Consider the following 61,932-nt stretch of genomic DNA (forward strand, 5'->3'; position numbering starts at 1 on the left):
TCCATTGCACCAACTAACTATGTGATACTGGATATTTTGCTTCACCTCTCAGCCTTTCATGCAATAATCTTAAGCTATATTAAATATGGGTCACAGATTTGCTTAGGGAGAAAATGTTTCCATAGAGGCAGCACTCCTCCATAAGAGAAATCATTGATGTTAATTTAAAAAAAAATGTTTCCTACAAAATTAAAATTTTTAAATTTTTATTCAAATGTTTAACAGTTGAAAATAGTTATATGTTAGTTTTATATATAATTTAACATAATAATGACACTAATAATATATCATAATATATAATATTATATTAAAATATGTAATACATGTGAAAATTGTCATTTGTATTATATTCCTACGTTCTTGTTTTGGACCTGGACTCAGGAGACACATAATCTTTTGCCTCTAACACTGGCTGATTGTAGGACCTTGGACAAAACATATAATCTCTGAACCTCAGATTCTTCACCTTCAAAATGGGGATAAAAATTCCTCTAGGACTTATTTTGTAGGGTTGTCATGAGGCTTAAAAGAATTGTTACATTTTCATGATTTCGCATTTTTTGAAGTACTATAGAAATTTCAGTTCCATTATCTAAAATATCAGAAATACTGGTATTGATTCAGAAAAGTTATTTACATTTCAGAAAAATATTTCTTAACTAAGTTTATCTTAATAAATTCACACAAAAAAGCTATGTGGTAACCAAAAATATGAACTTTTATTTTTTCCAACATTTTTGAAATTTTTCTAAAGCATTGCAGTCACCATTGACAACATCAAGATCATTGCATCAATTGATAAATGCTAGGTTGGCTGCTGAAGACTTTAGAATGAATTGAGTTAATTTGAAAATTTATTTCTAATGGCAGCTTAAAAATTAATAAAATCTTCATTATTTTTCCTATACTAAGAAATAGAGAATTCTAGTGAAAAATCAGAGAGTAATATAGCAAAAGGAATATAGACTTGGTATCAGTTTCCCAACTTCTAATTTCTTTTCTGATTCTAAAATCAATAATATCTAATTCACTGGTTACATAAATATAGACAATCTTATATCTGAAGAAATTTCTAAAGAATTAAAATGAATATTCTATTAAAGAAATTCTAAATTTATACAATCTTTTCAAACTTTATTAAATATAATTGTGTGACAATCACCGCATCTAATGATGATTATATATCAGTGCATAAAATGGGAAATAAAAACGTAATGAGTTTGATATTCACTTGGAATAGCTGAATTATCTATGAGGTTGATAAGGTAACATGGGAAGAGTCAGAAGACCTGTTCTCAAATCCCCCTTCTGAAGATGTTAGCTACCTCTGTGACCCTGGACAAATCATAGCTTCCCTTGGTCTCAATTTACTCATCTGAAAAAATGAGATGTACTAGATTTTTTTAAGGTTCCTTCCAGTTCTAGTGCTATAATCCTATGAATACTTTGAGATGAAGTTGAAAGCTTTCAAAACAATTCAACTAACTGAAAAATCACACTCTGTACATTTGTTTTAACGTATGAGAATGAGCTTTATGTATGGCAGTCTGTGGAAGCAGATATTAATGGCCTTCACAAAGTGTTTGATGAGTTGAATTTGGCCACATCAGACCTGAAAATGCGGCATGAAAACTTAAGTGAGGACCTGGTTTATCTCAAGAAGAATCATAAAGAGGTAGGAACAGAGTTGGAAATAACATAGAACTATCACTGGAACCCCAGGAGTCTTGGTCCCTCTCCCAGCCCCTTCAGTTGCTCCCTTCCTCAGTCATCAGGTTGCTGCAAACAAAAATCTCATTCTGCCAAGGGTACCTTTCCACTGATCTAAACAGACTGCCTGGCCTAAAGAGTCAAACCACATGAGACCCCTTAGATCATCTGGTGACATCAGTGATGAAGGTAGCTTGCTGCTGGGAGCACTAGATACTGTTGTCGCCACACTTCTGCTCATCTATACCAGAGTAAATTTTGACTATAACCTTCCCTTGGTCACCATGCTGCTTTGACCTCCTTCAGTGTTCATGCCAGTCTATCCAGATCCTTCTTGCTGGCATCTATGAGGCTCCAAATCATTCTCTCTCCTCCTTAATGGCTGACACACAGACTTCTTCTCTATCCCACATTTCTATTACAGTGACCTTTACTTTTTCCCTTGCTAGGAAATGAGAATGCAGGGAAAGAATCATGGAGATGTGAATGTGGAGATGAATGCTGCTCCAGGGATAGAGCTGTCAAAACTGCTGAACAATATGAGGGCCCGATATTAGGAATTGGCTGAGCAAAACCGTAGGGAGGCGGAAGAGCAGTTCCACAAGCAGGTAAGCCAACAGAGACTGAGCAATCAAAAAGCAATGACTGAAGAGGAACAATTCCCATATCTTTTATTCCATTCTCTCTTGCCTCGCATATGTCTACAGAGTGCAACCTTGCAAGCACAGATCTCCAGCAATTCAGGAGCAGTTGACTCAGCCAAGAGTGAAATGTTGGAGTTGAAGTGAACTCTCCAGGGTCTGGAGATAGAGTTTCAGTCCCTAATAACAATGGTAGGTGAATACCAGCTCTGATTTTAAATTTTTTGCATATATTTCTACTAGTCTGCAGTAAAGAGACAAAAGACAAGGGTAATCTTTAGCTAGAAAGCTAATGCCACAGGTAAATCTTGTGTACAAGAGACAAAGACCAAGAAACAGAAAGGCAGAAATAAGCAGAAAGACAGAGACAGAGAGAGAGGGAGGGAGACAAAGCAGGAAAAACAAAAAGGAAGAAAGACAGAGAAGGAGGAGGTGGGAGACAGAGAAAAAGACAAATAGAAAGAGAGATACAGAGAGGAAGGAGGGAGAAGTGGCACATAAGCAGAAAGAGAAACAGAGACAGATTCAGGAGGAGGAGGAGGAAGAGAAGGAGGAGGGGAGAGAGAGAGAGAGAGAGACAGAGAGACAGAGAGACAGAGAGACAGAGAGACAGAGAGACAGAGAGACAGAGAGAGGCATAGACAACCAGGCTCATCCTCCAAATACTGATCATCTTCTCTTCGAAAGGTATGGTTGCAGAAAACATCTATTTCTAGGTACCCAGTACCCAAACTTCTCAACGACTGTGGACCTCTCAAGATCATAGTCACCCAGGCTAGAAATATCCATCCCAGGATTATTGTTCAATCATCTAAACTCAGGAAGCAGAAGATAGAGGCAGGAAATTGTAATCCAATCTTAGGCTCTTCAAGGCTACCCATATACCAAAATATGCTCTTGTTAACCATGTGTACATAGATACTACAAATGATTCTGGGAATCACACACATACACACACACACACACACACACACACACACACACACACACAAACTAGAATGCCAAAGTAGAGTTATTAGTCTCCAGACACACGTTTGAAAGAAAGTTACAATGAGTGGAAAATTCTCTTCTTTTAATTCTACTGCTAAGTTGTTCATCAACTCTGACATAGACCCTAATGAAAAAGACCATGAGGACGAGCAAGCAGTCTAAGCAAACTCTGGCTGTACAAAAATTTATGAAGGATTCTGGAAAAAAGTTCATTCTCAGACATGCTCTACGAAGTAGCTACCACAGTCCCCAATCCAACAAATAAAGTGGCTTCTTTTATTAATCCCATTGTATGAGCAGGTATTGATTAGCATTACCTGAAGGAGTTTCTTTATTAGCAGTCTCCTTTGGTAATAAAATCGCAGGTCTAGTTGAATATATATATATATATATATATATATATATATATGTATGTATGTATGTATGTAGTTTTAAGTATGTGTGTGTGTGTGTGTGTGTGTGTGTGTGGTTTGAGCTAGTTTACATAATGATTTCCATACAAGAACCCTATGAGGAATGCCTTAAATGTGAGCAAAATTCAAACCAATGCTAGGAGATAGAGAGGAGGGCACTTCAGGGCCAAAGCTTATCCCAAGGCAATAAGGACTAGTAGTCATAATTCTAGACTTGAAGTCTAGAAGATTTGGGTTTAAGTCCTGCCTCAAAGAACACCAGTTGTGGAATCAGCAGACCTGTGTTGGAAACCTAGAGTTTTCACTTATTAATACCTATCTGACATTGGTCAGATCATTTGATCTCTTTGGGCCTCAGTTTCTCCAAATTAAGAACTGGACTAAAAGTCTCTAAGGCTCTTTTTCAGTTCTAAACCATCAATGAAATCACAGGTCCTTATGGATAACTTGCCTTATGTTGAATACCTTACCCTCAGTGTATTGAGGTATTGAGGAGACACTTTTTAACCACTGAGACATATGTGTTCAATGTGTTTTAGTATTTTGCCTACATTTTCAACGATTTTGTTTTGATACTTTGTGTGTGTATTTGCAGCAAGACTCCCTGGAAGACACCCTTGCAGACTCTGAAGCAAGTTATGTGGATCGACTCTCCCAAATGCAACTTCAGATCAGCAGCCTGGAGGAACAAATTTGCCAAATCAGAGGAGAGGTGGACTGTCAGAATGCAGAATATGAACAGCTGTTGAACATCAAGACCCATCTGGAGATGGAGATTGAGACTTGCTGCAGCCTACTTGATGGAGAGGGGAGGTGAATTAAGAGTGAAATTCAACACTATCAATCACTCAGTTTCACAATTTTTCTGGCTCCTGAAACTAAATATTTAGCAGGTTGAAATAAGGAATTCCCTGGAAGGAGTTCACTCAGCCTAATTAAATAATCAATCAACAAGCATTTTTAAGCATCTACTATGCATTAGACACTGTGTTTGGAAAGAAATTATATCAGCTTCCTCCCATTTCTTTGACAAGAGAAAATCAAGCTACACCATATGCCTAGCATGCTATTCCTTCTCAGTTCTACCTCTTACAATTCTCCTCTTCAAGGTTCAGTGTGAGTGCCACTCCCAGATTACCATTAATTTTTCAGTATTTTCTCTCAATTCAAATTATTCTGCCCATACTTGTCAGTGGAAATAAGAGCTTTCCTCAATAAGTTATTCAAGGACAAGCATTCCTGAGATTGCCCTCATAAAAATCTAGCACAGTGCTAGGTTCTGAATTCTTACTGTTGGTGATAATACTTTCTGGTAATAATACCTTTTCTAATTGTGTGTGTGTGTGTGTGTGTGTGTGTGTGTGTGTGTGTGTTTCCAGTAACTCTAGAGGGAAGGGGAAAGTATCAAGACAGCTACCATCTGTTGACACAGGCACAGACCAGTGGAAGAAAGGTAAAATGTCTTTTTTTTTCTCAGTTTCCTTTCTGTGCATCAATCATGAGTAAAACACTGATTTACTCTAACTAGAACTTAAATGTTTATTTAAAACATAATTAGGAAACATATGTCTTTTAACCTTCATCTTTTCCAATTCATGGGTTTTTTAAGATTCAAACCAAATCAAAGTGAGCAAGATGAAGGAGGACTACACTAGTAGTCATGGGGTATCAGCTCAAGATACTTATATTTCTGGAAGGAAAATTAAATAAGTAGATGCTCAGATGACCTTTGTCACAGAGAATGAAATGATGAGTCCTCTTGGAGAAAGAAGCTGTCTGAGCAGCCTAAAAGAAATCAGATTTTTTAGGCCTTTTCTACTTTCCTTTTGGCTTTCTCTTGCTAAATGCAAACTTGCAAAATGTGTTTCACTTCTTAGCCATGCTGTCAGTCAATAAACTTTCCTCCAATTGCAAATCAAACAGATTGGGTTTTATATTTTTGTGGTATTTCAAACATTCAAACTTACTGTTGCATATGAATATGTCCCCAAAAAGTGCTCCCAAAAAACTTTTTTGATTATGAAAAATCTGGAGGTAGCCGCCTCTTCTGTGTTGGTTGGGCTTTTTTTCCCTACATAAATTAAAGACTTAAAAGGAAGTTTTAATTGACAAATGCTAAAAACCCATTCCAAAAGGTCTATCAAAGAGAGACAGAAATTTTGATTACTCGCTTTCAACTCAATTCAATTTAGGCATGTTTTTGTCTTTCTTATTAATTTTTTTTCAATAAACAAACATTTATTCCCTCTCAATCAGAGAAGAGGAAAAAACTCTTCTAAAAATATGCATAGTCAAGCAAAACAAATTCCTTCATTGGCCACATAAAAAAATGTGTATCATTCTACATATTTAATCCCTCTATTAGGATCATTTTAAGTGTGAGGCACTATCCCCAATACTGAAGATACAAAGACATTTTTAAAGGATTTCTGTTCTCAAAGGATTTATATTTTACTGTTGGTTCAATGCTTTATCCTCATAAGTTCTCAAAGTATAGTACATGGAACTCTGAGGTTTCAAAGACCCAGGGGTTCCACAAAGTGAAAACTATTTTTACAATAACACTAAAATGCTTACTAATTATTAATTATCAATTGGTATATATTACTATATTTTATTACTAGTAAAAATTAGAAAATATTAATTATTAATATTCAATTATTTGTCTTTCTTACACTCATTCATTCATTGATAATGTTTCAGATTCCATATTGCATCTATCCTTTAAAATCTACCATTTGGGGATGGCTATGTGGCACAGTGATAAAACACCAGCCCTGGAGTCAGGAGTACCTGAGTTCAAATCTGGCCTCAGACACTTAATAATTACCTAGCTGTGTGGCCTTGGGCAAGCCACTACCCCCATTGCCTTGCAAAAAAAAATCTACCATTTGTCAAATTTTTGCATTATCACCAAAGAAGATTATTTCCAATTATCCAAGAAAGGTTTAAAATATACATATTTCTTTCAGTGACAATTCTGTGTATATCTGGATTTCTTTCATATACTTCAATCAATAAAGCATCACAGAAGATTGAGGGCAGAAGCAGACAGGGGAACCCAGTTATCTTTTATTAAATTATATATTTAAGAGATTTTTCAAAAAATATGCAAAATAATCCACTCTTCTCACTAATTTTCTCATTTGGGAAAATTTAATTAATTTTCTTAAGGCAGCTAGGTAGTACACTGAAGTATCAGACCCAGAGTCAGGAAGACATGAGTTCAAGTGTGGCCTCAAACACTTACTAGCTGTAGGACCCTGGGCAAGTCATTTAACTCTGCCTCAGTTTCTCATTTAGAAAACAAGCTGAAGAAAGAAATGGTAAACTATTCTAGTATCTTTGCCAAGACCTAGTGACTATAGGCATAATAATTGTGCAGAGAAGAGAGAAATCCATAAAGGATGAAGGAGTCAAAAAAACCTTCAGCAAGAAAACAATTTGCCAACTGTGTGATCTTGGGCAAGTCATCTTCATCTTCCTCAGTTCTACATCTCTAAAATAAGGAGGTTAAGGTAAACCAAATGATCCCATACATTATGCCTTAAAAGATTATCCTGGTGCAGCTAGGTGGTGCAGTGGATAGAAAGAACCAGCCCTGGAGTTCAAAGTCACACAGTGTGTAGGTAATGAGCCACAATTTGAATATATGTCTTCTAGATACCAAAGCCAGTCACTTCCATTATAACCACACTATGTCTAAAATTTCTAAATTTACCAATACTGTGGCAAGATGATACTGAATTACCACCAAAGGAAGCTGGAAAAATATGTATTTGCATTAATATTTTCAAATTTTCATTTCCTAGACTATATTTAAAACTGTGGACAAATGGAAAATGGTCACAATAAGAACATATCTTGGGCAGAAGTACCCAAGCTTATTTAGGCTGCAAGGCTCTCAGGATCAGTGTTCTGTGACTGTACGAATAGCCCGCCACCTTGTGGCTGCGTTAAATATTGCACTTGGAGTCCATTCAAGTCCCAAGCCTGGATTTTTTTTGTTTATTCTATATGATAGTCCATAATGTGTCATGTGTCATTGTTCGGTTGTTTTTCAGCCATATCCAATTCCTTGTGATCTTATTTGAGTTTATCTTGGCAAAGATACTGGGGTGATTTACCATTTCCTTTTCCAGTTCATTTTACAGTTGAGGAAACTGAGGCAAATAAGATTAAGTGACCTGTCCAGGGTCACATGGCTAGTAAATGTCTGAGGCCAGATCTGAACATAAAAAAGATATCTTCCTGATTTCAGTTTCAGTGCTCCTTATTGAGTAATTATCTCAAGCAAATATCATGCAGTTATTTAATGTTACATATGAATCTTTACTCCCACAGATATTTTGCCTTGTTTTCTCCAATGCACCATTGCTAAGAAATACCTACTTCCAGCTCTTCTGATCCTCATCATTCAAAATTATCTTGGCCCTAGAAAAAAATCCTTTTCCTCTGCTTCACTGCTACCCAATTCATCCACAGCTCTTCCCATACCTTTTCTACTCTTTTCTTCCCTTTCCATTGTGCCCTCTGGAAATTTCTTCAATTGTTAACAAACTCCCTTTCACTCTGGATTGCTTACCCCTCTATCTTCTTGGCTGCTTGTACTTTCTCTCATATTCCTAATATAGGAGACTAAGAGGAAGAATTGGTATACCCCTTTCTCCCTACTACTATTTTCAAACTCACTACCACCACTACTCAGCAACCCTTCTTCTTTAAAGTTCTCTTCAGCATATATATATATATAATCTTGTTGTTATAACCCGTGATCCTCTATATTCCTCTCTTTTCTCCTAGCAAATTCAAAAGTTGATTCAAAGTCTTCTATATAGAAAGAAAGGCTCTCCTCAGTTCCTATGAATTCTATCTCCAGTTTACCTCATCAATGCACAGGAGTGGTCATGCTTCAAACAAATACTACCCATTTAACTGAATTTGCCTCAGGTGAAACATTTCTAAACCTGGATCTAGTCTCATTTGATCTTCAAAAGAACCCTTTAAGATTAATACTATTATATTTCTTTTAAAGATGAGAAGGTTAGACATGATAGTACATGCCTATAGTCCCTGGGACTGGAAAGGCTGGAGCTGACTGATCACTTGACTTTAAAAGTTATAAACTTCAGTAGGGTTAAAATTTATTGAATGGTCACACAAGTGTGGCAGCAATAAGATGAGTCCCTGAGAATAGGGAAGATACTAGGTTGTCTAAATGGTCCAGGATGAAAACAATGCATACCAATTATCAATGGCATTGAGCCTGTAAGTGATAGAGCTATCTGGTATTGAAGATACATTTGGATAGAGAAAAATAAGTATATACATTCAGTCATTTTCACTCGTGCCCACTTTGTGACCCCATTTGAAGCTTCAAAATTTTTTGGTAATTTCTTGGCAAAAGATACGAGAGTAGTTTTCCATTTCTTTCTCCAGTTCATTTTACAGATGAGGAAACTGAAGCAAAATAGGTTTGAGTGACTTACTCAGGGTCACATGACTAGTGAGTATCTGAGACCAGATCTGAGCTCAACTTTTGCTGATTCCAGGGCAGATGCTCCAGTCACTACACCATTTAGCTTCCATAAGTAGAAATATTAATAAAAACAATAGATAATAAGAGACAGACAGATGGCATGGAGTCAAGAAGATCTGAGTTTAAATATAGCCTCAGACACTTACTAGCTCTGCAACCCTGGATAAAACAATTAATCATCACCTGCCATGGATTCCTTAATTATAAAATGGAGAATCACTATAGTATCCAATCCCCAGGGTGCTAGTCCTTAGCAATGATTGACAGATAGTAGGTATTTAATAAATTCTTATTTCCTTTTCTTTCCTTCTTAAAAAACACAGGATGTAGAGATCAAAGACTTAGGTTCAAATTTTTATTCTGCTACTTATTCTTGAGCATCACTTAACCTTTTCAGGTCTTGATAATTTTACTTCTAAAAATAAATAAAATGAAGGTGTGGCTAAATGATCTCTAAAGCCCTTTCTAATCAAAAACCTGTGGTCTTGGGGCAGCTAGGTGGTGCAGTGGATAAAGAACTGGTCCTGGAGTCTGAAGGACCTGAGTTCAAATCCAGCCTCAGATACTTAATAATTGCCTAGCTGTGTGATTTTGGGCAAGTCACCTAACCCCATTGCCTTAAATAAATATTTTAAAAATCTATAGTCTTCAAAGTTATATAGTGAGATAGAGATTGAATATAAAAAACTTCAAAGTCAGAAAGAATAATTTAAACTGACCCTAATCAGGAAAAATGGGAAATCATACAAGGTTCTTGAGTAAGGAGTAATGTTTTGAGAAAGTGTATATTAGAAAAATGGTATAAAATGTCAGGGACAGTCATCAAGTCATTTTAGTGATGTAGTGTGAAGCAATGAGGGCCTTGAAAAGAATAGTAGAAAGAGGAATAGAAAGAAAGAGACAGAAATGTGAAGAAGGAATTGCTGGCAATATCAACCTCAAAGGTGAGGAAGAAGAGCCCAAAAGAATTTTAAGATCTTGGGTTTTCAATAAGGGTTGTTGTCCTTCATTCTTGAAGAGGACCAAAATGACATAATGATATTGGAATCAAAGTATAGTGTCTGACTATGGCTGACCAAATAGTCACATGAACATTTGGAGTGAAGATGATCTTGCCAAGTTGCATTTTTCTTTAGGATTATTCTTCTCTTCTCTGTATGTGTTTCTAAAATGATTATTATGATAATAGTTCTTCATATTTTTGTCTCCTTATTCTTCTAGTTTTACTTCCCAAATTGGATTGTGTAATTTGTATTAAGTCTAATTTCTTTGCATTTCTGGTGGCACCATCATAACTCTGATTGATCCTTGCATGTTGGAGCTGCTGTACTCCTGCTGAGACCTTGGGTTTTTTTACCCTAGAACTGACTCCTTGATATACTTTCCCAATTAAGATGACAGAGTTATGGCCTCCACACTTGAATTCTAAGTCGCAAATACCCCTTTCTCTTCCAGAGATCAGTCACACCACTAAGGTCCTGTTCTTCTCCAGTGACCAAGTTTGAGGTCTGAACTCCTGATGAGAGTGATAGAGCTGTAGCACATGAGACTGAGTCCTGTTTCTCAGATTTCCCCTCCTTGGATCAGAGTAATAGTATTGAGACCCCGTTCTTCCCTAGAGTCCAATGTTCCTCCTTTCAGGAGAGGAGAAAGACAAAACTTCAATTCTTAGCCCTTAAGGGCCAAGTTTGAGAACCCATTCTCATTCTTCTGGTCCTAGGGTCAGTTTCTGAGATCACAATCCAATCTTGTTACACAAGTCCTGCCATAGTTTTTTGGCTACGGGTCAAATCTCTGATCTTAAACTGAAGGGATGAACCCACTGTGATTTCTCCTTAGATTCCTTATCACTACTCCATCTGGATATCATCTGAGATTATCGTTCATGTAGTTATTGGGTATCTAGGTTGGACTGCTTACTAATACTCTCTTATTCTAAAGCTGGAACCTATAATATAAAACTTTTCCTATGTAGGTTACTGTAACTTAAAAATTCAAATGAAATGTTGTAAAAATGATAGTACTGTCACTTTGATGAGATTAAGAATGATAACTTAAGCTGAAAAGATTGTTTTCCTAATATGTATTAAGAAATGCTGAAAGAGACAGAGAATAGAGAAGTCTTCTTTTTTTATTTTAACTTTTATATTATGAAAAGAATAAAGAAAATTCTTGAGAAGAGACTTTCTTTGTATCTTGAGTGAACTAACTGCATGGTGAAACTATATTTCTAAAAATAAGAAGTAATGGAACAATGGAAAGAATGTCAGACCAGAAAGCAGGTTCAAATTTGTCCTCAGACACAATAGCTGTGTGTCCCTGGGCAAGTAACTTAACCCTGTTTGCTGCAGTCCCTCATTTGTAAAATGAGCTGAAAAAGAAAATAGCAAACTACTTCAATATCTTTGCCAAGAAAACCCAAATGAGGTCACAAAAAGTTGGACACACTGAAAACAATTAAATAACAACATCTGTTGAATTATAGTGAAGGTTTGAGATGATCCTGAATGTGATTGTCCACACAACTATAGTAAATAATTACTTATGTATTTATTATTGATTACAATGTTAATAAATTGGATATTTGGTAGGAGATTAAAGGGTTTATTATAGAGAGAGTTATAAGTACTATAAAGGAGATTTCTCTAATTAATTAAATAAATAATATTTCATGAACTAGGAGCCTGGAGTTTAGTTGGTTAATTGAGAAGTTATTAAAATTGCAATAATTAATAGGTGTTTACTAATGACAATGTATTTTTATCATCTTTGTTATCATTGTAGTATGGTGCAATGAGAATGAGCACTGGTTTTGGAGTCAAAGAACCTGAGTTCAAAGCCTACCTATGTCATTACTTATAGGCAAGTTATTTACCAATCTGGGCTCAGCTTACTCATTTGTAAAATGTCTTCCAAGATCCTTCTAGATTTAAATATATGATGCTATGATCCAGCCTACTCGACATATTTGTGCATCCAGGCTCTCTTCTTTTACCCCTAAGGATAAAGATGACTTTATCTATTTTTGTAGTCATAGTTATTAATTCATAAACTGACACATATACTGTATTGGGATATTCATGGTACTATCTTAGGTTTTAGTCTACTAAATATTGGATGCTAAGGAAACATATATTTTAAAAGATTAACTATCATTCTCCAAGTACTCAGTAAGAAATAAAAACAAAATTCCCACTTCTTAAAGTTGAAGTGCATTTTCCTCTATGTGTCTTCAATAACTCATAATTTTGCTAGTTCTGAAGGGATAACCCTGATAACAAGTCACATAATATTTGATTGTTGAACAGACAGATGAAGGGCCTCAATTGCAACTTGTTGGAAATAACAAACAAATTTCCTCTTCATCAATGGAGAAGAATGAAAAAAATATGCAAAATTTTCTTCTTTACCTTTATTCACATCTATTTAGCCATTATTTGTAAATCACAAACCTCCTAGATATAGCATCCAGTTTACAGAAATTTATATCTATGTCTATTTTGTAAAACAGTTGCTCTATTTTGCAGGCAAGATCCTAGGGTAATGTAAAAGATCAAATATTTAGAGCTGATAGGGACCTGGGAGGTCATCTAATCCAACTCCCTCATTTACCAGATGAGAAAACTGAGGTATAGTAGAGTGAATTGATTGACCTAAGGTCATGCAAATAGTAAGCTGAAGAACTCAACAATCCAATCCCTCAAATACTTGTGAATCATATTGCAATAATACTGGCTTATATTTTGTCATATTTTGCCACATTTTACATTATCATATTTTATTATATGTAATAATTTACTTGGAGTGCTAGGTCTCCCTTAGGCTTACTACCAAGCATAATAGGTCATTATTTATTGAGTTACTTTTTTCTATTTACTGTATTTACCCATGTATAATATGCACCTGAATTTTGGAGCCTGAAATTTGAAAAAAATGTATTACATAAAGTTGTTGAACTCAAGTTTTATTCATCATGAGCTTTCAGGAATCTTTTCGGCAAGTCTGGTATGTGGACGCATGCTTAGTCCATTCCATTTCATGAACCTGAAGCACCAACTGTATTCTCCTTTGAAATCAGTCACTTCTTTTCATCAGCAATTCTTCTTGCCTCCTGCTGAACCATCTTTGCGGACACAGGAATTCCAACTGCTCTTTGCTCTTCGATCCATCTCTTCAATAACTTCTCTAAAGCAGACCATTTGGCTGACTTGCCTCTCATGGCCTTCTTCTGTCAGGGTCTTTTCAAGAGGGTTTTTCTTCCCGTAGCCAGTCTCAAATTGTTTTCTCAATTGGAGGAGGACCTAACTGACATTCAGCAACACGATTCCCATTCACTTTTGCAAATTGGGTCACTTTGAAATTGAATTAAAAACCGCATGGGGGCGGCTAGGTGGTACAGTGGATAGAGCACCAGCCCTGGAGTCAGGACGACCTGAGTTCAAATCCGACCTCAGACACTTAATAATTACCTAGCTGTGTGGCCTTGGGCCAGCCACTTAACCCCATTTGCCTTGCAAAAACAAAAATATGAAAATCTTTTCTGAGCCATTTCTGGGCAGAACATGGCAAAATGTAACCAAATATACTGGTAACAAATGTGAAACAATGAACACAAAGACAACAAGCATGAAAAAGCAGGACATGCAAGTAAAAAAATCTACAACCACTGTATAAGATGCTCCCAGTTTTCAGACCCCAAATTTTTTTGGAAAAGGATGTGTCTTATAGATGGGGAATATTTCAAATTTCAGCCCCAAAAATAAGGTGTGTCTTATACATGGGGAAAATATAGGGTGTGCCTGTGTGTGTGTGTGTGTGTGTGTGTGTGTGTGTGTGTGTGTGTTTTAATTAGCAAACATCTGTCTTCTCTTCCTCCTACATTTAAGGCATGTAGGACATTCTAACAAAGAGCTTTACATACATTATCATATTTGATTATAAGCAAAGTTACATTAGAAGATTCAAACTCTTTTAAGATGCCTACTACAAAAGCAAGGAGGTAGGAAATTAAATATCAAGTCCAACCAACAGAAAGGCCAGTTTGATTGGAATAGCAAGCATATAAAAAGAAGTAATACAAAATAAGCCTAGAAAATCAGACTAGAAAATGCGGGTTGGAACAATTCTGAGATACTACCTTATACCTATTAGACCGGCTAATAGGAAAGAAGGAGGAAATGACAAATGTTGGGAGGGATTTAAGGAAATTGAGACATTGATGCATTGTTGAAGTTGTGAAATGACACAAAAATTCTGTAGAGGGGCAGCTAGGTGGCGCAGTGGACAGAGCACTGGCCCTGGAGTCAGGAGAACTTGAGTTCAAATTCGAACTCAGACATTTAATAATTACCTAGCTGTGCGACCTTGCGCAAGTCACTTAACCCCATTGCCTTGCCAAAAAAAAAACTAAAAAAAAAATTCTGTAGAGCAATTTGGAACTATGCCCAAAAAACTATAAAACCATGCCTATCCATTGATCTAGCAGTACCACTGCTAGGTCTATATTCCAAAAGAGATGAAATATGGGAAGAAAAGAATCTATATGTATAGGGATACTTATAGCAATTCTCTTCTGGTGGTGAGGAGCTGGAGAATGAGGGGATGCCCAGTGACTGGGGAATGACTAAACAATTTGTAGTATGCGATTGAGATGAAACACTATTCTGTTATGGGAAATTATGAATGGGATATTCTCAGTCAAAAAAATCTTACATGAGCAGATGCAATGAGAAACATACCTTATACAAAGTAACAGCCATGTTGTAGGGTGATCATCCGTGAATGACCTGCTCAGCAATGTTATGAACCAAGAGAACTCTGATGGCCCTATGATAAAAAATGTTATCCATCCCAAAAACAGAGCTAATAGTGTCTGAATCCCTACTCTGAAACATACTCTTTTTTTTTTTTAGGTTATTTTTCTTGAGGTTTCTCTTTGTCTGGTGGGGAGAGATGTTATGTTTACTTTTACAAAAGACTATTGTAGTAATGTTTTTCATGACTACACATTTTTAAACTATACCAAGTGACTTGCTTACTCAATGAGGGGTTGAATTTGAAACTCAAGGTTTTGGAAATAAATATTGAAAATTATTTTTGCATGTATCTGGGGGGAAAATTTAAAAAAGAAAAGAAAGTCAGACTAGAATTAGACTAACCAAGGCTTTAAATGCCGAGTTGAAAAGTTTATACTTATCCAAGCCAGGGATCTGGAGTCCAAAAATTTGAGCTTTTAAAAATATTTTGATAACTATATAATTGGTTCCTTTTGTAATGGTGCATTGATGAATTTAATTGTATTATTCTGAGAAGGGATTCATAAGCTTCAGAAACGAAAGACAAAGTTGTTGAATTTTTAAAGTTGTGTCCATCTCTTTGTGAGCCCTTTTGAGGTTTTCTTGGCAAAGATTCTGGAGTGATTTGTCTTTTCGTTCTCTAGATTGAGTGCTGGATGAGAAAACTGAAGCAAAAAAGGGATTAAATGATTTTACCAGAGTCACACAGCTAGCGAGTGAGACCAGATTTGAACTCACAAAGCTGAGTCTTTCTGACTCTAAGACTGGCATTCTATTACACTACCAAATACAAAAGGGTCCATAGAAACACAAAAAAGGTTAAGAACCCCTGTCCTATAGGAAACAAGTGGATCTTTTTTAAGCAGTAGAGTGACATGGTCTGATTTATATGCTGCAGAGATTATCTGGGAGAGGAAGGGCGAAGTGAAGTATGAATTTGAGGGGGAAAAGAATGGAAATAGGGATATATTAGCATGTTATTGTAAAATTCAGGAGAGAGCGATGAGGGCCTGGATTAGGTTGATGGCCACAAGAAGAGAGATAAAAGAACAGATCAATCACCAAGCATTTATTAAATAGGTCATGCATTGTGCTAGGTGCTAGGTGCTGGGGGGAAAAATTAAACAAGCAGATATGGAAGATACTTTAGATGTAAGCCTTAGCAATCAGTTGCCTGGTTTAGGGGACCAAAAGAAGGAAGAGCAAAAAGTTGAGGAAGACTCCAAAGATACAAACCTAGGGGACTAGAAAAATGATATAGGGAAGATGAAGGAGAAATAAGGAAGCTTGAAGGAGGGTCAGGTTTGGAGTTTGGAGGAAGGGGGGGATAATGAGTTCCATTCTGAACATTTTTAACCTGATATCCATGAGTATGCTCGCTCTCTCCACCAAAAATAAAATAATTCCTATCAAGCATGCCCAGCAGGCATGGAGGATTTGGGACACAAATGCTCAAATCTTGGCAGCAAAACTAGAAATAAATGCACTTTCTTACCATAATATGGAGAATTCTTCTGTCTTTGAAATCATTTCATCTCCTGAAGGATAATAAAAATATATCCTAGAATGGAAAAGAAAAGAAAAATAAGGCTAAACAATCTCTTTGAAGAAAAGGATACCTGAGTTGGGCATAATACCTCAAACAGTATTTCCCAATCACTTTGCCAGGGTGCTGGGTTGATATAAGACTTGTTTGATTGTCTTCAAAAAAATAAATGTTTTAAAAGAATTCTTTTTTTAAATATTTCCAAATAAGTTCTAGCCAATAAGCTTCAACAACTCCATCAAACATTTTAGAAAGGGTATCCTTATATGTCAATTAAAGAAGAATGAGATACATAACCCTCCTGAAATAAGAGAACTACTTTTGTTGTTGCTGCTTAGTCAATTTAATTATGTCCAGTCAAGTTTCCTATTCCTAATTTCAACCAGGTGAATTAAACCCTTTATATCTCTCTCTAAAAAAAATTATATTTTCCTGAAAGAGATCTCAAAATGAAAACTCACAGGATTATTATAGTCAAATTCTAAGAATTTCCAAGTCAAGAAGAAAATGTAAGAAACCAAAAAGAAATAGGTCAAATATCAGGGAGCCACAGTCAGGATTACAGAGAATTTACAGTCTTTCGGATCTCATTTGGGGTTTTCTTGGCAAAGGTACTGAAGTGATTTGCTATTTCCTTCTGCAGCTCATTTTACTGATGAAGAAACTTAAAGCAAACAGGGTTAAGTGACTTGTCAGGGTCCCAGAGTTAGGAAGAAGTATCTGAGGGCAAATTTGAACTCAGATCTTCCTGACTCAAGGGTCAGCACTCTATCCAATTAAATCTAAAAAAAAATCAAGACATTTAACTGGAATTGTAAATCTTTTTCTCATAAAGATGGGGAACTTTTTTTTCCTATAGGAGGAAATAGAGGGAAAAAATTAATAAAATATTTTTCCTCCTCAGATTACTTTTTACTTTGGTTCTTTCATGGCACATTCTTCTAAGTTTTTGTCCACAATCCCCTATTATTCCAGCTCTTTATAGAATTTGGTATTGTTTTTCTTCAGTAAATTTTTGTCTTGAATCTTGTAATTGAAAATCAAATTTTTTGTTCTTTTCATCAGGAAAGTTCAAAAGCCTTCTATTTCATTGAATAATCATTTTTTCCCTAAAGGTTTTTACTGTTTAGCTGAATAATCCTAGCTCCTTTGCCTTCCAGAATATTACACTCCATGCTCTCTGATTTTGGGGCCTAGAAGTTCCTAATTCTTGTGTAATCCTGATTACATATGTCAATTGTGGCTCCCTGATAGTTGAACTTTTTGTTTCTAGCTGCTTGCAATATTTTCTCCTTGACCTGGGACTCCAGAATTTGACTATAATGTTCCTGAAGTTTTAATTTTGAGATATCTTTCAAGAAGTGATAGATGTGACTTTTTCTGAGATAGATAAAAGGAGTTCAATTTGCCTGGTTGAAATAAGTATATTCAACAAGTATTTTAAGATATATGTCAAAGAAAAGCTTCATGGAACACAATAGCCAGCTTCAAAGTCCAGAAGATCTAGATTCAAATCCTCCCCATTGCCCCTTCTCTGTCACACAGGGATATATATATGTCAAACACTTCGGCATCAGAACTTGATGGTATTTTATCAGTGGAAATAACATTAAAGAAGAGGCATTAGCATTTGTTTTACTATTGCCCTACCCTAAGGACCATGGGACTTTCTATCTGACATGCAGCTGAGATCTTCCACATGTGCCATCTTCCCCCATTAAAATGTGAACTCTTTGAGAAAAGACAAGTAATTTAATTTTCCTGGGTCTTAATTTCTTTATCAGAATGATAAGAAAATTGTATCAAATAACCTTAAAGGACACTTCCAGCTCAAAAAAATCTATAATCCTAAGGAAAATATCATTATGTAAATTAATTTTAATTCTGAATGTATATTACCATATATATGATACACATGTATATAAATAATACCTATATGTGTGTGTGTGTGTGTGTGTGTGTGTGTGTGTGTGTGTGTGTGTATAAATGATGTATGGGGCATTTAAGTGGCACGATGGATAGAGCACTGGACCTATAGTCAGGAAAACTCATCTTCCTAAGTTCAAATCTGGTCTCAGACACTTACTAGCTGTGTGACTCTAGGCAACTAACTTAACCCTGTTTGCCTCAATTTTCTCATCTGTCAAATGAACTGAAGAAGAAAATGTCAAATCATTCTACTATCTTTGCCAAGAAAACTCTAAATTGGATCACAAAGAATTGGATATGACTGAAAAATAACCAAACAGCAACAATTGACAATAATAAGTTTTGGAGCAGTTGGGTAGTATTTAGAATTTGAAACCAGATTCTCTGATTTCAAATCTTAGCTGAATCATTCCTAAAAATTTTGAAGAGAAAGTCATTGACAATTTTTGTGAGCCACAAAATGAAGGATGCAGATCTTTAATTTTGAGGATATAATCCTTTGATAAAACACCTACTTGTACAAGATTGAAATTTAAAAGTTAGTAGATATAAATTTGTTCCAATTTGATTCAAAGTCCCTGGATTCCAATCCTTTCTATGATGCTTCCTGACTGTGTGACTTTGGATAAGTCATTTAACCTCATTAGCCAGTTTGTTCATTTGAAAAATGATGGGAGTTGGACTAGATTGGCCGCTCTGGGTTCTGTTCTAGCTCTTCTGATCTAGCCCTATGATCCCATGAAGGATATAAAAAATTAAATGACATTTCCAATGATTTGGAATTTAGTAGTAGCAATTTAAAGTCTGAAGCTAGTTCATCAGTAATAGAAAGCTTTGAACATCAGGTATAATCAAATCTTCATAATTTCATTATCAGCAATAATCCACTGAAAAAAATGTGTGGATAGGCAGCAGCTAGAGTGGCACAGGGGATAGAGTACCAGCCCTGGAGTCAGGAGGGCCTGAGTTCAAATCCAGCCTCAGATACCTAATAATTGCCTGTGTGACCTTGGGCAAAATAATTTTTTTTCAAAGTGTGGGTAAGAGTTCATTGAATCTTATCCAAACCTAAAAACAGTATTGAGGATATTGTTAGATTTACCTATAACAAAGATATCATGTGAGAGACCTTTCAGCCAATTAAAATTAAAAAAGTATCAAAAACAATTTGCAAAAAAATGACCAAAGAATCATGCTGCTATGAAGAAAATTCCATCAATTCATTTATAAGAAAATAATAATGAATTTTACTTTTTATTTTCATATTTGTGTATGATCTTTATAATATATGCAATGTGGGGTTTCTAAACTATAAGAGCATAAGATGGTACATGAGATACATGAGCCACCTTGCTTTTAGAGGTATAAAAATTGGGAAAGAAATTTTAGAACTCCAGCTAGTGTTTTACTTTTTCCTCAAGTAAATTGAATACTAGTTTTTTCATCTGTAAAATATGAGTATTGGTCTCTGGTGTTCATTTGAGCTCTAGATCTTTGGTCTTTTAATTCTATCAATAAATATTGTCAGTCCTTAAATCGTTTCAGTCGTGTCTGACTCTTTATGATTCCATTTGGGGTTTTCTTAGCAGAGACTTCCTCAACTCATTTTAAGATGAGGAAATTGACAGGGTTAAGAGGCTTACCCAAAGTCATACAGCTAGTAAGTGTCTGAGGTTGGATTTGGACTCATGTGTTCCTGACTCCAGGTCCAGAGCTCTAACCAATTGTACTACCTAGTTGTTGAAGAAATCATTTAAAAAGAGGACCTTATCATCCCTGAAAACATTAGGGAATAGCAAACTAGGCATTGTGCAAATCATAGACTATTTTTAATTAAGAAATTCACCATCTGTAAGAAAAGCTACATATGCATAAGAAGAATTAAGATTCATCCAAGAGAGCACTTACAGGGAAGAAAAACTAGTCTGTATTTTATTCACTGAATGATTTTGGCAGGAGTCATCTCTGAGATGTATATTTTCTGAGAAGCCTCAGGGAGATTTAGCTTTATAAGTAGAATCTAAAGGACAAAATGGGGATAAACTCACAAGAACTAAGAAGGGTAGCATAAAAAAGATCAGAGAAATAGGTTGTAAACTTTCATATGAACACAAACACAGAAAATGTTAGAGCTCCAAAAGATCTTTGAGATCAGGATAGTCTAGTGGGGGTGGGGGAGGGTTAGGATGTTAAGGAATAAATTCGGGGTCTAAAATCCAAGGATCTGGACTCAGATGCTGACTCTGCTACATGCTTCCTAAGGGTTTAAGTCACTCCCTCTCTCCGAGACACATTTCCACATCTATAAAATGAAGTATTTGGATTAAATGATCTCTGAGATTCATTCCAACTCTAAACCCTCTGGTAAAGAAGTCCAACCCCCTAATTCTGAAGAAATTGATGTCCTAAGAGATTAAATGGGTTAGTCACATAGTAAGTAACCAAGCCAAAGTCATCTTTAAAAATGTATATATTGATATTTTTTCTTTCTCCATCATCATCCATTCCCCCTTCACCTTCCAAGTTAGCAATCAATTCAATAATGAAGAGAAAAACAACAGCATATCAATTCCCTTCAAACAATCTAATTTGACAGCATAGTTAATGTTCTACATACAGAGTCACATCCCTTGCAAAGAAGGGAGATGCATTTTCTCAATGTTTCTTCTATGGGGCTGCAGTTGGTTATTACACCTTCTATTGAGGCCATGTGTTTTTGGAGTACAAAGTCAGTGTTTTCTCTTGACTGGAACATAGCAAGAGCAAGCTTCCTCAACCTAGACTCACATTTGTAGGGAACCCAATACATTCCTTTAAGATGATAAAACATAAAATCTAAAATTTCGGTGCCGCAGAAGAGTTTCATAAATGATACAGACTCAAAAGTCATGGGAGAAAATGTTGCTGAAGTTTTTAATCCATTTTCCCTTTGCACATATTCCTCATCCCTCTTTCCAGATTTCAAAGTCTCTTTTCAATTTTGGATCACAATTTGTTTTTGTTGTCTCTGCTTCTCTTTTCTCCAAGTGCCCACTCTACTAAAGTAGGACAGTTTAAGAGCACAGAATTTAGAGTCAAAGCCAATGGGTTCATATCCTTCTTATTGCCTACGGAATCTTAGGTTAGTCATTTATTGGGGTATCAGATTCCTCATCTATGAAATGGGAGGGGGGTATTGAAATAGAGGCCTTTCATGTCCCTTTCAGCTCTAAATCTAAAATCTTACAATCTATAATTAGATAATTGTTGCTTCCACAATAGCATACCTTTTTCCATGATTAGTGTTAGGGCTCACATGATTTCACAGCTTTGGGGAAGGCAGAGACAAGGGAGACAACATATAACAAACTTTTTTTAACCTTTCTCAGAAGGGTGTGGAGAGGAGCTATACCTGCTAAACAATTTTAAATTGTTAAAATATGTAAACTTACAAATATGTAATTATAACATAGCTACAAGAAAAGATAATTTACTATTGTTGCTGTTGTGACCCCTTTTGGGATTTTCTTGACAAAGATACTGGAGTGGTTTGACAATTCCTTCTCTAGCTCATTTTACAGATGAGGAAACTGAGGTAAATGGGGTTAAGTGACTTGCCCAGGGTAACACAACTAGTAAAATTCTGAAGTCAGATTTGAACTCAAAATGAGTCTTTCTGACTCCAAGCCTGGTACACTATCCACTGTGCCACCCAGCTGCTCTGATTTACCTTTACCATAAGAAAAAATAAAGTCCCTAGCTGTGTGGCCTTGGGCAAGCCGCTTAACCCCATTTACCTTGCAAAAACCTAAATAAATAAATAGATAGATAGATAGATAGATAGATAAATAAATGAATGAATGAATGAATGAATGAATAAAAATGCAACAATGAAACATCAGTCCAAAATAAAAAGATAATTTGTTGTGACAAATTATCTTTTGTTTGTTCAGTCATTTCAGTCATGTTTGATTCTTTGTAACCCCAGTAGGGATTTTCAAGGTAAAGGTATTAAAGTGATTTTCCATTCCTTCTTCAGTACATTTTACAGATGAGGAAACTGGGGCAAACAGGGTTAAGTAACTTACCCAAAGTCACATAGCTAGTGGCTTGTCAAATCCTTCTCCAGTTCAGTTTACAGATGTGGAAAAGGAGGGAAACAGGATTAATTAACTTACCCAAGGTCACATTGCAAATGTCTGAGGCCACTTTTGAATTTAGGAAGAGGAGCCTTAACTCAAGGTCCAGAACTCTATCTACTGTGTCACCTACCTGCCCTAAAAGGAGCATTTGGACATTCAAATAATGAGAAAGAAAAAATAATCAAGAAGAAACTGTCAGGTTGATGAATAAAATGAGCAGCCCTGATTAAACAAAAAACAGCTGCTAAGATACCTGCCTGTCAAGACCAAGGAAAACATGGGAAGAATTTATTTATGCTAAAGGATGGTGTTGTTTTTTTAAAGTAAGCTTTTGAACTAAAGAAACAGCATGCATGGGAAAATGAAAAGATTCAAGTTAACAATAAGAAAAAGAAAGTTGAAGGAAGATAAAAAGGACTAGAGAAAGAAAGCTTCAGGAGTTATGAAAATTATTATATCATGAAAACAGTTTGCCAGGAGAGATCTTCATCCTTTGATATTTTTAAAATGACATACAGTGCAGAAGCATCAATAGACCTTACAGAGTTTAGTCAAGGAAAAAAGATAAATTGAAATTATTAAGGGACATTTCATTATTCCTAGAACTTATATTAACACTAGTGTCATTTAACTGGAAAATAATTTGGATCTAAAACAACTTTTTTGATAGGAAAATCATTCTCATCATACTAACGGCTTTCGATTTTCTCTTCCTGGATCTGAGAATTATGTAAGAAGTTGAGAAATGATAAAGCACATTTAATAGCATTAGATTTATGGACTTAAAGAAATGAATGGTCATCAGGATTTCAGAAAGATTAAAAGTCTAATACTGAAATATTTGCCTTTGCTCCACCCTCTTTCCTTCCTGATACAGCAAACACCCTCAGGCCCTGACCCAGCTTCAGAAAAGGAGCCAGTAAAGTTGGTTTGCTGAAAAGAAATTATCTAATTATGGATTAGAAAAAAGCAACTGGGATTAAAATGTGACACAGTAAAGAAACACCCTAAAACTTTGTATATAAAAGCCCCAAAATTGCCTCCATCAGTGCACTCTTCATTCAATTCCACTCCTCTCTTATATTCGGGCTAAAGAAACATTTTCCTGAGCAACATGTCTTGTCTCTCTAGGGTTTCTTCCAGAGCTGGAGGGAGTAGTTGTGGCAGAGTGTCTGGTGGTGGAAGCAGCTTCAGCAGTAGCAGCAGATGTGGAATGGGGGGTGGCTCTGCTCGGGCCTTCGGAGGCTCCAGCAGCTGTGGAATGGGTGGTGGCTTCAGCAGTGGGTTTGGAGGGGGCTTAGGAGGTGGGTTCAGTAGCAGTTCAGTAGTGGGAGGCTATGGTGGTGGCTTAAGCTCCGGTGCTGGCTTTGGTGGTGGGGCCAGTGGAGGCTTTTATAGTTATGGTGGTGGTGTTGGTGGCAGTGTTGGTGGTGGAAGCTTTGGCGCTAGTGATGGTGGCCTTCTCTCTGGAAGTGAGAAGCAGACCATGCAGAATCTCAATGACCGCCTGGCTAGCTACTTGGACAAAGTCCGTGCTCTAGAAGAGGCCAACACTGATCTGGAGATCAAGATAAAGGAGTGGTATGAGAAATTTGGACCTGGAAATAAAGATTCTGGACCTGGGAAAGACTACAGTCACTATTATACAATCATTGAAGATATGAGGAATCAGGTAAGAAGGCATCCACTGGTATATTTCATGATATTTATGTATAAGGGTAAGAAAATGCATTAATGTAAAAAATTGAAATTAATGAATCACTTGGAAAATGTTTGATATGTTGTGACTGTAGCAAACCATTTAAAATCCAAAGAGACAGGAAGCTTAAATACCAACCTATTCATCTTGTATTCATTATTCATCACTGAGTTGCTTTTCATGTATGAGTGGAACTTAAACTGTAACCAGTTATAGTAATAAATATGTACATTTTAAATTGATAACACTGGACTGAAGTCATCCCCCTACAGAGTTATTCTATGATCTCCACTGCCAGAATAACATTATTTCTGCGATGTACTAGTTTCTGTGACATCCTAGAATCAAAACTGAATCCTAGCAACAATCTTATACATGAATGGGAGGGAGTCTCTTTACAACAATTTCCCAAGTTTCATCATCAGGTATCAATTTTAACCAGTCCTACAAAGAAAACCCAGGGAAAGGATAAAGCAGTTTGGGGAAAGTACAATTATCATTTTGCAATATTTTCCTTATGAATTGGTGTGCAGTGACTGTCTAGATTAAATATAAATGCCATTATCCAGGATGAAATATGTGGCACCAGCTCCTCTGCATTGACCTCTCTACTTACAATCCCAAGGGTTATTTCTTATTAGCAAATAAGTATAAAATAATAATAGATTACCTCTAAAATATCTTCTGGATATAAACCTATCATCTTGTAATATGTGGGGCATTCTCTAGATATAATTGTAGTATAGTTACTGCTACTATTATCAACCATGTTCTGATATCAACTAATTCTGGGGAAATAGTAGTAAAAGTTAGACTATAACCAGGCTATCTACTTCTGATTGTAGCATTTTTTTTAATTGGCTCATTCTCTTATGATATGTTCTATTTTCCAGATCATTGCTGCCACTATTGAGAATGCCGGAATTGTCCTACAGATTGACAATGCCCGACTGGCTGCTGATGACTTCAGACTGAAGTAAGAAAAACTAGCTCTTTTCAACTAAGTGTTATTAGAAAATTAAGTGTAAATGCATTCAATTTGTTTTGTTATGGATAAAAGTTCTTGGGCATAATTTCTCATACTTAAGACACTTAAAAAAGCACCAATTATAAAACCATGATTTTACCAAAACTCATATTAAAAAGAAACAGATGCTCTATGAGAGAAAATTTTTTCTTTGAAAGTAATTTCTTATTATAGAAGACTAGATATATTAAATTTATTTCTCTCATTAAGAAGAAAAAATCTAAAGATTTAAGTCTTGAACTTAATATACTTCTTTCATCAAAAAGTCCTGAAGATGCTATTTTTATTCCACTATTTTAAACTTTCACTGAAGTCGGAAGATACTTTTTTTAAAGGTGGAAAATAATGCAAAAATATTTTATAAAGAATCAGGTACCACAAGAGGTAGTATATAATGGATTGAAAGTTGGCCTGAAAGTAAGGTGCACACTCTATCTCTGACAAAGACTGACAACATAATTGTGGACAAGTCATTTAACCTCTCACCATTCCTCAAAATGCCTCAAAATACCAGATGATAAAATGCAAAGCTGGTGCTAATCTCTACTGTTAGAGGGTATTTCCCATCAAGGAGTTCTGGATACAAATAAAATCACAGTCCCAGTTCAAAAGTAAAGTACTATAGATATTTTAAAGACAAAATATTAATAGATACATCCTATATGGATTTTTATTGTTAGTTCAAATGAAATTTTCATTTGACCAAAAAAAGTGACTAAATCAGTTAATAGTAATGTATTCCTTCAATCTTTTTTAGGTATGAAAATGAACAGTATCTCAGACAAAGTGTTGAAACTGATACCAATGGCCTACGCAAGGTCCTGGATGATCTGACTATGTCCAGATCTGATCTGGAGATGCAGATTGAAAGCCTTACTGAAGAACTGGCTTATCTCAAAAAGAATCATGAGGAGGTATCCACATGGTCCACAAAATTAAACAAAACTCTTACTTTTAAAAAACATTTCTCTAATAATTCACTTACTTAATAGTAAAATATCCACTCGATTGCTCCTTGAGCATCTTAGCAAAGACTACATAAGAATTGACCTACTGCATTTCTCTAATTTTCAGTTTGAAGATACTAAGAACAATTGTATGTTAGGAGTAATTTCTTGCACTCTTGCTCCCAATGGTTTTTCCTTCTTCCTGCTAGGACATGAAGAGCATGCAGGGATCCTCCGGAGGCGATGTGACAGTGGAAATGAACGCTGCCCCAGGAACTGACTTGACTAAGATGCTAAACGACATGCGAGCACAGTACGAAGACCTGGCTGAGCAAAACCGTAAAGAAGCAGAAGAGCAGTTCAATAAGCAGGTAAAGTGAGCCCAAGAACAGGATCCCAAATCATAAGCTTCTTTTAACTCGTGTGCAGTGAATTCTCCAACTGTATTTCATTTTCATTTTCAGAGTGCCTCCCTGCAAGCCCAGATCTCTACCGATGCTGGGGCAGCCAACTCAGCCAAATCTGAGATAACAGAGCTGAAAAGAACTCTTCAAGGTCTTGAAATTGAGCTTCAATCCCAACTGGCTATGGTGCGTACTTAAGAGTGACTTTTTAAATGAGGTGATAGTTACAGGCTTAGTACAGTGATTGTCATACACTAGATGTTCAATAAATGTTTGTTTCTTTTTCAAATCACGTAATAAGAATTTGTAAGAAAACAATATTTGTATCAGTGATCTTCACTTTGCCAAAAGAAACTCTGCTAGGGAATACAAAAAAGAATTTGTATAAATAAGAGAACTGTAAAAAAAAGTATATATTTATGTTATATTAATTGTGTATAAATATAAACTATATATTTTCTTGTATTATATACAATTATATGATGTATTATATAGTCATTATAAATAACATTTATATTTTATATTATATGTATTTTATTACATCTTACATATTACATTAATGATATATAATTAGTCATAAAATATATCTATATAATATATATATAATACAACATACATAATTAATTGCATATCATATATAATTATATCTATCATTTTAACATGCAACCAAAACTGTAAGTTATCATTACCCTTATGCTAACTCTAAAATTTTCAACAATTCCTTATTATCTCTAAGAGAAAATTCTCTAGTTTGGCATTTTGAGCCCTTCATACTCATTTCCAATTTTATACCATATTTCACTCCTTCACATACTCTGTATTGCCTTCAAACTGGACTGTTCTCTGTTCCCTGAGAGAATATTTGATTTCTTGCCTCCAGTCTTTTGACAAGACTATTCCCCTCCACTTCATAGAATCTCTTATATTGTGGCATAATAATGATAAAGACCATGGGGTTTTCCTGGGAAAGACATAGGAGTGGTTTGCATCTTCTCTCTAGTGTGTCCCCATTTTACAGAAGAAGAATTGAGGTAAATAGAAGTTAAGTGACTTGCTCAAGATCACGAAGTATTAAGTGTCTCAATCCAACTTTAAAACTCAGAAAGATGAGTCTTCCTGACTCCTGGCCCATCACTCTGTACAACTTAGTTGTCCTTCAGACACTAAACATATATATATATATATATATATATATATATATATATATATATATATATATATATATATATATATATATTATATATATATATAATATATATATAAGCTATTTTAGTATCATTATTATTAGTAGTATTCTAAGAATACTAATAATAATTTCTGCTTGCCTTCATTTCAACTACAGAATGAGGATCATAATAGTTTCCACCTCACAGGGCTTTCATGAGAATAAATTGAGATAAAATAAATGCGCTTAGTACAGTACCTTGAAAAACTGTAGGTGGTATTTAAATATTTATTCCCTTCCTTTCTTCCATCTGTCTGTCTACATTGTATAAAGATTTTGCATTTACCTATTTGTGTATTTATTACTTCTACCCCACCCCCACCCCCGAAGACTGTAAATTCCCTGAGGACAGGGATTAGTTCAGTTTTACCTTTAAATCTCCAGTACCCAGTATAGTGTTCCACATATAGTAGGTACTTTGACGTTTGTTTGACAGAATTCTATAAATTTCAACAAAGAGGTAACTGCCATTGGGGAAGGCGGAAGGTAATGATGTTACAAAGGTTGTTATAATTTGTGGCCATTCTCTGGCATGTACAAAATGTGGGACCCCAGGCAAATTAACTAACTTCCCAGCACTCTAGTTCTAAGATCATGATTTAGTGATACAGAAAATGATGCAGACACTCAGAGGTAGAGAATGAAGCAACTCAGTTTTTTTTTCTTTAAATCAGGAATCACTTTGCTTTTTATTCACCTTGGTTTTGTAATTTGATGGCAGAAAAGCTCCCTGGAAGGGACCCTGGCAGACACCGAAGGGGACTATGTGGCCCAGCTCTCCCAGCTGCAGATGCAGATCAGCAGCCTGGAGCAACAGATTTGCGAGATCAGAGGAGAGATGGAGTGTCAGAATGCAGAGTATGAGCAGCTGTTGAATGTCAAGCTCCGCCTGGAGATGGAGATTGAGACTTACCGTTGTCTGCTTGACGGAGAGGGAGGGTAAGCAAAAGCCTTGGTGGATGAAAAGTGCACCTTTGAGAAATTCTCTTAAATACAAATATTTCTTTAAAAAAGAATGATAAATTATAGAATAACAGCTACATTCTACACAAAAGGAAAGCAAAGAAAACAGCTTTGTGGTCACCTCCCCTATTGTAAATTGAAAAGAATGGAAGTTAACAGCAGGATTTCAAATCCCTGCTATTTTCAACTTATGTGATCTCCACCAGGCAGCTATGAAAGAATAATGGATAGAGGGCCAGCCCTGGAATCAGAAGGACATGAATTCAAATCTAGCTTCAGACACTTGCCAGTTGTGTGACCCTGGCAAGTCACTTTACCCTATTTGGCTCTATTTCTTCATCTGTAAATTGAGATGGAGAAGGAAATGTCAAGAAAATCCCATATGGGGTCATGAAGAGATGGGTACATCAGAAACTGAACAAATGATTTCCATCAAATCACTCTTTTTCTCTAGATTTTAATTTTCTAATTTGTAAAATTAATTAGGTTTTAAAAGACCCTTGACATCCCTTCCACCTCTAAATCCATAAACCTTGGTTGCCTTTCCCCCTTTTCTACAACGGCTAGAATTTGCATTGTATACAAATTGTTTTAAAAGGAAGGAGAGACTCATGCTGAAATTTTTTTCCAGCGGTTCCTCTACTTCTGGATCAAGCTCTTGGCAATCAGGACAGAGGGGCTCAACATCAACATCTGGTGGTGACTCAAGAGCTGGAACCTCTTCAGTGCAAGGAAAAGGTAATTAGAGTAAAATGCTTTCATTATTTATTGAGTATTATCATTAACTTTTATGTAATTTAGAAATATATGTATGCATATATATATGTGTGTATGTATATGTATGTATATATATAAATATACATATTTATATATACACATGGTTTGTTATCCTCCCAAAAAAATCACAACACTCTTAGCTAGGAATTCTTAACTTGAGGTTCACAGATGGATGGATTTCAGGGGAGTTTATAAACTTGGATGACACTAATTTAGCATTTTGGTTAGTTATTTAAAAAAACATTATTCTGAAAAGGGATCTATAGACTTTACCGGACTGCCTGAAAAGTCCATGATGGGGGGGGGGGGGGAGGCGAAGGAAGGAAGGGAGGAAGGGAGGAGGAAAGGGGGAAAAGAAAGATAAATTGGCATATCTATCTACCTGAGAGCACTATTATTCTGCATCTACAGCCAACCACCCTCTGCTGAGAGGAGGGAAATGTCTCATTAGGCCTCCGGACTCAAGATTTCTCATGGGACTAAATTGAATCAGATTCAAACTTGTATTTTTATAATTTATTTTTGATCTCTGCATTTCCAAATTCTGACTTGCCCATTATTTCTTTTTTTTTCCTTTTTCAGATTCAAACAAAACCAGGGTGACCAAAACTATTGTAGAGGAATTTGTGAATGGCAAAGTTGTGTCATCTCAAGTCAGCAATGTTTCTGAGGTCAAGGTTAAATAAACAAGTCTGGGATCAACAGCACCTTTCAATGAAACAAACACAAAGTCATAAATGAAGAAACTCCTTTGGACCAAGTCAGAATCCTGAAGAACCCGAGGAACTTGCTTCAGTCCCCTAATGAATGAATGCCTTAACAAAGTTTCTGCTTCTTTTTCCTTTCTTATTAGAATGATCCTTGTCAAAATGGAAATGACAACATATATCAAATTGTTTCTGTGCTTCAATAAACTTTTTTTGCAAGTTCATTAACCTTGTGTTGGATACATCTAAATGTCTTGGGGTAGAGAAGCTGAAAAGTCTCTCTACCAGTACAGATCAGTAACTAGTTTGCATCTTGGCGTGTTGGGAATGGGGAAAGGGAGTGGAGGTAGTGCCACCTAGAACTTAAGAAATTTGTCCAGGATCATTCAACCAGTATGTCTGCTGGACAACCATTCGTCTCTAGTCCTAGATAGTTTAAAAGGTTCATGTTCCTGAATCACTCTGTCAGTTATGGTCAATCATAATAGCCTTTCAAGATTAACATTTTCAGCAAGCTGTTTTTCCCTAAGGTTGGTATTATTAGTTATCCTTCACAAAAAGGATCTTTATTTTATATGGAAACAAGACAATTCTCTGTTTTTCTCAAGATCACACAGAAAATGACCTATCCTTTCTAGTCCCTGTGTGAACTGCTTAGCCTCCAGAGGCTGATAAGAGTTTTATAGCCAGTTTTGGAGTGGGTTTTTTTAGGATTTTGCAAGGCAAATGGGGTTAAGTGGCTTGCCCAAGGCCACACAGCTAGGTAATAAGTGTCTGACACCAGATTTGAACCCAGATACTCCTGACTCCAGGGTCGGTGCTCTATCCACTGTGCCACCTAGCTGCCCCATAGCCAGTTTTGATGCTAGATTCATGCCACTATTTAAGTTGGAAAATAACTATGGCCCAGTCTGTCCTTAGCTTTGGGAGCAAACTAAAACACAAAAAAAGTGAAGTCAGGTTAAGAATGACCCTAAAAGTCAGGCATCCAAGAAGAAGATAAGATATTATGCACCTCTCTCCCTTCTTTGCAGAGGGGTAATTCATGAGTGTGGAACAAGATATACAATGTCAGACAGAATTGGAGTGCTAGTTAAATTTGCTGAAATGTTCTTTCCTCTTTTCTTCTTTTTATTCTTTCTTACAAAGGATAGCATTCTGGGGAGGAATGGTGGAAAGAGGGATGTGCTAACAAATACTAAATAATTGACTGAAAAAATCATTCATATGACAAACTTTTAAGCTTAATCTGAGTTATCATTTTCTCCATCACTTTCTTAAATCTAGACAATCACCAAAATAAATAATCAAGCACTGATTTGTAGCATTTGCCACTATCCAAAGAGAAAATGCTCAGGCTGAACGTTTTAACAATCAGTTCTCTGGAGCAAGGAAGAACTGGTTCCAGCATTTTCATTGGAGGATTTTGATACAGATATAGTCATAAGCATAGCTAGGGTCATCTAGATGGCTCAGTGAATGGTATGCCAGGTCTGGTGGTAGGAAGACTCATCTTCATGAATTCAGATCTGATCTCAGACACTTATCTAGCTGTGTGATCCTGGGCAAGTCACTTGTCCCCTGTTTGCCTCAAATTTTATCAACTGCAAAATGAGTTAGAGAGGGAATCTCTGCCAGGGAAACCACCCCAAAATGATTAAACAACAACAATAAATAAGTGGAGATATACATATACATAAACAGATAAATACATATATAACCAAATATACATATATGGGAATGATGGCAATGCTTAAAAAAAGATTTCAAGTAAAAATGTTTATCAGGCAATGGAGTTTATATCCTTCTTGGGTTTTTTTTTTCTCTTTAGTCTAACCCTAGCCAGTCATTTCTCTCTCTTGTCTAAATGTTGGCCTGGTCAAAAAATTATGAAACAGGAGAGACCTGACTTCCATTTCATCAGTGAAAACTTACCTCTTTTTTAACCTAACTAAAAACATTGTAATAACATGACCAGACACTTGAGAGGTGAGAACTCTCTCTCTCCCCTTCCTCAATTCATTCGTGGTCATAGAAAGAAATGATAAATATTGATAAACTCCCATTCCAACAGGAACTTAGAAGAAAATAAAAAACTTAAGCTATCTTTCTCTTTCTTAACTCAAAAAAATCTTTAAAAAGACTCTCTAACAGTGGGATTTTCAGACATCAGCAAACAAGTAGAGGCAGGGAAGGAGAGGGCCAGGTTTGAGAAGGGAGAGAAATAGAGGGACTTGTTGGTGCCCCTCAGAAGCTGCCGAATTCTGGTTTGGTTCAGCACCAGAAGAGGAAAGGGCTGTTGCCAGATGAGCAATACTTAGGGAAAACAATGTTTTGATGGAAAGCCTCTGAAGTCTTTTATCTGGGCCATCCCTGCCGGTTCAGTCAACCCTAGCCTTCAGCAGCTCTTTCTGATCTAAAAGTTCTGAGATGGCTAAAAAACTCTAAAAATAGATCCCTTCACCCACCAAAAGCTAGAGAGCTCATGCTCTGTTCTGTTCATGTGTAGATAGGTAACATTTCCTGAGTTGAATTTCCTCTTTCATCAGGGATAACCCTAATTCTTCCCAGGGCTGGAGTCCTCTGAATCTGACTACCAGAAATTCTTACTCAATTTCCCTCTAGAAAGGAGCTAAAGTCTCTAGCAAAAGAGAACTGATTCATGTAGGTGGCTGCTTAAACCATCCAGAAGGCCACATCTGCTGCTGCCTACCACCTCTATTGGACAACTGCCACATTCTTCACTGCACACCAGAAACTTTCTCATATAATGGGAAAATATCTTCCCTACCCCTTTTATGAGATGTTTAAAATAGAATGGAATAGAATAAACATTTAAGTACTTAGACTCTATCTAGAAGGTCTTCAAGTTAGAAAGATAGGAGTTCAAATCCAACCTCAGACCCTTGTGTGACCTTAGGCAAATCTTAACCCTGACTGCTTTGAATTCAGAGTCATCTCCAGTTGGCCTGATGTATATCTAGCCACTGGATCCAGAAGGCTCTGGAGGAAAAAGTGAGGCTGGTAACTCAGCATAGCACTCCTTCACTCAAATCCAATTCATGTTACTATCCTGGCATCACCTCCTGATGTCATGGTCTTCTTCAAGAACAAAGGACACAAAAAAAATAAAAAAGAAAAGAAAAGAACAAAGGACAAACATCATCATAATTATCATTATGTACTAGGACTTGTACCAAGGGCTTTGCAAATATTATCTCGTTGGGAATGAGATGAAATTATATCTGAAAAAGGAATCCTCAATATTAATAGTTAACATTTACAGAGTACTTTGAAATTTCAAATTTCTGTACATATGGCACTCATTGCCTCAAAAGAAGACCAAATATATGTGGTGTTGTACACACTCTGCAAAACTCCCAAGTGCTGCCCAAACCAGATAAAAATGTAATTTGGAAATGCTTAACAAAATAAATAAACATTTGTTCAATTGTTTTCCAGTTGTATCTAACTCTTTGTGATTCCATTTGGAATTTTCTTGACAAAGAAAATTTAGGAATGGCTTATCATTTTCTTCTCCAGTTCATTTTAAAGATGAAGAAACTGAGGCAAACAGGATTAAGTGACTTGCCCACAATTCCACTTAATAAATATCTGAGTTCAAATTTGAATTCAGGTCTTCCTTACTCCAGACCTGGCACCCCCTAGCTGCCCTTGCCCTACCACTGCTCTAATGGCAAGAACTGCAAGGTCACAGAAAACAGGGAGGAGTGGTGAAAACAGAGGCTTTGTGTCTCAAGTCCTATCCAGGGTCATCTCCAGTCATGCTGATCCATATCTGGCCACTGGACCCAGATGGTTCTGGAGGAGAAAGTGAGACTGCTGACAGCATAGCACCCTGTCACTCAAATTCTATTCATGTGCTTGTCATGGCATCACCTCCCTGATGTCATGATCTTCTTCAAGAACAAAGGACAAACATCATCAGTGACAGGAGCACAGGAAACCCAAAATATTTAGAAATAGCCCTTGGAAAAAACCATAGGTACACTAAAACACTCTGTTCTTAAATACCACTTTAAAATGGCAGTAATACATCCTGAGACAAAGCTTTGGTAAATTTGAATTCAAAGGTCAAGAGTGTGGGTCAAGATATGTAATACAGAACATCCCAAAAGATTTCATGCAGCTTTAAACTTTAAATTTTGTATAATCAATAATATATATATACCTATATCAACATACATATATGTGAATACATATATAATCTAAGTATATCTATAATATATAATTGTGTGCATATATATTTAACAATTTTATTTGTATGCATATCTGTGCATATGTATATATATTTATAATTTGTTTACATGTATTTAATATAATATGAGTAAGGTTGTATATGTGTATACACACACATATATACATATATATATATAATTACACATTTTAATTGTTTTGTGTATGTGAGCAATGAGTTCCAAGACCACTATTTAAGACAGGGTTGCAAGATAGTCATTTCTTCATTTCTTAGCCTGTTTCATTCCTATGACCTTATTATCACAGTCTTCTTCTCTGCCTCCCCCATTTTCAGTTTCCCTTTGTCTTGCCCATTAGATTGCAAACTCTTTAAGGGTAGGGATCTTTTCCATCTACATTGCCTCTTAAGGATATGGCACTTAATAATAAATGTTTATTGGCTAATGATATGGAGTGCCTAATCAAACCAAGACTGGAGTTCAAATTCTCCTTCTATTATTCACTAGCTTTGGAACCATGACAAGCCACTTAAATTCTTACAACATTCTTTGCCTCATCTTCAAAATGGAAAGAAAGACCATGCTATAGTACCCAGTGCTTAGGACAATGTCTGACCCAGAGTAGGCACCTGTTCAGTGTTTATTGACTGACCAATTGAAAGGATCTTAGATACCATATACATCACCTTTCTTATTTTACAACTTGGAGCCTAGAAGGCAAGGGAAATTGCTCTAGGAAGTGAATGACAAAACCAAAATTTGAACCAAAGTCCTCAGTCTCCAAATTTGAACCATGAATCATGCTTTGATGGAAAAATCACCCTTGCAAAAGACAATACAATATGCAGAACCACTCTGCTGGCAATAATTATTTTTATAATTGGCCTATCCCATGGAGACTTGACATCAAAGACAGGTTTAAGATTCTAGTCACACAAATGAATTATGTAAAGGGTTGGCATAGTCAAGTGAAAAACCAAGGCTGGTTTATAAAGAGGCTCAAGCAATGATAACAAAGCAACCCGAAAATTGAGACTTCCTTCATTAGCTTCTCCCAAAACATAACAGACCTCCTACCACATTCTTGTTAAGCATTAACCCATAATAAGATAATAATTAAGCTAAGATAATAACTAAAGCATAAAACCACTTTTAAGGGAGCACCCAGTGAAGATTTATCTTAAGTCATCTTTAAGAAGTGATTTATCTTAAGTGATCTTATTTTAAAACTTAGGTATCTGAGCCTCCACTGGATATTTTCAGTATTGAGAGAAAATCAAGCCAGATAGTCAACTATCATATTATTTGGCATTATGAGCATATTCTGGATTGGAAGTTGAGGAGAACAGGATTCAAATCCCATCTGAGAAGCTTAGGCAAGTCACTCTTTTAGAGTTCAAGTTTCTTAGATAAGATTAATAGATAGGCAGACTGGTAGATAGACAAATAAAGAGACACTTAGAGATAGACACAGAGAAACAGACAGACAGAGATTAGACACAGAAAGAAATAGAATGACAGAGAGAGACAGACACAGAGATAGATGATAGGTAGAAAGACAAAAATAGAGAGATAGACAAATAGATACATAGAGAGAAACACAAAGTTAGACATAAAGAGAGTTGAGAAGAGAGAGTGTGAGAGAGAGAAAATAGAAGAGGACATAGAGTTGAGGGGGAAAAAATAGAAAGAGAGAGAGAGATGATTTCTTTATAGTGATTCTTATGTGCTAGTCAGTGTTGGGGATATAAAGAAGAAAGAAAAATAACGACAAGTCAAATGCCTTAAACTATAAAATGGGGATAATAGTATCCCTCCCAGGGTTGCTTTGAGAATCTCATGAGAAAACATATTAAACAACTTTCTAAATTTTTAAAGTATTTTATAAAAATGAGACATTATGATAAGAGCAAATCTCCCTTTTTCTCATTAAATGGCCTCCTTCCTCTGAACTTCCCTCGATCCTTTCAGTCTCATAGTTACTAGTTGTCTGATTTGGGGCAAATCACTTCTCTGTTTCTCATGTCCATGAGTAATGATATGGTAATGGGAAGAGTAGACCTGTTCAGTCATTCTCTGACATGTTGTGAGTCATCAAGTGATATCCAGTTCTTACCTTTCAGTTACTTGAAATAGAGCCAGAATTCAGAAGCTATGAGCTCACTCCTCCCTGATTTGGTTCCAGTCAAAACATTAGGTCTCAGCATGATGGGTCTCAAAGCTAACTATGTGATTGAGTTGAGGAGATGGCTTTCCATTAGTTTATATGGTATGGCACTCTTGAGTCAACAGTGGAAGTATCTTCAAAAAAGAACTAGTCCTCAAAACTTGGTATTCAGGATTGCCCTAGTATAAAATAATTATGTCTCAGTCTTAGCAAAAGCACAAATGTGTGACGGTTTCTACAAGTCACTGAAACCTGCCTCTTGTCCTACATTTCATCTCTGAAGCTAAGATTGGCTAGTCTATGTAGCTCCCACTAGACTACTTCTATTACTGTTTCTGCTGACTAGTATTCTAAACTGCCTGTTTCCCCTGATGAATTCACAAATGGATAAAAGCCTATCCATAACTGAGATATGATATATATTTATAGATATTTATATATTATATATATCCCATGACTTAAACTTGATTTTAATGACATATAGAGACTTTATTTTTATTCTTCTTGTTCAGTTCCATTTTTTTAATTAAGAAATATTTATTTTTCTTTCCCATTCTTTCTTCTCCCAACTGAAGAAAAGGATCAATTGAACATAATCAAATAAATTCCAAATTGGTTGTGTCTGAATATGTATGCCTCATTCTGCATTCTGAGCACAGTGGATATAGCATGCTCCATCTTTGAAATTGCAATTTGTCAAAGCATTGATCCTTACACAGCACTGCAGATTCAATGCTTTCAAATGCTGTTGCAGGAGAAAACTTTTGAGGGTCCCTTGAACCCAATCAGTATATACTTAAAGAAATTAATTCAGATTACTCCCAGGACAATCAAATACTGAAGCTGAAGACTAAATACTTTGGTCACATAATGAGAAGATAGAATTCATTAGAAAGATATTGGGAAAGATTGGGGGTAAAAGAAAAAGGGGTTAGCAGAGGATAAGATGGATAATAGTGTCATTGAAACAACAAATATAGACTTCGAGAAACAGTGAAGATAGAAGAGTTGTACATGATTGAACAACTAAACAAGAAGAATACATTGATCAGAGTATTCAATTTCTCTTAAGTTGTCTTTTTTTTTGGTTAGGCAATTGAGGTTAAGTGATTTATTCAGAGACACATAATTACTAAGAATCAATTTCCTGAATATGATTTCTCTCTCATCACACTCAATTTGGATCAATGTACAACATGGAAACAAAGTAAAGACTGACAGATTGCTTTCTGTGATGGGGGGGAGGGAAGTAAGATTGGGGGAAAAATTGTAAAACTCAAATAAAATCTTTAATAAAAAATAAAATAAATAAAAAAAGAACCAATTGCCTGAGACCTATTTTGAACCCAGGTCTTCCTGACTCCAGGGCTGATGCTCTATCCACTGCACCACATAGCTGCCCCCAAGTTGTCTTTCTTTACAATAGTATTAATATATAAATTGTTCTCCTGGTTCTGCTTACTTCACTCTGTACTAATTCCTATAGGTGTTCCCAGATTTATCTAAAACTAATTTATTACTGTGCAACAATATGTATATATACCACAATTTGTTCAAACATCCCCCAATAAGTGGGCACTCCCTCTTTGTCACCTTAGAGCTCCTCTAAATATTTTTGTACTAATGGGTCCTTTTACTCTTTCTTCAATTCTTTGAGGTATAAGCCTAGAGGGATATGACTAGGACAAAATAAAGTGAGACTTTGGTCAAAAAGTCTAGAAAAGAATGAAAGAAGTCTACTTTCTTCAAGAAACAAGAACATGTTTGCATATTGTGACAGTAAACAACTGAGGCATAGAAGCAGACAAGGAGAAGCCTATATTTTCCCCCATGAATTCAAAAATTCTAGGCATTTCACATCTCTAAATGAATAAAATTTAGCAAACAGAAAGCCACTCATTTCAGGAGCACTTCCTAGGGAGAAACTTAAAGAGGATAAATAACAGGAACTATAAGACTTAATGACTACTGCAGCTTCCCTGGAGATTCCAGAGAACCCAGATCTGGGGCTGGTCTGCCAGAATCAGAAGAGACTGAGGGTAGAACTATAAAGACATTGTAGGTATCTTTACAGAGCTAGAAAAAGTGTCTAGGGACGAGTTGGACTTAAAGAACTGGGAAAAAGCTACCCAGTATTTAAAGACTCTAAGAAAGACATCCCCTAAACCAAAAAGAGACAAACTCACTATATGTGCTTATAATAGTAGTTCTCTGTTGATAGCAAATGTAAGAAAGTTCTATGTATGATTTTAACACACCACCAGTATAGCTATTTGATCCTAGGCAAGTCACTTATCCTCTGTCTGTCTTAGTTCCCTCAACTTAAAATGGGGATAAAATTGCACATTTCTCTTATGTTTTTGCAAGCATCAAATGAATTGTAGTCCATCAATTGAGATAACCACCAAATTAGTAAGAGTAATTAACTAAGGGTCACAGTGGATAGAGCACCAACCCTAGAGTCAGGAGTACCTAAGTTCAAATCAGGCCTCAGACAGTTAATAATTACCTAGCTGTGTGGCCTTGGGCAAGCCACTTAACCCCATTTGCCTTGGAAAAAAAAAGAAAAAAAGAATAATTAACTAAAATAGCAAGCTATCTATATCCTATCTCCCTCTTCCAAGTTTTGAACCCTACTTGAAATGCTCTCCAGCTATAACAACTTCCCCCGAAATACTTTAGATTTGTTTTTCATTACTTACTCAAGATCTTATATTTGATAGTTATGGGTCTATATGAACATCAACTAAATGATTCTGTGGATGGAGAACTAGGCCTGAAATCAGCAAGACCCAAGTTCAAATCTGACCTCAGACACTGGGAAAATCACTTAACTTTTGCCTCAATCCCACTGGAGAAGAAAATAGTAAACCAGTCTGGGACCTTTGTCAAGAAAACTTCACACAAGATCACAAAGAGTGACCAATGAGAGCCAGAGTTAGAGGTCCTCTCTTACCTGTGGCCACCATAATAGCCAAGAAAGAAATATTTCAGTAGTTTCTGAGAGTAATAGCATTAACTATAGAGGCAGTAGCCTCCTGCTACCTCCTTACCCAAACCAAAATGTGATACTTTAACATGAACTTCTGCTTTTTGCCTCTTTGTAGTTGCATTTTTTTTGCTTATAGGTGAAGTATGTTTGATTTTAGGGGTTCTGAATCTCAGAAGAAAGAAATGCCAATGGGAGTCTGTGTCAGACTTTGTGGATAGTCTAACCAGTGAGTATCAATGTCCCCAGTCCAATTCCACATAGAAATGAGTCAATTCAGCCAAAGGAAGCAATAGTAACTCAAGCATCATCTTTGTCAAATTTGAAAGTGAGTTTCATGAAATGAATGTTAAGTAGAAATGACTTTCCATCTGGGTGTACTCTCCCCAAGAACCAAAGTGGTAAAAGAAAGAGTGTGCTCCAATCCAAGAAGAAATTTACACTTCTATTTTTGCTATTTTGTTGTTGTTGTTCAATTCTTTTCTGTCTGACTCTTCATGATTCCATTTAGGATTTTCTTGGCAAAGATACTGGTTTGTCATTTCCTCCTCCAGTTCATTTTAAAGGTGAGGAAACTGAGGCAAACAAGTTTGAGTTACTTGCCCAAGTTTTTGTTGTCTTCTCAGTAAAAATCACTTTGTTAAGCTCTAGCATGTGCAGAGGCCACACCCCAGTAAAATCATCTCAACAGAAAGGCTAAACCATGTTGAAGGTAACTGAAGGTTTCAAACCTGTCAGTCTGCTGGTGAATTAGGAAAGTGTCAGCCTTAATCATTAAAGACTTCTCCCCATAATATGGGTGGATAAGAATAATTTGCTCCAACTACCATGAAGACAGTTGAAACGGGCTCCACTCTGTGGAGTACTTAGAGTAAATGATGAAGATGTCAAGATCATTCACTGCATCCTGAATCATCCACAGTCATCCTGACTGACACTTGTCCTGCCACTGGACTTTGATGCTAAGGAAGAGAGAGAATGATGACTATACACAACTCCGCCTCACTTAATTCTAATCTATGCACAAGTTAAGACATCACCCCACGATGTCACTGGTCCTCTTCAAAAATTAAGAACGAACAGCAAAAAAATTCCTTTGTAAAAACTAAGTAAAGTCATTAAAGACTTAGGGATTTTTTTAATCCGGAAAAAAAGGTTTTAATTGAATATTTTTTTCTTTTTGCCTAGGAAGGATGACTAACCAAAGAAACAAATTTGAATAGAAGGTATACTAAAGTATATGAAAGAAAGTTCATTGAGAATTAGCACGGAATGATTTTCACAAAATTTAGTTACATATAAATGATTCATGCTAAGTATGAAACTCTGCTAACATTATCAGAAAAAAGAAAGTGACCTCTACATCAACCTATTGGTTTATTGCAAATGTCTTAATGTCAAACACCTTGAAGATAATTTAAATTTGTGGAAAGGCAATAGAACAGATTTTTATGCATTTTGCTGCTCCACAAATTCTGATCTTAAGGTTTGGTTTTGTTTCTTGGGGGGTTTTTTGGTTTTGTTTGTTTTATTTTGTTTTGACTGCAGAATTTAAATCCAATAAGAAGAAAATCTTCCTAGTAGGTTGACCTGCCTCCAAATCTGTGGAGATTGACTGATAAAATGCATTTTAACTTTAAATTAAGCTAAATGAATTATTTTGCACACTATATCTGCAAACTGAATACTTTTCAAAGAAAAGACCTAAAATTTTATCAGTTGAGATGTCATAGTGAATTATGTTAGGGGCAGCTAGGTGGCGCAGTGGATAGAGCACCAGCCCTGTAGTCAGAAGGACCTGAGTTCAAATCTGAACTCAGACATTTAATAATTACCTAGCTGTGTGACCTTAGGCAAGTCACTTAACCCTGTTGCCTTGCAAAAAAAAGTTTCATAGTGAATTATGAAGCATGATGAGATAAGATTACATGGCTTAAAATTAAACAAATGGATTAATAGATAAATAAGTGAATGAGTAGATGAATAAAGAAACTGAGTAGTTAATGGATATATATATAAAGATTAATATGACTAATCAATCAAACAATAAATATTCTTAAAACTCTTACTAGGTGCCAGTCTGAAAGCTGAGAACACAAAAAGAAAAAGGCAAAAGATAGTCCTCTGCCCTCAAGATGCTTACACTCTAATGGAGGAAACAACAGAAAACAAACATATACAAAGCAAGTTATATAGGATAAAGAGGAAATAATTAACAAGAAATAACAACTTATAGCAACCTCTCCAATATTTTAGGCATGTTTTGCATTACTTGCTCAAGGTCTTATATTTTATAGTTATGGATCTGTATGAAAGGCAGCTAGATGGCTCAGTGGATAGAGAACTGGGTCTAGATTCAAAAAGTCCCAAGTTCAAAGCTGGCCTCAGATACTTACTATGTGACCCTGGGCAAGTCACCTAACCACTACCTTAATACACTGGAGAAGAAAATGACAACCTACTCCAATGAATGGGGAAGGCTTCCAGTAAAAGAGGGGATCTTAGTTGGGACTTAAAGGAAGCCAAGGAGTTCAGTAGGGGCAATGGAGGAAGGATAGCTTTCCAGGCATGAGGAATAGTCAGAGAAAATGCCCAGAACTGAGAGATGCCCAGGATCACATACCTAGTAAGTGTCAGAGGCAAGATCTGGATCAAGGTATTTTAAATTCTAAACCATCAATTCATCCATTATACCTCAACTTTTCGATTTTTTTTTAGGGCTGGGATATCTAGAACTATGATTACATCAGTCAGCAAATAAGTATTTATCAATGCCTACAATGTTCTAGACACTGATAACTCCTGGTATGATGAAAAACATATTTGTAAATAATAGTCTTACAGAGCTGCCTTCTACCCAAGAGAGTTTAAATGTATTGCCAATGACCACACAGATAGGATGTGTCACAGATAGGATTAGAATGCAAGTCTTCCTGACTCCAAGCCCAGAACTCTATCTACAATTTTCCTAAGAAACCATCAACAAATATTTGGGGTTTTTTTAATCCAATGCAAGCTTCTGGGAAAATTTCACAATTCTGATCTCATCTTCTTACATACATTTAAGAACTTCAATAGTAATCAGAGGCGTGCTAAAATTCATAACACCCAACCTCCAAGTTATGTGTTTTTAAATCCTCATCTCATCAAAAGACATGGGAGCCCTCAGATACCACACAGGATGAGGATTTGCCCCATGCTATTACCTCACCTTGTAATCTCTGAAACAGTCTGAAAAAGTCTATCAGATCATTCCATCTGGTAAAAAGGAAAAAAAATGACCCATCTACCATGTCATTCCTAAAGGAAAATAAATGATTATCAGTCAGCCACAAAAATGGAGAAAATGTGCGTGGGGGCCTGAAATATGATATAAGAAAATAAATGCTTAGTTAGGCTGAAATCACATCAAGATACAAGCTTCAGGCTTCTAAGGCTGAGATAACCCACAACACCCAGAGGCATCTTCAGTTCTTTTAAACAAATACAGAAGAAGGTTTAAAAATAATTAATGAAAATAATTAGGATTGCAGATGTCATTAAAAAACAAAAAAAGTCTTTGAGTGATCGGTATCAGGAATGAAACACCCACTTTACCCTGTATAAAAGGGCTATTAATTGATATGTCTCTGAACATACTACTGAAGGTACTTACTTCCAGAGGGTTGAATAGGGAGCATCATGTCATACTCTCTCCAAAAATCAAGTCTTTGGCAGTTCAATTCTGGCCAAGGGAGAGGTGGAACCACAGGGAAAAAGCGTGGTCTGGGTAGTTCCTCAGGTGGAGGCTTCAGTGGTACCTTTGGTGGACACAATTTTAGTGGGGTGGGGAATGGACTTCTCTCAGGCAATGAAAAAGGAACTATGCAAAACCTTAATGACCGCCTTGCAATCTACCTAGACAAGGTTCGAGCTCTAGAGGAGGCAAACACTGAGCTTGAATATAAAATCAAAGAATGGTATAAGAAATTTGGGCCTGGCAGTACCAGCGATGGAGAAAATCGAAACTACTCTGAATATTATCAGATAATTGAAGAACTCAAAAAGCAGGTAAGAAATGTCCTTATTGTTAAGAATGTCAGTTATACTAAAAACAATCAGACTAATTTCCTAGAGCATCTTATAACCATGTCCATCTTTCCCAATGAAAATGAAATCACTAAATAATAGAAAATATTGAGAAGTAACAGTGAATAATTCTTTTTTTAACTTATTTGATTTAATGTTCTTGTTAAGAGGAGAAAAAAATAGAATTATTTCCAAGATTCCAAAAGTCTGATTTGCTAGTAATGAATTGATGTCATTTATCATCATTTCCCAAGAATTCCATTTATCTTACAAAGAAATATAAAATAATCGTTGAATGAATTGTCAATGAAGAACTAGATACCTTGCATGTTAGCTTGAAAAGCGAGTGGTCTGTCTCTCACCAAGGTTCTATCACAGTACAGGAAAATTTAATATACATTTCACTATGTTCTTTTCTGGTTCAGATCTTGGATTCAACTCTTAGTAATGCTGACATCATGCTCCAGGTTGACAATGTGAGACTAGCTGCTGATGACTTCAGACTAAAGTAAGAGGAAATTATTTCTGCTCATATATTCTACAACTTTAAAAGTATAAGACATAAGTTTGATTAAAAATTATGCCTTCCTTTGTTATCTCCAAATTGTCCTGTATATAGCTTATTGTATATAGTTGCCTGCATGTTGTCTACCCATTAGACTATAAATTTCTTGGAGAAAGGGACTGTGTTTTTACTTTTCTTTGCTCTTAATAGAATGTCTGGCACATCATAGAAACTTAAATATTTTTGGCCTGATTGACTCAAAAAAAAAATCCTGTCCACATTTTTTTTAAGATATGAAACTGAACTGACCCTCCGTCAAAGTGTGGAGTCTGATATCAATGGACTACGAAGAGTCTTGGATGACCTGACTTTGACCAAGACAGACCTAGAAATGCAGATTGAAACTCTGTCAGAGGAAGTGGCTTATCTCAAGAAGAACCATGCCGAGGTACACATATATTCAGACACCAAAATAAACATCCCCTTTCAAATATTTTGCTCTGCTTATGATAGCAGTATGATAAGGTAATGAAACTGTGGATGAAGGGAATTCTGTGGCACTGTCCTGTTATACTGGATTACTACACTTCACTAATTGTTCTTAATTCAGGAAATGAAAGCTCTAGAAAAGTCATCAAGTTCAGATGTGAACGTGGAAATAAATGCTGCTCCAGGAACTGATCTGACCAAACTTCTGAATGATATGAGAACTCAATATGAAGCCCTGGCTGAGCAGAATCGCAAAGATGTTGAAACTTGGTTCAATAACAAGGTAAATCAAAGTATGCTTGATATCAGTAAACCAACTTTTGCTAGGTCTGATGGCACTCAACCTGCTTCCTAACTGCATCATTTCAGAGTGAGTTATTACAACAGCAGATCTCCTTTGCCACGGATGAATCCAATTCTGCCAAGACAGAGATATCTGAGCTGAAACGGACTTCACAGACCTTGGAGATAGAGCTGCAGTCAGCCTTGGCCCTGGTAGGTAAAACACAGAAATGAAAAGCAGCTAGGTGATATAGTATCTGGAGCACTGTATCTAGTGTCAGAAAGACATGAGTTCAAATCCAACCTCAGACACATAACTAGTGACCTCTATTTGCCTTGGACGCCACAAATGAAAAATGGGAATCATAATAGCAACCTATCTTCCAGGATTGATGTAAGGGTCAAATGATATAATAGTTATAAGATGTCAGATATAAAAATGCTAGCTATTATTATTTATCCACCTACAAATTGTGTTCAACATAAATAATCCACCAGTCAATCAAGGAGTTTTTGTATGCCAGACACTGATTAAAGCAGAGAAGCTACCCAGATAGAAACTAAATAGTCCCTGATTCCAGTTCAGTCCAGTCTATCAGGGAAAACTGCATGCACATGTTGAAAAAAAAAAAAAATATATATATGTATATGTATATATATATATATATATGCAAAGTAAATACAATCTAATCTCAGGAAGGAGATGTTGGCATGATTTCATGTCAGAAACAAGATTATCCTTGATAAAATTTCATTCTTAACATTAACTGACTGTCGACATAGTGGCTAGAATGCTGGTCCTAGAGTTAGAAAGACCTGAGTTCAAATCCTACCCCACACATTTAATAAGCTCTTGATAAACATTTTAATCTCTGTTTCCCTCAGTTTCCTTATCTGTAAAATGGGCATAATAATAGTACCTACATCACAGGATTATTGAGAGGATCAACTGAGATGACAGAACCTCTTAGCATCCCCAGTCAAATAAGACTAGTCATTATAGATGCATGCCAGAGCTGCAATGAGAGAATCAGTTTCCTATCAGAAAAGTGCTAGGGGCGGCCTGGGAGTCAGGAATACCTGAGTTCAAATCCAGCCTCAGACACTTAATAATTACCTAGCTGTGTGGCCTTGGGCAAGCCACTTAACCCCATTTGCCTTGCAAAAAAAACTTTTAAAAAAAGCATATAACTATTTCAAATATTTTGTTTCCTTTGTAATCCTATATTTTTATTTTATGCATTTAAAAATATAGTTCTGAGAAAAGGTCTTTAGACAAAGGGGACCATCACACTAACAAAATTAAGAACCCCTCCTTTAAAAACTAACTGAGAAATGCAAGCTTTATTCTTTGTTATCACATCCATTAGCTCACAGGAAAATGTTTCCAGTGAACTTGCCAGGATGAAAAACCTGGAAGCAAAATGACTAATGATATCATCAAATCCACTTGACAAACATTAGAGTTTGTCTCTATTCATCAAAAGGTATCTTTAGGGCGGCTAGGTGGGGCAGTGGATAGAGCACTGGCCTTGGAGTCAGTAGTACCTGGATTCAAATCCGACCTCAGATATTTAATAATTACCTAGCCATGTGGCCTTGGGCAAGCCACTTAACCCCATTGCCTTGAAAAAAAAATCTAAAAAAAAAGGTATCTTTAAGGTTAAAATCCTTATTGAGCTTTGCACTTAATAGGGTTTTTCCTTCTTGAGATTTCATCATTTCAGGAAATTTCTGATAGGAAAGCTGCCTCTAACAGTACATATCAGCACATATCTGTAATGTCTAATCTTGTTTGTGTGGGGATGCTAAGAGGCATGTAAATCATTAAATCAATCAGTCAGACTTATATCTAATTCATTTACATGTCTTGGCATCCTCTCCCTGATGTGATGGTCCCCTTTAAGATTGAAAGACAAACATTTGTTCAGTGCCTACTTTATATACCAGACCCTATGGATACAAAGAAAGGCAAAAGACAAGTTCCTGCCCTCAAGGAGCTGCCAGTCTAATGAGGGAGACAACACATGAATAACCAGCTAGAGAGGTGTCCCGAAAACCCTGGTTTTAAGCTCTTAAAACTAAAAAGGTATCAAAGGTTTAAGACTTGACTAAACTTGGGACATCCTATAAAAATAGTAGCCAGAAGGGAATCTCAGAAGGAAAAGCACTAGCAGCTGGAGGAATCTAGCAGCTGGAGGAATCACAAAGGTCCTCTTGTAAAAGCTAATGTTTCAGCTGAGTCTTGAAGTAAGCCAGAGTTGTCAGGTGAGGAGGACGTACCTTCCAGAAATGCACAGTCAGCAGATTAGAATGTAGTGTGTGAGAAATAGCAAGGAGGCTGATGCAGTTGATCAAAGGACAAGTAGAAGGGGAAAGAGTCTAAGAATACAGGAAAAGTAGGAAGGGATAGGTTGTAAAGGGACTTAAACGCCTTATTGACATTTCTGTAGCATTTAGATAGCAGACACAGTGCTAAGTGATTTACAGTTCTTATCTCATTTGGTCCTCACAACAACCCTGGAAGGTAAGTGGTATTTTATTCCCATTTAAAGATGAGGAAATTGGAAACACAGAAAGGTTAGATTACTTACCCAGAATTATGTAACTAGTTAGCAACTAAAGCCAGATTTGAACTTGGGTATTCCTGACTCCTGGCTGGGCCCTCTCTCCACTGTGCCATCTAATTGCCCATAAGATTCATTGAGGGGCAGCTGGATGGCACAGTGGAGAGAGCACAAGATTTGGAGTCAGGAAGACTCATCTTCATGAATTCAAATCTGGCCTCAGACACTTACTAGCTGTATCACCCTGGGCAAATCACTTAACCCTGTTTGCCTCAATTTCCTCATCTGTAAAATAAGCTGGAGAAAGAAATAGCAAGCCAGTCATATCTTTGCCAAGAAAATCCCACATAGGGTAGCAGAAAGTGAGACAAGACTGAAAAAGACTCAGAAATGTAAAGTTCATTTTCCCTCATTTAGTAGTTATTCAATAGATATTGAATGAATGAAACACCACAAAAGTGCAAAGTAAGATCTCTGTGAAGGAAACACTGGACAGTATTCATAATTAATTCACCAGTGTTATCTCCACAGAGGTGAGGAGGCACTCTTGAAGGAGAATTAATCTTTATAAACTGTTTTTGTACATTTAGTGACTATTAAAAAATACATGAGTAATTTTAACTCCCCTAAATTGTTAAAATGCTTTTTTAAAAAATCAGATTCTCTTTTTTACTCATTTGCAATTGATATCAGAACAGCTATTACAAATATTTGTTATGCATTAACTCACATGCCTCAGGTGCCAGACAGTATCCAGACCAGAATTACAATAAAAGGATCTTTGTCCTCTCAGGTGTAATACATGTAACTCATATACATAGCTCATGCTGCATTGGGGGAGAAACAAATATCACTAAAAACTTCTTAAAGTTATAAAGAATAAAAATTAAAATACCAAAATGTCCCAGTGAATTAAAACTAGTTTAAATAAAACATGTAAAGAAGGAGAAAGAGGGAATAAGAATTTTTTATAAATAATAACTCCTTTGATACTCAGTGTAAATACTGGTTATTCCCATTTTACAACAGAACCAGACAAAGATTAAATGACTTTACCAGGGTCACTTAGATAGTGAGTATATGAGTTTGGATTTAAACTCAGGTCTTTTTAACTCCAGACCCAGCTACCTGCCTACTAGACCATCTAGCTGACTCTTGATAAGGAGTTTTCTACCATTCATTATTTTTTTCATAATGTGCCAAAGAGGGAAAGTCGAATTTTTTCCTAAGCATTTGGAAGCATGTGTTTTCACAAAAGGTAAATGGGCAGAGAAAGGAAGACAGAGACATTCAGGGTGTCTTATGGGGTGACTAACCCTTCCTCAAAACACTCAACAAATAATCATCAATTAAAGAGGGCTCTTTGGATCCTAGGTGTAGAGTTAGAAGAGTTTTTAAAGGATTTTTGTTCTTACTCTGCTATTTTACCTATGAAGAAACTGAGACCCATAGATGTTAAGTGATTTACCCAAAGTCACATGGCTTGTAAGCATCTGAGGCAAGGTATGAGCCCAGGTCCTCTGTCTCTAAATAGAAGGGTCTTTCTACTGCACCAGACGCTAGCAGAAGACCAAAAGTTTCCCAACCTACAAACATCTTGTCAGTATGAAAGAGGATATGCCTTATTATCCTACTTACTCATGAAAGATGGCAATGGAACAGATAAATGATTGTCAAAGTGGCTTCATAATTAATTTATAACTGAAAATATGGCATTTTGATGTTTATTTCCCAGCACAGTGTTTTCCTTTTGTTGTATAAATGATTTCCTTCTAACAGAAAAAATCCCTGGAAGGCAGTTTGTCAGAGGCAAAAGCCAGGTACGGCACCCAGCTTTCGCAAACCCAAAACCAAATCAGCAACGTGGAGGTCCAGCTCATTCAGATCCGGGATGAAGCCGAGAGCCAGAGCACCGAATACAAGCAACTTCTTGATATAAAGACTCGCCTGGAGAATGAAATCGAGACCTATCGCCGCCTGCTTGATGAAGAGGGAGGGTAAGTGGAGAACAGATGGATTAGCAACAGACATTCCTTTGCCTGACCCATCTTCCTTTGCATCTCATTCAAACCACATTGAAGGTATCTCCACCCTTGGGGGAGTAAATTATTAGGATGCAAATCACTTAGAAGAATTTCCAAGGGGGCAACATGGTATCCTTACTCTATCTTCCCTCATGTCACAAACCTACAGGCAAAAATACTTGATTATCCATTGGGGATAAACAAAACCAAATCAGGTTAAGTCAAGAAATACTTATCAAAAGCCTACTATGTTCCACAGACTGTGATAGGCACTGGAGAGAAAGAAAGGGAGTATATAAAAATAGGCAATAAATAAATACTTCATTATCAGACTTATAATTTTCAAAAATGAAAATGGATGAATTCCTACAATTATGAAAAGTTTTTGTTTTGTCTTGTTTTTTCAGTTCTGGACTCGAAAACAGAGTTAAGAAAGGTAAGCAACTTCTCTAGGGTTTTTTTCCCCATGAGAATTTTTTTAATAGAAATTACATACTGATAGAGAGGAAGATTTGTAATTAGATAATTCCAATAATAGCTCATATTTGCTTCACAATGGTCCATTTAGCATAGTTCCCAGCAACAGTAAACAATATATAAATGTTTGTGGTTGCTGTTGTTAGGAAAACTTGAGTTCAAATCCAGTCTCAGGCACATACTAGATGTGTGATCCCAGACAAATTTCTTAACCTCTGTCTCAGTTTCCTCAACTATAAAATGAGGATAATCATATCACCTGCCTGAGCACTACAAGTATTATCAACCTTTTATAGATAAGATGCAGGAGACTCAGAAGGAGGATCCTGGGATTGTCTTGGGGTCTTCACTCACAGATCCATGTCCTAGGTGTCCTATCTATCTTGTACAGGTCCATCTCTGGCCCTGAATTAATCTTAAAATCTAAGTTTTCTCCCCATATTTCAAAAAAATAGTCTTGAAAAGTTGATTGGAGGATGTCTATCTTGCTGTTTTGTCTCAAATAAATTTTGTGGAGCTTTGTCTAGGACACCAAAATTGCTAGTTTTAGCTCTCATTTTAAGGATGATTGATTTTTTTTCAAGGCAAAACATATAACCAACATAGTCATTCATTAACAGATGAATTAAAGATCATGTGTATGAACTGAATGAGCTTAATGATGAGAGACCAAGACTTAAGTGACGGGTTGGTGGGGAAATAGCACTTGAAATTTTTGTCCAGAGCAAACATAAAATGTTGTATGGAAATTACAATGGATAGGAAAGGAAGGAAACCAATATTTATGACTACGCTGGGTTCTTCTTAAATATGATCTCATTTGATCCTTACAAAAATCCCAAGAAGTAAGTGTCATGATTATCTTCATTTTAGAGTTGAGGACACTGAAGCAAACAGAGATTAAGTGATAGAGCTAGTGAGTGTCTGAGGTCACATTTGAACTCAAATCTTCAACATCATCATAATAGCTAACATTGATATAGCACTTACTCTGAAACAGACACTATGCTAAACACTTTACAATTATTTCCTCATTTAATCCTCCCAACAGCTCTGGGAGGTAGGTGTTATTATTTACTCTATCTTACAGATGAGGAAACTGAGGCAAACAGGGATACTGTAGACTTGCTTGGGGGTAACTAGTTAGTAACTGGGGCTGAATGTGAACTCTGATATATCTGACTCTAGGTCTAGGACTCTGTCCATTCTGCCACCAATTTGCGAAGGAATCCTTGGCATTTCTTCATAGGTTGGTCTTATTGCACTGTTTCTTGAGCAACATATCCCCTGAACTACATGCTAATTTGTCTTTCATCTAACCTCATATTCTCTGAACAATCAGAAAACTCTGGATTTTCTTGCTCTGCTATTTGCCCCTTGGGTTCACTCTCATTTTGATGAGTATGAGAATATCCATCTTCCCACCACTTCTCTCTTCTCAGCTCAAGGAATTTCATATCCTTTTCCCAACCATAGGAAGATTTTAAATGTTTGAAGTTCTCTGAATTATTCCCCCCACACATTTATTTTTATCCCAGCTTGAATCCCCTCTGTCATGTAGCGATGTGTTCCCTACTTTTCCTTCTCCCCTGGAATTGAAGATTCTCTTTTGTCCCTATTGCTTGCCCCACCCATCCTCATTTCCTAGACTAGTTTCTGTACAAGTTGACCCTGTGCTGTTCTCTCAAGTCTTGGAACCCTTTCTCCATTGTAAATTGACTTTTGTTATTCTGTCCAAATATGGAGGAGATGAACCCATTTGGTAGATACCCTAGTGACTTTCTTGAAGATTAGTTTTGCTTTCCCTGACTGTTTTCTGCATATGAATAGCCCAGAAAAGGCTACTGTATCATGATGTCAAAGCAATGGAAAGAAAGGGGAGAATACAATAAAAATTTCAGGAGTTCATGAAATGTAGAAAGATGATTATACCTGGAATCACAGGAACTAGTTAGACTATCAACTCTGTCATTTACTTTCTGTGCTGTATTAAGCAAATCACTTAGCATTTCTATGCTTCAATTTCCTCATCTGTAAGACAGTTGAACTAGATGTGACTTCCCTAGATCTATGACTCCATGATCTTTGAAGGCTGGAATGACAAGAGATGAAAACCGATTAGATGTGGAAAAACACAGGAAAGGGGTTGAAGAAAATTCTGATATTTTATGAATTCTATTTAGACAATGTCAATGACAATAAAAGGCAAATTGGGAAGGAGAGCTGATTTGGAAGTGAAGAGAATAAAATCATTATGGGATATGTTGGATTTAAGTGACATTAGATTTAGAGGCAAAAGTTCTAGATTCAAACCCCAATTCTAAAACATGAACTTGAACAAATTGCTTAAATTCTCTGGGATTCAATTAGTCCCTCTGAAAATTGAGGAGGTTGGACTAGATAATCTCTATGATTTCTTGTAGATGTAAATTTTGTGATCAAATTAGAAATACCCAGTACCTGAACCTACTAACAATAAAATAACATATTTGTTTTGTTGTTGTTGTTTAGCCTTGTCTGACTCTTCTTGACCCCTTTTGGGGTTTTCTTAGCAAAGATACTGGAATGGTTTGTCATTTCCTTCTCCAGTTCATTTTTATAGATGAGGAAACTAGAGCAAATGGGGCTAAGTGACTTGCCCAGGGTCGCATAACTAATAAGTGTCTGAGGTTTGAACTCAGGAAGTTGAATCTTCTGATATTAGGACAAGAGTTCTATTCACTGTACCACCTAGATGCCCAAACATCTTTGTTATATCCTTTTTGTGCAATTTGTTGTTTTTTTTTAAATCTTGCTAACATAGGATTTAGAACTAGAAGTGATTTGTCTGAAGTATCATATGTAGTAAGTGGCAAAACCCAGGATCTGAACTTTACCTCTCTATTCCAAGGCATTTTCTACCATGCCTCTTCACTTCTCCAAACTACACATGCATCAAAAATGTAATATAAAATTCCTTGTAGCTATCATAGTTGATTTTTCTCATTAAATTCAACTTACATGCTGACAAAATTCTTTCCAACTTGCATAATCTAAAATAATCATAATCTAAAATGATTGTCTGTTTTTAAAATTAGTTCCCATCCCAGCTGTTCCTTTTTCTTAATTTGCTGTTCAGTTTTTTCAGTCAAGACTGACTCTCCATAATTCCATTTGGGGTTTTCTTGGCAAAGATACTAGAATGGTTTTTCTTATTCAACTTATATAACAAATGAGGAAACTGAGGCAAACAAGATAAAGTGATTTGTCCAAGGTCATTGATAAGTGTCCGAGGCCAGATTTAAACTCAGGTTTTTCTGACTCCAAGCCTTGTGCCTTATCCACTGCAACCCCATGCTGCCTGGCAGTTGAAATTATGGGACTGAAGTTGGAAGACCTAGGTTCAAATCCTCATTCTTCTACCTATACAACCTTAGGAAAATCACTTAACCTTGGGGCTCAGTTTCTTTGTCTGAAAAATGAGGAGGTTCAATTGGGATGATTTCTAAGGTCTCCAAGCTCTAAATTTAGAAATTCAAAAGTTCCTCTCTTTTATCACTATCCTTATTCCTGCTCTCTAGGCAATCAGTGGTAGACTTAAAACTGAGGACTTCTATAAAATAATTCTGTCCTCCATTCTCTCTTCTCTTCATCACCATATTAAGACATAGATGATAAAAATCAGCACATATTAATTTCAATTTTCCAGTTGTTAATTATAAATCATTCTTATCTATTAATTAAAACAGAGATCTCTATTTGGAAACACTGTTATCCTGATTCTAATTGTTTCATGCATTTGAGATCAAGAAAATAATATCTAAAATCAGTCTATGGTTCTAGATTTTCTCCAACATAGACTAGATTTCACCAATATTATTCTGAGCTTGCTCTTCCTCATTCAGGATGTTCTATCTCTCCCTTCCATACTTTTGCACAGGTTGGTCAGGGGCATTCCTTCTTCATCACTTCTCCTTGGAATCCTTAACTTCCTTCAAAGATCTGTTGACATACTACAGGAGGCCTTTCCTGATCCTTCAAGATATTACTGCTCCATCTCAAAATTACCTTTTTTTGTCTATACTTCTAAACATGGGATCATAGTATCATAGATTTAAAACCATCTAATCTAAAATATGATTTTACAAATAAGAAAATTGAGTCCTAGAAAACTTAAGTGTCCAAAGTCACACAGTAGCAGAGATAACATTTGATTTTATATTCTTCAACTCCAAATTCATTGATTTTTCCAATGTTCATGCTGTTTCCAACCACAGAATGTAAATTCCTTGAAGGCAGAGACTGTTTCTTTTTGCCAGCATCTAGCACATAATAAGCCTATAGGCACTTAATGAATGCTTTTTGAAGGATTAATTGATTTATTACTCAATCAAAACTAGTAATTTTCATGCCAGGACAAATAGCACAAGACATACCCAGGGGAAACAGTATGAAATATAGCCTAAAAAAGCAAGTTGGGGAGCCCATCACACAGGGTGGGAAATAGCCAGGGAATGGCTTCCCTGGCAGGGAGTTGGGGGAGAGAGCTTCTGGGGGGGGGGGGGGGAAGTAGACAATTTGACAGACGACTATTTTTCTTAATTTTTTTTCTTGCTAACTAGGTGCTAAGCTCAGTTATTTCTATGCGTTTAAAGAACTTGAAGTATTATAATTACCCTCTAAATCTAAACATCCTGGAATGAAGCTCTAATCTGCCCTAGTTAAAGTTCTTATATCTACAAAATTAGTAAAAATAAAAATTAATTGAATTTTTGTGCCTAAAAATTTAGTAAGTATAAAATATATGGACTTTCCACCTAGCCCTGGACAAAGCCCTGACTTTTGATACTTGGAATGCATCTGTATGTTTGTATCACATAAACTAACTTTTGTTTCATTTCCTTTCATTCACAGAACCAACAAAAACTTTTCTCTATAAAACCATTGTTGAGGAGCTGGTTGATGGAATTGTTATCTCTTCAAAAATAAAAGATGTTCATCAGAGATCAGCCTAACAGATCACCAAAGAGGCTCTGATAATGTTAACAGAAATAAAACACAGGAGATCTCATGCATAGAGACATTGCCAAGTGTTGACTATCCTTGACAAGTCTTAAAGTCTTGGGCAAAAAGGGGAGCTTTTCAAATAATTCTACTTTTGGTCCTAGGAGAAAAGCCTTAAGTATATTTGGGGCGTCCTTTATTTTTTTTCAATAAAGTTTTTCATACAGATATCATGTGAATTTAGGAGTTTTTAAAACTTTTTAAGAGCTTTCAATTCAACTCAACGGTCATTTTTTTTTTTAGGTTCCTACTATGAACCAAGAACTGTGCAAGATTTATGAATACAATGACAAAAATATGACTCAATCCTCAGGAGATTCTATTATAGTGGTCAGAGGTTCTTGAGCTCCTGAGTTTTGAGCTGAGGTGATTTAAAGCTGGTCAGGTGTCCTATGTGAATCTGGCACCATTTTGGTGAGCCCCAAGGTCTGGGGAGCAACCAGGCAAACCAGCATAGGTCAGAAAGAACAGATAAAAAATTTCCATGTCAATAAAGAGTAGAATCAAGCTCATAAGTAGCTATTGTTCTTTCAGCCTAGGTAAGATAGGAAGACACAGTCTCAAAAACTAAGCAAAAACAATTCTGTTGTGAGGGAACAATACATATATAGAAAATTAAGACAAAATATAGCAAAAGTGACTTCCAGGATAAGGGCATAGATTTAACATTAAACTTATCATGTACAAAATTATACTTGCTATCTTTTCTCCCCCCCAAAAAATTGCTTCCAAATTTGCTGATTACTATCAAGGACACCATTATCTTTACAATCCCTCAGGCACCAACATAGTTGTCATCCTCAAAACCTCACTCTCTCTAAACCCCCATATCCAATCTGTTGCCAAGGTCTGTGATTTTATCTTCATAATATCTTTCTAATCAATGTTCTCCTCTGACATTGCCAAGACCCTGATGTAGGCCCTCACAAGAGCCTGCTGATGGGTCTCCCTACATGAGTCTTTCCTCTCTCCAATTCATCCTCCATTCAGCTATCATAATGATCTTCCTAATTGCACATCTGATTGTGTCACCACTCTAATCAATGAACTCCAGTGGCTCCTTATCACCTCCAGTATCAAATATAAAATCCTCTGCATAGTATTCAAAGCCTTTCACAACCTCCCCCTCCCCCACTATCTTTCCAATCTTCTTACAACAAACACAGGCAAACACAAATTTCCCACCCACTCTGTGATGATGATGATGCTACCTTCCTTGCAATTTCTCTTTTTTTCTTAATTTTTTTTATTTTACACTTAAATACAAAAATGAGAAAAGGAAACAAATTGCCATATTCACAGCAGACCAGAAGAGAGTATTCAATATAAAACAATAAATTGGGGTGGCTAGGTGGCACAGTGGATAGAGCACCGGCCCTGGAGTCAGGAGTATGGAGTACCTGGGTTCAAATCCGACCTCAGACACTTAACAATTACCTAGCCATGAGGCCTTGGGCAAGCCACTTAACCCCACTTGCCTTGCAAAAAAAAAAAAAAAAAAACAATAAATTTCCATTTCAAGAAAATCTATACAATGTATTTTACATATGTTTTCAAAACTGCCCTGCTTTTCTTTGCTTCATTGCTCTGCACTTTGTACTTTATTTTTCCCTCCCTCCCCTCACTCAGCCTAATGAAAGTTCAGCAGAAAAGATTTAAGCCAATTCCCTGGCAAAATTCTCAAACTAATTTTGAAATATTAAATGCCAAGAAAGAACCAGTCATTATATAAGATCACTTCTGACACTGGTCCATGGAGTTCTTGACCTTGTCTTAGCAAATATAACCCTGCTCTCCCATTTCTATTACTGATTTAACAACTTGATTCCCAACATCTACATTCCTAACCTCATTTCCCATTTGCTCCATGTTATCCCCAGATTTTGATGTATATATATTTCAAAGATTTTAGAGGTAGAAGGAATGTTAGAGAACACTGAATCCTTGTTCCTCATTTTACAGTTGAGGAAATGAAGGCCAAAAGAGATCGTGATTTACCCAAGGCACACATCTGAAGCAGGGTAAGAAATTAAGTCTATATATATGTTGGCTGTGTGTAAGTGTATATGTATCAATACTATGCCTACTTCTATTTATCAGTTCTTTCTCTGGAGATAGATAACATCTTTCTTCATGGGTCTTGTGGTTGATCTGGATATTACTCAGAATAATTTTGTCATTCACAGTTTCTCTTCATACCATTTTGCTATTACTAGATTCAGTGCTCCCTAGGTTCTGCTCATTTTACTCTTCATTATTTCATGCAAATCAAACCAAACAGTTCTTCATTTTTTTATAGCACAGTAGTATTCCATCATAACTTGTTTAGCCATTCCCCAAATGATAGACACCCCTCAATTTCCAGTTCTTTGCCACCACAAAGAGAACTATTATAAAAATATTTTTAACTATTTTTAAGGACATAGAATGAATGATGTGTTTAATAGTGATACAGGAAATCACAGAATTAGTTTGATTAATTTGATTTAATTAAGAAAGTAGAACTGAATGAGCAAGAGTTGATTCAGGATGAGTAAAGCAAGAACAAAGGCATGGAGATGACAATTTTCATTGTAAATTGACAAAATAATGAAAGGCTCGATTATATGAGAGGAGTCTACTTGGGAGATATAGAAGCCACCCTCAAATCAGGACTCCCAAACAACCATAAACCTAAACTCTCTCCTGCTCTGTCCAAAGTTGCACTTGTTATCTTTTCATACCATTTGCCAGAAGCTACTATGTAACAACATGCAATCTGGATTTGGGAGCTAATATAATCCCCAACTTCTTCCTACATGGTACTTCCCCTTACTCTATGACCAGCAAATAGCTGTTTCATCTACTTCCAGTGACTGTGATTTAGAACTACCCTTTGCTATTCCTTTTTATCCAATAGGTGAGGTGTATGAGGTGTTAAGGGAAGATGAGTACATCCGATCAGGGAAGCTTGCTGAACCCTTTTCAGAGCTACTCATCCATCTTTGGTATCCAACTGGTCTCCAGTGACTCCAAGATGCTGTAGCAAGTACAGCAGTCTCCGTAGGCAACTGTCTTGGCAGATGAGCTAACTTAGGTTAAAGGCAACCAGTAGGCTTCAAACATGCCAGCAAATTAGGAAGATATCAACCCCAATTATGTGAAGACTTCCCCCCCCCAATTATGTGACAACTTCCCCTCGCCAGGAGTTGATGAGAACAATTTGTTCCAGTGGCCGTGAAAATTGTTGAAACAGGCTCTGTTGAGCTCTTAGAGACTGGTCAAATATTAAAGACAGCAAGGTCATGCTCTTTCAGTTTTTGTCTTAACACTGGACTTTGATGACTCAGGATAAGAGAGTGAGGCTGCATCACTTAAATCCAACTCATGGGCAAGTCAAGACATTATTCTGCAATGTCACTGGTCCTCTTTGAGAACAAAAGACAAACACCCAAAAAGTTAGGATCTAGTCCAATTCAGGATTAGATTCTGGAAAGTCCTAAAATCATGGTGGTCCTAGCCCTCCAGCTAATTGAGAGATGTGTTCCCAATGTGTGTCAAAGTGAATACTCTCTATCCTAAAGCTCTGCCTCTCTCTAAGTGTTTATATGGTCTTCCCAATGTAGTTTAATGTAGATTTACTCAATCATAATCCTCTCTCACGCCTCCATATCTGGCAAACATTACTTTAAGTTTGTTATAGTTCATTAAGCTGTAGTCACATGACCTTAGTATAATGGAGTCATACTCCCCTGAGAAACAGATAGTACACACTCAGCTATGAGTGGATGTTTTACTCTCATAGGATAGAATCCATAAAAGCAAAAAAAAAAAAAATGCATATTAAAACATATTCATTTGTCTACATCCCAATAGTCTCTCAGACTTAAGTAGTTTCTAGGCAGTGGAAAGGCTGCTCTTAAACTGGAAATTCTAGTTACCACTCAGTTTAGTTTATATAAGTCTACATAGCCAAGCATTTCCCCCTGTGAGAAGGCAAAGAAATAAAGACAAGCAATATGGTTTGCAACTGATACACTTCTCACATAGCCAGGAGATCCAGGCACTAAGGAGCTCAATCAACCAACAAGCATTTCAGTCTTAAGGAAAAACAGCTAAATCTCTTGGCTTCTCCTAATTAACTTAGGAGCCTGATGGATTTTGAAAAAGAGAGCTCTCACAGCTCAATTTTGGCCATCCTGTTGTAAAACAACTAATTCTGGCAAAGGAGCCCTACCTCTCTTCCACCCTGGCATCCCTCTCTGACTTCAGGACCTCTAGTTCAAGGGTCTGGTCACTGAGACATGGTCATATCCTCTCTGATTCTTAGTTGAGTACACTCATATTTTCAAATGTTTTGTTCAGTCTGGGAGGGAGGCACAATAAGTCCTTGGAAACCCCATGGAAGTGAGACTAAACTTTATGAAAGTACAAGATGATATGGTAAGGAGGAACACAGTCATTCCCTTCCCAATATGTGGCAAGTTTTCTGTGACTATTTCCTGTCCACTTTATTAATGACAGAAAGTCTTTCACAGTTATCCCTTCCACATCAAGGGGCACAGCAAACCCTTGATCTGGAAAATACACATAAAATTTTTTGGCCTTCCCTTCATACCAGAGAAGTCTAAATTATTATGGCATTAAAAAATAAACTATGTTGATAGTACATAATACTGTACATATTCTTTTGCATTTCTGAGTTTCTAAACTTTTTCTGTGTCACCTGTCACTTCCACAAAACTCCCCCAAAGTTCCCATTTAATTTCTTATGCCAACCTGGTTTATAACAAAACCACATTAGGGAAAGTCAGGATGTGGAAGAGATAGCTGTAATTGATTATTAAGTTTGAATGCATGTGTCTGTACAAAAGTCATTGATAAGCAAACTCTCCTTCCTACTAAGAAAAGCAAACGAAGCACTTTTAACCCAAGGAAGACTAATGACAGTTCTTCCCATTCATACCTTGCCAGACCAGCCTATGACTGGCCTCCTACTGAGACCTTTGTCTGGGATGGGGACACCAACTGTTAGTGTCTTGTTTCCTTTGGTTTAGAATCTTGTGAGATTTTAAAAGAAAAAGTCAACTGAGATGCAGAAACAGGATCCCCTCCATGGTAGAAATTGCTGCAGCTACCATACCTTTGAGAAGGAGGAAGAAATGGAACAAAATAAGCCTTTATTAATGGACACCTATTTTATACTGTACTAAGCCAAGGAATGGATCTGCCCAGTAACAGGGATACCATGAAATGAAAGCAAAGAAGTGATTTCATGCATCAGTTTTGCCATATTTGGAAGTAAAATTGGAGGGGTGGATGCTTCATAGAGAGTGTTTTAAAAGTCAGTCAAAAGCCAGTCAGTCAAAAGATCCTTACTACAGAATGAGACAGATTTTTATGTATTAAAAACAATCAAATAAGATCAATTAATTAAAAGAAAATAATTAATAGGATTCAAGTCAGGATTCAAAAATTAGCTAATCTGCTTTCTAATTGGAAGAAAGATTAGGACTTTCCAAGTTGGAATATGGGAAGAGAGAGTTTCAATGAGATTTGGAGTGGTATGAGTAGATTTCAGTCTTTTTTTTTCCCAGAATTGAGAGGTGCTGATTAATTGCTTTTATGAAACAATGGATGGCTTATACCATCTAGTTTCCTGTGGATGATCTGCAGAAAAACAAAATGGAAGTGAATACATGTAGCAACACAAGATGGAGTTGTGGTGTTCATGAAATAAAACCTAATTGATTCTCTTGATTCCCACACCAAACCAACTCCATTATGAAACTGGTTTTCATTCTATTTTATCAATATAAACACATTCTTCCAAGAATATAAAAGGTAATACGGGTTAATTGTTTATTGAAGATATCTAGGTACTATCAACTTGTTCTTTTTGGTAATGTAGTATAAATTATTAGAACAATCAAAGATGTAAGGGAGAGATTAACTTTAAACAGCAATTGACATGGAGGAAGGGAGAAGCATACTGGAATAGGGACTTGAACTGAGACTTATTAGAAAGACATCACAATCCTTCAGATATTCTACTCCTAGATCCCTAAGGGGGGGGGGGGTCTATCTACCCTCTGGGATTAAATTTGCCAATTTAAGTGGAAGTTAAGATAAAAACCAAAGTCCCAGAATTTATTAAGGCTACACATAGGCATGTAAATATAAAACAGAAAAAAAGTATCCAAAAAGGAGGGGGAGGGAAGGGGGAAAGGGGAAAGAGGCTTTAAATGATGTTCTAACAATCAGGCAATCCTGAAAGTCTTTATTGTTTCTTATCATGCAGTAATATTTCATTACATTTAAATAATACAATTTATTTTGTCATATCAAGAAAATTCTCTAAGATTGCATGTAAGTTACAGAAAAGAACTGATTTTCCATAGCTAGAAGTTGTTTCTATGCTGGGAGTGCTCTATACTGAGGAAATCACAAACCTAGATGAAGGATAATAATATTAATAATAATGTAGCATAACAATACCAGAGTATAGTTTAGAGAATTGAGTATTGGTTTTGACATAAGAAAGATCTGTATCTATTTAAATGTCTGAATTAGGGTTTGAACTCAGGTCTTCCCAACTCCAAGTCTGGCTCCCTAGTACTCAGCCATCATGCCATCTAGCCTTTATCTTAGCCATTTCACCTTTACCTCACCCTTTTAAAGAAAGAAAGGAG

At 36.3% G+C, this 61,932-nt stretch overlaps 2 protein-coding genes and 1 pseudogene across 2 annotated transcripts; all 3 read left to right on the forward strand.

The window, feature by feature from the left end:
* LOC141512054 (keratin, type I cytoskeletal 24-like) overlaps window positions 1-4,571 on the forward strand; it is a 5,496-nt pseudogene extending 925 nt beyond the window's left edge.
* Window positions 4,572-23,749: 19,178 nt separating this feature from the next.
* Window positions 23,750-30,625, forward strand: LOC141511350 (keratin, type I cytoskeletal 24-like). The gene is made up of 8 exons (XM_074220573.1): window positions 23,750-24,356; window positions 25,277-25,359; window positions 26,168-26,324; window positions 26,567-26,728; window positions 26,822-26,947; window positions 28,708-28,925; window positions 29,581-29,687; window positions 30,309-30,625. The coding sequence occupies exons 1-8, from the start codon at window positions 23,799-23,801 to the stop codon at window positions 30,410-30,412; spliced, it is 1,515 nt and encodes a 504-aa protein (XP_074076674.1). The 5' UTR covers window positions 23,750-23,798; the 3' UTR covers window positions 30,413-30,625.
* A 12,862-nt stretch (window positions 30,626-43,487) lies between these two features.
* LOC141512056 (keratin, type I cytoskeletal 24-like) lies at window positions 43,488-55,212 on the forward strand. Its single transcript, XM_074220960.1, is given in 8 exon segments — window positions 43,488-43,856; window positions 44,300-44,382; window positions 44,671-44,827; window positions 44,990-45,151; window positions 45,238-45,363; window positions 49,497-49,744; window positions 49,746-49,798; window positions 55,112-55,212. Coding segments are annotated over 8 exon segments (1,299 nt in total).
* Window positions 55,213-61,932: the final 6,720 nt, after the last annotated feature.

This window comes from Macrotis lagotis, chromosome 2 (genome assembly GCF_037893015.1).
Source record: "Macrotis lagotis isolate mMagLag1 chromosome 2, bilby.v1.9.chrom.fasta, whole genome shotgun sequence".
Classification (NCBI taxonomy): Eukaryota; Metazoa; Chordata; class Mammalia; order Peramelemorphia; family Peramelidae; genus Macrotis; species Macrotis lagotis.

Bases quoted from the DNA above. Each gene is read 5' to 3' on its own strand.
- LOC141511350 (XM_074220573.1), top strand. From the start codon at position 23,799: ATGTCTTGTCTCTCTAGGGTTTCTTCCAGAGCTGGAGGGAGTAGTTGT. The intron at 26,325-26,566 runs GTATCCACATGG...TCTTCCTGCTAG, and splicing joins TCAAAAAGAATCATGAGGAG to GACATGAAGAGCATGCAGGG. The intron at 26,729-26,821 runs GTAAAGTGAGCC...TTTCATTTTCAG, and splicing joins AAGAGCAGTTCAATAAGCAG to AGTGCCTCCCTGCAAGCCCA.